General features: G+C 47.0%; 4 protein-coding genes and 1 non-coding gene across 6 annotated transcripts; all 5 read left to right on the top strand.

Moving 5' to 3' along the window:
- Positions 1–1,467: 1,467 nt before the first annotated feature.
- On the top strand, positions 1,468–9,571 carry LOC105107045 (arylacetamide deacetylase-like 3). The gene is made up of 4 exons (XM_011000866.3): positions 1,468–1,638; positions 4,011–4,227; positions 5,617–5,680; positions 8,797–9,571. The coding sequence occupies exons 1-4, from the start codon at positions 1,468–1,470 to the stop codon at positions 9,569–9,571; spliced, it is 1,227 nt and encodes a 408-aa protein (XP_010999168.1).
- A 9,097-nt stretch (positions 9,572–18,668) lies between these two features.
- Positions 18,669–28,784, top strand: CFAP107 (cilia and flagella associated protein 107). Of its 2 annotated transcripts, XM_011000868.3 has the most exons (4): positions 18,669–18,823; positions 23,669–23,782; positions 27,140–27,317; positions 28,575–28,784. In XM_011000868.3, exons 1-4 carry the CDS (start codon positions 18,710–18,712, stop codon positions 28,757–28,759), a joined length of 591 nt encoding a protein of 196 aa, XP_010999170.3. In that variant the 5' UTR covers positions 18,669–18,709; the 3' UTR covers positions 28,760–28,784. The 2 variants fall into 2 exon arrangements, with proteins under 2 accessions (XP_010999170.3, XP_031319566.2); XM_031463706.2 differs by lacking the exon at positions 23,669–23,782.
- A 14,366-nt stretch (positions 28,785–43,150) lies between these two features.
- LOC105107100 (PRAME family member 15) lies at positions 43,151–46,054 on the top strand. Its single transcript, XM_011000928.3, has 3 exons — positions 43,151–43,440; positions 43,890–44,462; positions 45,481–46,054. Exons 1-3 carry the CDS (start codon positions 43,151–43,153, stop codon positions 46,052–46,054), a joined length of 1,437 nt encoding a protein of 478 aa, XP_010999230.3.
- A 12,849-nt stretch (positions 46,055–58,903) lies between these two features.
- On the top strand, positions 58,904–61,910 carry LOC105107101 (PRAME family member 8). The gene is made up of 3 exons (XM_011000929.3): positions 58,904–59,193; positions 59,768–60,340; positions 61,337–61,910. The coding sequence occupies exons 1-3, from the start codon at positions 58,904–58,906 to the stop codon at positions 61,908–61,910; spliced, it is 1,437 nt and encodes a 478-aa protein (XP_010999231.3).
- A 7,061-nt stretch (positions 61,911–68,971) lies between these two features.
- Positions 68,972–69,045, top strand: TRNAA-CGC (transfer RNA alanine (anticodon CGC)). The gene has a single exon. It is a non-coding gene; the product is annotated as a tRNA-Ala (tRNA).
- The last annotated feature ends 885 nt before the right edge of the window (positions 69,046–69,930 follow it).

Here is a 69,930-nt window from a genome sequence, read left to right as displayed (position 1 = left end):
TACCTGTGATGTGTACCCACGAGGAATGTGAAGGGGTCTGGGGAAGACGTAGAAGTGTCTCAGCCTCGCTCACGGACGTCTATTAAGTGCCCCCACATCCAGGCTCATGCTAGGCGCTTACAGACACGGTGCCTTTGACGCCCCCGACAGCCCCACGGGGGCACTATTACTACTCTCACCGCCTTACAGATTTGAAAACCGAGGCTTAGAGAGTGTAACTTGCTCATGGGCAGCACGCGGGCATTCGGCAGAGCCAGGATTCAAATCCAAGTCTTGCTAATGCAGGGTTTTTCAACCTCAGCACCATTGACACTCTGGACCAGACGACTCCTTGTTGTGGGGGCCATTCTGTGTGCCGTGGGGTGTTTCCCAACATCTCTGGCATCGATCCAAGAGCTGCCAGCGCCAGTCCCTGCCCCTCACGGAGCTGTGACAACCAGGTATCTCCAGGCATTGTCAGATGTGTCCTGGGGAGCAGAATCCCCCCTATCTGAGAACTGCTGCTCTGATGCCGGAGCAGGGCAGGGGGAGAGAGGACAGCCACCATCATTTTTACTGCAGATGGGAGACTTCGTTTTTAGGGGAGATTTTGAACACTGATGTCAATCTTTCCCGACCCGGAAAGGCAGGTGAGCTCAGTTTTGGTTTTTTGTTTCTGCTTTATGATGAAAAAGACAAAGACTGTTTATTCATTCCTGCATCCAATAGAATTTGCTGAGCACTCACTCAGTACCGAATCCTGATCTAGCCTTTGAGGTTAAAGCAAAGGACAAATGAAAAATTCCCGTGCACAGAGGTTACGTTTGAGACAATAAACAAAAACTTAAGGCATGTGGTGTCTCAGGTAACGGTAAAAGCCACAGAGACAGAGCTAGCAGGGGGGGTGTGGTGTGCGTAGGAGGGCAGGTGGGGAGTTATAATGTGAAATAAGGTGACCAGGGACAGCCTCACTCAGAAGGGGACACTTAAGCAGAGACCTGTAGTAGGGGAGGGGTTGAGGCCAGCTGAAGTCCGAGGGAAGAATGTTGCCCAGGGATCAGTGAGTGCCAAGGCCCTGGGGCCTCCTGGACAGGTTAAGGATGAGTCAGTGCAGCCAGAGTGGAATTAGGAGGTGGTGATGAGGTCAGAGGGCAGGTGGAAGGGGGCAGTGTTTGTAATGTCCATGGTGACTTATCCAAAGCCATTTCTAGGAGCGATGCCAGGATTCAAGCTGGGATTTCAGAGCCCTCCTTCCTAGCTGGGTCACGTTGCATGAGGCGCTTCTCTGCACAGGCCCTGTCCTAGAACCAGGTCCTCACCTGAGTCTGTGACTCACCTGGCTGGACCAATGCTTGCAGGACATGGGGTGGTGGTGAGGGCCGGTTGTGATGTATAAGAGGAGGAGGTCTGCTGGCTCCCAACCGTGTCCTAAATAGCCTGCCCTGAGCACAGCCTCCTCTCAGCCTCTCCCATGGTGGAGAGAGCAGGATGGCGGTCCTTCTGCTGCTCCCGGTCCTCGCCACAGCCTGCGTGTTCTCCGTGGGGGTCGGGCTCTGGGTGGTCTGCAGCCACTTCCTCACTGCAGACATCCCAGCAGCCATCGGCCACCCTGTGAAACTGCGGGTCTTCCATTGCCTCTTGCAGCTGTTGGTGACATGGGTGAGTTTGGGGTTTTATTTGTCCCCTCCTCCTGAGGTTTAAGGAGAGATTTGGAAAAACACATTCCAGAAGCTTCCAGTTGAAGAAACAGTCCATTCATGGTGGTGGAGAGTGACAGTATCTTATCAAACGAATAATTTCTAATAGGTAACAGTTCTTAACCTCTTCCTGATGTTTCTCAAAGCTGGGATGAGCTAGTAGCCACACAATTCAAAGAATGCTTCACTTTCTCAAGTTATAGAGAAACTCCACCCTGCTTCCTGTCTTACTTTTTTCACAGCACCCTCCACTCTGCAAAGCCATGAAGATAAAAATACGTTTTTCTGAATCTGGGGACCCCTGTTACTACCTACGTGCTACCTAGAACCAGCCAACAATAACAGAGAGACACGTAGCAAATGAGTGAATTAGTACAGATGAGCGAAACTACAGAATGTGACTGTTTAGAAGATGGTTTGGGGAGTGGAAAACTCTCTCTGTGATATGGTCAGATTCTGCTTGCTGTTGCTGGTGTGTGTCATTGAATCAGATGCTTGTAAGTGGATTGTGGTGAGAATTGTGTAAATGTTGCCAGTAAGGATTTACTGTGCTTTTCCAGAGGGCTGACAGAGATTGAATATAGAAAATATGTTTCTTAAGTCTCTTAGATAATGAGAAGTGATTGCAGGTGCCTGTTCTCATGAAAACCCTTGGTGGAGGAGAAGCTGAGGGGGAACCCAGGGACCAGTTTTCTTAAGCTGCAGGTCAGCTTTCACAAGTTGGGAGGGTTCGGTCCTGTGGTTTTCCTGGCCTTGACTCTCAGAGTCTACACTCCAGGTTTCCAAATACATTGACTCAGTTTCCTCATCTGCAACATCGGGGGAAATAATAGACCCCGACTTGGTAGCATTTGGTGGGGAAGCAATGAGTTCATCTGTCTGGAGTGGGTGTCAACTTGCCTAGCACAGAATGAGCTTTCCATAAATCTTAGCCGTGTTGCTATTTGTTGCTTCGTTTTTTTCCTACAAAGATGTGGTGTGCCGCTGCTGTGTGTCAACCTCCATTTCCAGCTCTGAGGATCAAGGTTGGAGGAGAGAAATGAAGTCCCAGACTGAGTCTGCCTGCAGGGAGTGTGGACACTCCGGGCAGTGGGAGGTGGGGAGGCAACAATGAATGAGCAAACTCAGGACAAATAAATCAGCGCGCAGAGTGGTGAGTGCTGTGAGGAAGGTGAAGCAGGGCAGCAGAGCACGGTAGGGCTCTTCACCTGGAGTTCCCAGAGCCTCCAAGGGCAACCGGGTGCAAAGGGTCCATGAATTTGGACGGGGAGGAAATGGCCCCGTTTTCACTGACCTCGAATGCAAATGTAGTGTTCTCTTCCATTATGAATGAAGGAGACAATGGTACCCTTGACTTTGCCACCTAGAGGGATCGCGGATATTTTCAGAGCTTATTACAGTTGCTGTAGACATTGCAAAAAATCGTGTATGTGCCTCATTCCTTGGAGATTATGATAGTATTAGACCAGCCACGAGGTCGTGCTATTTCGTGTGCTAAGAAGGTATGCCATTACAGCACACACACACTCTAATGTTTTAATATCTATGTTTAAATAATGCTGAATAATCCCACGTATTTTATTTTGAGTATTCGAAAGTATTCTGTGACGAGCTTCACTAAAAGCTAAAATGACCTTGGCCCGGAAAAGGTTAGAAATTGCTGGAAAGAGAGTGCCTGGGGGAGAGCTTACTTTACTTGTTTATTTTTATTTTTTATCATGCAAACTTTCAGACGTATATCAGAGGAGACAGAACGCTGCCCAGAAGCCCCAGGTACACACCCCACAGCGTTTGTGATTATCGACTCCGGCCAAACTCACCTCACCTGTCCCCCGCCTTTTCCCTCCTTCCCATTTTCTTACAGAGTGGATCCTGGACATTGTATTCTTTTGTCTGAAAATATGTCAGTAGTTACCTCTAAAAGATAAGAACTGCTTGCTCCCCACCTCTTTTTAAAGATGTAACCATCATGCAGTTATCACCTCTTAAAAATGGCGACAAATGCTCAGGATGGCCGTGTTGACTAGGGTCATCCAGGAGGGCCTCCCTGGGAAGAGACATCAAGGCCCGGCTGAGGTGGGGGTGTTCCGGGTTAGAGGGAACCTCAAGGGATGGGCAGCAACGTGGCTCTGGGGACTGGGGTGTCTGGCGTCTGGCAGAGAGGCTGGAGGGGGGCCGGTATGGGGGCAGGTGGATAGACTTTCTGTAGGTGTGATGGAGGCACCGTGGGAGACGAGCAGGGCTGCGGGCCAGTCTGCCCTCCAGCCGCCCTGCAGAGGGCCCAGCAAACGCTGAAACCTTTTCCTCCACATTTCCTTCCTATCTCACCAACAGGGGATGATTTTCGAGAAACTGAGGCTCTGCTCTATGCCCCAGTTTGTCCGTTTTGTTCACGATCTGATGCCGCTTAAGAAGTATCCGGACTTGGAAATCAAGGACCTCCAGTTTGGGACGATCCCTGTGAGGCTGTACCAGCCCAAGGCGTCCTCAAACGCCCTCCGGCCCGGCATCCTGTTCTACCACGGCGGCGGGGCCGTCCTGGGGAGCTTGAGTAAGTGTCCTTCCCGGAGACCTCGCACCCACAGCATGACAGCCTCAGAGCAGAGCTGGGTGGACACCAGCTTCCAGCAGGAGGCGACACCCTTGTCGTCTCTCCCGGGGCTAAAAGCCCCTACTGTGACCAGGGAACACCAGGGCAGTTAGCAGGGCCAGATCACTCAGCTGGCTAAGAGACGGAGTGTATAGATCTCTTTCTGGAAGTAAGGCTACATATGTCTGCATATCTACATCTAAAATACACACGTACATATGTACATGTACGTGTAGCTACGTACATGTGTATGCACGTGTATGAAATCCACATAATGTAAAATGCACCATGTTAAAGTGATTCGGGGGGGAGGGTATACCTCGAGCGGTAGAGCGCATGCTCAGCATGCACGAGGTCCTAGGTTCGATCCCCAGTGCCTCCTCTAAAAATAAAACAAATAAACCTAATTACCTCCTCCGCCAAAAAAATAAAGTGCGCAATTCAGTGGTATTTAGTACATTCACAATGCTGTGCACTCACCTCCTCTATTTAGTTGGAAAAGAGGATTTTTTTTAATGAAAACAAATAAAGCACATCATTTTGTTTCCTGTCAGGTTTGCTTGAGACAAATTCTGGTACAGACAGACAGGAGGACCAAAGATTTGAGGAAAACTAATAAGGGGGGAAAAAACCCACAAAATTGAAACTGTGTTATTATCTTAACATTTTCCCGCTGTGGATATGGGAGGAAAACCACTGTGATAGTGTTTTCCAGTCTGTGGCCTGCCAAGGCCCCTTTGCTGTAGCCTTTGAGAAGAAGAGATTTAATGCAACCAGGGTTTTGGTCTGGTCTGCATAATCAATGACAGTAAATGTCAATGTTTATTGGTTGATATCTACTAATAGTGATACTGGCATGGTGGGCACTGTGGAAGCCCTTCACATCCCATCCCATTTAACCCCCCGCCCCCAAAGCCCTATTATTATCATTACCCCCACTTTACAGGTGAGGAAATCGAGCCTCAGGGAGGTGAAGGGACTTGTCCCGTACTCCTTCAGCTCACGTTAAAAGGAGGCAAATCTGAGATTTGAACTCGGGTCTGAATCCAGAGCTCACCCACTGCACCACTGTGCCCCACGGCCAGACAGCTTCTCAGATACTGGGAATGAAGTGTAGAATCAATGGGGTTGGGGAGGGGGTCTTAGAGAAAGCCATTCAGGCAGAGTCACAGAGGAGAAATCGTGAGATGGCTGAGAAGAGGGCTGAAGAAAGACACTTAGGAGAAAATTTGCAAACCCCAGGCTCTCTATCCATCGTGGTTATCAGTGAGAAAGGGCAGCTGAGGATGGCTGGCAAAGGAAGCCCACTAACTTTCTTAGCATGAATGTTTCAAACGTTTTATTTTCTAGGAACTTACCATGATATATGCTGTCATTTGTCCAAAGAGACTGACTCGGTGGTTCTAGCAGTCGAGTGAGTAGACAGGAGGATGGGGAGGTGCCCGGAAGCCAGGAGCACCAGGGGATGACGAGGGGGAGGTGGAAATCTGCAGCTGGCAGAGGGGTTGGGTGGGGAGTGGTCTTTGTTAAGCAGATCAGATGCAGAGCTTCACAACCAGTGCACATCTGGGTGGAACACTTCACTGAGCAGAATAGCCCTGTACATTCTGGATACTTAGTCCCTCCCTCCACTAAATACCCATGGTGCCCTGTGCTGTAACCAGGATGACCTCAAACACTGCCACGTCATCTCCAAGTGCTCCAGAGAGGGAGGTCCACCCAGGGGAGATCCACCGAAGGAAGCAAGAAAAATTAAAAATCTCCTCTCTCTTCTAACTGATCTGGTAGAGTCACCACCCAACCTGGAACCTTGAAAAGGGCTTGGTGGATGTGGGCCAGGAGAGACCGGAGGTGGCCCTCCCTGGGCCTCCACATCAGGCAAACTGGACACATATCACGTCAGGAGGAACCACACTCCTGATGAAGCTTTTCCTGCAGTTTTGTTTAAATGCACGTGCTGTAAGGAACTCTCCATTGCCAACGTCTTGGTGGGGATACAGCTAATTGTCTAGAACAAAAATTACAGAAGTCAGTCCCAGATGAGGGAGAGAGACCTGGAGAAACTCATTACAATTCTTGGCTTCAAAACTGCCCCTGCAGTGGGATGGAAACCTTCATCCATTTGTTGGCCACTCTATACCTTACCATTCTGGCTGGGCTAAACCGAGACATCATCAGGAGAATATACTAGCAAATGTCTGCAGGAAAGTTCTTTTAGGAATCCGAGGGAGACAAGGTTTTGGAATTTAAAGCACTGTTGTCCTGGGACGAACCCAGGGTAGCTTAGACTAGGGGCATCCGAATGGAAATGGCTGGCAAACAGTTTGCTGAGTCCACAGAGTATTTCTTTATTATTATTATTATTATTATTATTATTATTATTATTATTATTATTATTATTATTATTATTATTAAATTTTGTTTTAAAATTTGAGGCCAGCATTTAAAATGGTGAAATTTCTCACCAACCCCAGATTTCTGGAATCTCTTGAAAAATGAGAGGGTCTGGCACTGCCAGGCTGGCGCACCTGCACGGCAGCGGCCTGAGCATGGGGCCTGAGAGTGGGCATGGTGGCTCTTAAACACGAATATGCCTTCAAGATCCTCCCACAAACCTTGTGAGCATGGGACCCAAGCAAACGTGGACTGCTTAGAATCTCCACCCAGGAGAGCCTGGAGCTGCTTATAAAACAGACACGTAGATCAATGGAACAGGATAGAAAGTCCAGAAATAAACCACGCACTTATGGTCAATTAATCTACGGCAAAGGAGGCAAGAATATACAGTGGAGAAAAGACAGTGTCTTCAACAAATGGTGCTGGGAAAACTGGATAGCTACCTGTAAAAGACTGAAATTAGAACATTCTCTGACACCGTATACAAAAATAAACTCAAAATGGATTGAAGACCTAAATGTAAGACCACATACTATAAAACTCTTAGAGGAAAACATAGGCAGGACACTCTTGGACATAAACCACAGCAATGTGTCTTTGAACCAGCTCCTAAAGTAATGGAAATAAGCGCAAAAATAAACAAATGGGATCCAATTAAACTTAAAAGCTTCTGCACAGCTAAGGATACCATCAACAAAATGAAAAGACAACCTACAGAATGGGAGAAAATATTAGCAAATGATGCGACCGACTAGGGGCTGATTTCCAAAATATACAACCAGCTCATATAGCTTCATATCAAAAAAACCAGTAACCCAATGAAAAAGTGGGCTGAAGACCTAAATAGACATTTCTCCAAAGAAGACATCCAGATGGCCAACAAGCATATGAAAAGATTCTCAACGTCATTAATCGTTAGAGAAATGCAAATCAAAACTACAATGAGCCATTAAATAAATAAATAAATAAATAAAAATAAATCTAGTTACCTCCCCCCTAAAAAAGATAATAAAAGGAAAACTGCAATGAGATACCACCTCACACCGGTCAGAATGGCCATCATTAAAAAGTCTACGAATGATCAATGCTGGAGAGGGTGTGGGGAAAAAGGAACCCTCTTACACTGCTGGTGGGAATGTAAATTGGTGCAGCCACTATGGAGGACAGGATGGAGGTTCCTTGAGAAACTAAAAATAAATGTACCGTATGATCCAGCAATCCCACTCCTGGGCATATATCTGGAGAAAAATATAATTCATAAAGACACATGCACCCCAATATTCACAGTAGCACTGTTTGCAGTGGCCAAGACATGGATGTAACCCAAATGTCTATCAACAGATGAGTGGATAAAGAAGATGTGGTATATATACACAATGGAATACTACTCAGCCATAAAAAGAGTAAAATAATGCCATTTGCAGCAACATGGATGGACCTAGAGACTGTCATTCTAAGTGAAGTAAGCCAGAAAGAGAAAGAAAAATGCCATATGATATCCCCTTATATGTGGAATCTTAAAAAAAAGGACACAAATGAACTTATCCACAAAACAGAAACAGACTCACAGACATAAGGAACAAACTTATGGTTACCAGGGGTTAAAGGGGGTAAGAAAGGATAAACTGGGAATTTGAAAATTTCATCTCTTGGGGAGGGATGGAAATGTTAGCTATCTTGATTGTGGTGGTGGCTTCATGAAAATAAAATAAAATAAAATAAAATAAAATAAAATAAAATAAAATAAAATAAAATAAAATAAAATAAACCCAAGGGACAGGTTTGAGTTAGGGAAGCACAATCAGGTAGGTTCAGAAAGATGAGAATCCCCTTGGTGACAGCTAAGTTGTTCACCCATGGCTGGATGACAAGGTCATCTCGTGGTCACAGCCTGTCCCCTCAGTTGACTTTGAGACAGTGGAAATAGCAACTACCACTCACCGAGCCCACGGCGCCTGGCACTGCAAGCTTTGTCTCTGCCACCTCACTTCAGCCTCCTACCTTACCTTCGTCAGCTCAGGCTTCCGAATGAGTGGTTAGGGGAAGAAATCTGGGCCGAAGAATGCTAGGGACAGGTGTTTTGGGCTCTGTGGGGGCGGTGCGTGTAAACTGTCTTCCTTGATTCCGTTTCAGATACCGCAGATTGCCCAAGCATTCATTTCCGGTGCCCGTAAAGGACTGCATGGCGGTCACCGTCCTGTTCTTGAAGTCCTTGAATATGTACGGGGTGGATCCAGCCCGGGTGGTAGTCTGTGGTGACAGCATAGGAGGGGGCTTGGCAACAATAATTTGTCAAAACCTTGTGGACAATTCAGATCTTCCTAAGATCCGTGCTCAGATCCTGATCTATGCTGCTCTCCAGGCCCTGGATTTCCGGACCCCTTCCTATGCGCAGAACAAGAACGTTCCCCTGCTCAGTCTGAATTTTGCCTTCTACTGTTGGTTTGCTTACCTGGACATCAGCCCTTCCTGGAAAAGCACGGTTTTGAAAGGTGCCCACTTGCCTGTCGAAGTCTGGGAAAAGTACAGAAAGTGGTTGGGTGCAGAAAACCTCCAGGAGAGGTTTAAGAAGAGAGACTACCTGCAAATACCCCTTGAGCCCCTGAATGAGGCTGCCTATCTGGAGACAAACCTCGTTTTGGATGTGCAGAACTCGCCCCTGATTGCGGATGACGAGGTGGTGTCCCGGCTCCCCGAAGCCTGCATCGTGAGCTGTGAGTATGATCTTCTCCGGGACCACTCGCTGTTGTACAAGAAAAGGCTGGAGGACCTGGGGGTCCCGGTTACTTGGCATCACATGGAGGATGGTTTCCATGGAGTGTTAAACACCCTTGACATGGGCTTCTTGTACTTCCCCTGCTCCACCAGGATTCTGAATGCTGTGGTCCATTTTATTGAAGGGCTGTGACCGTCTTTCCTTCCTGTGGCAGTTGTTAAGAGTGTGGGTTCCACCATCATGCAGATCCACCGGGGACGCCCTGTTGCTGATGTGGGTGGTGCCGAGTAGGAGGTTGCCATCTCCTCTTGCTCCAGGTTCTAGAATCATTTCTCATCTCTAAAGGCAGAGCAGTAGAAGAGACAGGTTTGGGGGGAGGGTGGGGCTCTCTGTCTCTGCTCACCATTGGGAAAATTTGAGCTGACAGTTCTCAGTGGCCATTTGCAGGAGTGAATGAGAGCATAAAGACTGCTCACGGCCTCCCCAAGGGAGGGTTCCCACTGCCCAGGTGGATCCCGGCTCTGGGCAACAGGAGGGTCTACTTAGCTAGGCCTTGGAATAACCCAAGGTCTTCCAATCTGATTCAGAGGGCAAGGCTCTGATGTACTAGTGTGGGTGGTGGTGGAGAAATTGGTTTCACGGTAACACTTTTTTTCTGCTGTTCTGATGACTCTGAGCTCAGAGATTCAACTACCTGGGCTGGAAGAGGGACGACGGAATGGGTGGGTTTTCCATGGCGGCTGGCATCTAGTGACAAAGGGAGACAGACTGGAGCCGCCCGACTGGGGGAGCTCTGGAGCCCTTGGAGCTGAAGTCAGGCTTCCACCCAGGGACCCAGAAGCAACATGGTACGTATTAGAGGAGGGGAGTTGGGAGGAAGCTGAGTCCCGAGTCAGAGACCCAAAAAGATGAAGTCTGACCAAGCCCAGTCATGTCCGCAGTGGAAATCAAAGGAGGGCCCAAAGGACCAAAGATGTGTTAGTGAGAAACATTTCTGTTTTAAGACACAGAACCAAAGCAAATCGGTCTAAATCAAAGAGACAATGTATTGGCTAATGTAGCTACAAATTCCAGGGATGAATCAGGCGTGGTTTGATCCAGGAACTCAAACAGTGCCACCAGGGGCCTTCTCTTCTCCAGTCTGTGCTCTCCTATGTGAACTTCACCTTCCCCTCTCTATACTGTGGCGCTAAGTACCTCCCCGCTTACAATCTTCCAGAGTCAAGCCTGTTGTTATGAACTTGCCTCTTTCTCGGCAGTCTCGGCAAAAATTACACTGCAACGCGATGGCTCTGTTGGCTTTCTGAGCGGCGCGCTCAGCTGCTACCACTGAGGGAGTGGGGTGTTCTGACTGACCAGGCCCAGGTCCCATGCCGCCCTTGGGGTGGAGGGTGGGGTCAGCTCCCCCTGGTGTTTGGCCTGGGCATCAACACTTACCTACTGCAGAAGCTAAACTGAACCCTGAGTCAAGGACCATTGGGCAAGTTGACCATCTGCTGCTTAGAAAGAAAAATTCCTTTGAAGGGGATGGCCCAGGCTCCCATGCTGGCCCCTCCTTGTCTTCAGGAAGCTCTGCTGGCCAGTGGCTTTTATAGGCCAAGACCCAAGTCTACTGCACAGAGGACCCCATGCTGGCCCTTAACTCGCTTTCAGTTGAATGTTTGTGCTAAAGCATGGGACAGAGAGGAGTCCCACTGCGTGGCCTCTTGGTCCGTTCACAGCAGGCCGACCAGCAGGTGGCTTTGTTGGAGAAACAGGAGCCAGTCACTGAAAGCACATAGTCTGGTGGCCACTCAGCTGTCAGGAGCACTGGCCCCTCTGAGATGAGCCTAGGTAGGCTGCCCTCCTGGAGAGTGGCCTTGGCTCACCCTTGCCTCTGGAGATGGGTGGGGGGACACGAGCCAGCCTTCCGGAAATGCGAGTGGGCTGGCCAGGAATAGGAGAGCCACGGGAGGACGGCGGCCAGTGGAGAAGAGTGGGTTACACTTTAGGGCCTGGAAGAACCGGTGGGTGGGCTCATTTCTGAAGCTGCTTCCTCTGCCGATCCCGAGAGAGAGCTTTCACCGCCAGGGACTGGCTGGGCCCCACTGCTCCCCTCTTCTCCTTTACTGCTTCGTGCCCTCCTTCCTGCAACCCACTCACGGGGCTCAGGGAAAGGAAAAGGAATAGGAATGACTGTTCACCTCGAGCCAACTCCGAGCCACGCTCTACACTGGGTGTTTCAATTCGCCGTCTCAGTGCGATGAGAAACAGCCATGCTGAGTCGTGGCCCGGGCATTTCACGGTAATGCCAACGAAATGCCGGCTCACACCCAGAGTCTGGACATTCCGACGAAGACCCGAGCTTAGGATTCCCATCACAAGTTCTCGCTTTGCTTTGCTCCAGCCACCTTTTAAAAGAACTGCCTAAGAGTGGAGCCTGTGAAAAGTTAGCGACCTCCACCCCGACCACCCTAGAAGTGACAGGTTCTCCCCAACTCTCCACCTCCGGTTCACTCGTGACCTGGAACAGAGCCCTTCCCCTGGCTCCTTGTGACTCCCCCCACCGCCAATTTCTGGGAGCTGTAAATAATAAACCTTGTGACTTTACCCCAGGGTTTTCACTTCCCCAAAGTGGAAGTTCAGATGCCGCGGGAGCTGCCTGCTGACCCCAGGTGGGTGGCTTGTTCCCCGCCATTCAGCAGGTGGTCGTCTGAGTAGTCTTAATCGAACAGCCCAGCTATGCCTCCTCCCCCTCCTCCCCACAACCCCTGCTATGTGCTCCCCTCTTCCCCGCAACCCCTGCTACAAATTCTACAGAGTGGGTGTTCTCAAGCTTGTTTGACAGATGAGGAAACCAAGAGGCATTAACAACAACACTCATTTCCAGACTCTTCCAAATCAGCCTCCAGGCCAGATGACGGGGTAGTTTACCCAAGGCCGTGTGGTTGGCCAGGCACCAAGCATGGCAACCGTGGTCTGTCTGACAATAAACTCTTTCTGCCAAGTCCCATGGCCCTTTGGAGCTTTTCTCTCCCATCATTCAGAATCAAAATGAGAGACGACAGCCTCAGGACCATACGTGCGTCATTTCCCATCCAGCTGGGGTGTCAGCTACCATCTGATCTGAGGGAGGTCAATAGCATCCAGTCTCTTGCCATCTGGTGTCCTTTGCTTCCTTGACTGTCACTTTCTCTAAGTGTGAGTGGCTTTGTTATTGCCAACTGCGGGCCCCTGTGGGGAGCACAGCCGAGGTGCCCTGCTAACACGGCTCAGGGGAGATGGATGCCCACACCTTTTAAGCCCAGACACTCTGGGAGTGTTTTCTCAGTTAAATTCTCAGGATTTTCCTGGAAAGTTCTGCCAGTTAGCCCGGGATAAGTGCCACTGGATAAAGGACAATGCGTTGCATCCCACATCACTTTCTTTGGTCAGTAGGCAACTGAGGAGAAGATTTTAGGGCAAAGTAAAAAAATCAGCAAAATTAGTCTCTGCCGCTCTTCACCTCACTTCCCTTTCACCCAGGCCCTCCCTGCCTGTCTGACCCCAAACCGTGCTTCCCTCTCCCCCTGCCCTCTCTGCTCCAGAGTGACCGCTCGCTCTCTCCTTTGTCCCTGGGCTCTCTAGAATTTACAAGCTAGTACAGGTTAGGCTCCATTGCAGTGACAAATAGCCCCACGGTCTCAGTGCCTGATGACAGCAAAGGTCTATTTCCTGCTCGCATTACGCATTACACAGCCCTCGAAGGTCAGCGACGCCTCTGCTCCACGTTTGTCTGTGCCTGGATCCAGGCTGATGGATCCACTTTGAAAGATCTCCAGCCGCATGACAGAGGAATAAAGGACGTGGCGCATCACACACTGGCTTCCCAAGCGTCTGCTCAGAAGTGATGGTCACCATTTCTGCTCACCTCTCATTGGCTGGAGCAAATCCAATGACCAAGCCTGACGTTGACAGCACAGACAAGCGTAAACCTCCCTGGAGAGGACCGGCAGAACTTTTTGGACAATATTACAGCTCACCACACTCTCAATCATTGTATTTTCATTTCCATTCTACCTTAAAAATTAATTTAAAGTTATATATGAGATACATAAATAAATTCTCCTTTTAAATAAAACCTTCAGATACTTGAGATAAGGCTAAAGTCCCTTTTGATCATCTTCTCTTAACTCTATCCCTTTTATCTGGATGAATCCACTGCTACTTTTTGGGGGGAGAAGGTGTGAGGAGTTGGTTTTTCAATCCTTCAAAGCTTATTTCTCTGGTTTCAGATATGCAGTTATGTAAGCATAAAAAATACAGGGTACTATTTTGTGGGATGACTTTGCCATATTTTGTACATAAAAGGCACCATTCTGCACATGCTGTGTCACTTGAATCTTTTTCACTCAACAGTGTATCTTAGATAAATGCTGGAGAGGCTGTGAAGGAAAGGGAACCCTCCTACACTGCTGGTGGGAATGTAGTTTGGTGCAGCCACTGTGGAAAACAGTATGGAGATTCCTCAAAAGACTAAAAAGAGAGTTACCATATGATCCAGCAACCCCACTCCTGGGCATATATCCAGAGGGAATCTTATTTCAAAAAGACATTCACCCCAATGTTCATTGCAGCAATATTTACAATAGCCAAGACATGGAAACAGCCTAAATTTCCATCAGCAGATGACTGGATAAAGCAGGTGTGGTATATTTATACAATGGAATACTACTCAGCCATAAAAAATAATAAAATAATGCCATTTGCAGCAACATGGATGGCCCTGGAGAATGTCATTCTAAGTGAAATAAGCCAGAAAGGGAAAGGAAAAATACCATATGATATGACTCATATGTGGAATCTAAAAAAAAAAAAAGGCAAATGAACTTATTTACAAAACAGAAACAGACTCACAGACATAGAAAACAAACTTATGATTATCAGGGGGAAAGGGAGTGGGAAGGGATAAATTGGGAGCTCGAGATTTGCAGATACTTACTGGTATATATAAAATAGATAAACAATTTTATACTGTACAGCACAGGAAACTAGATTCAATATCTTTTAGTAGCTTACAGTGAAAAAGAAGATGAAACAAATGTACATATATTCAAGTATGACTGAAGCATTGTGCTGTACACCAGAAATTGACAGAACATTGTAAGCCAACTATACTCCAATAAAAAAATTAAAAAACGAATGTATCTTAGAAATCTAGCCTAGTAAACAGTACAGATTTATCTTGCTCTTTTTGGCTACTGCATAGTATTCCATGGTGTGACTATATTACAGGTCTTAGCCATTCCCTCTTGGTGGGCACATTTAGTCTCTTTCCAGTTTTTCGCAAATCTCTAGTGAGTATTCTGCACATGCTCCCCTCTCCGCATGTGATTCTCTGTGATAGATTCAAGAAGGACTATTGACCTGGCACAATTTTACATGTTGATAGATGCTGCCAAGATGCCTGTCCCATTCCTTTTTTTCTGGCAGATCTCAGCTGGAGGGAAGTAGTTGGATCGTAACCACCAATCCCAAAAGCAAAAAGAAAACTGGTTGGCTTGACAACTGGTAGAGAGGGGCAGAGTGGGTATGGAGTGTCGGTATTTTAAAGGGAAAGTCCCTTAACTCCAATGAACGTTCAAGAAACAGCTGAGGAATCGGGGCAGGCTGCAAAGTTTCTGGTGTGTTACCTCTAATCAGCATTCTTGTCTCCATCTAACAAAGCAAAGGATGCCAGAATCAGCACATTGGCTCCTTGTTCCCAGCTTGCCAAGGCTTGCTCTGTTCTCTTGGCTAAGACACCTGTGCCCCAGCATTGCGGCTGGTTGTCTTGCAAATTGCTGTACAGGGTTGAATCAGATAAGGCAGTGCTTGGGGCTCTGCTTCAAAGCACTTCTGGTCGTCGGAAAAAAAAAACCCTCAAGTGTCTGACTCCCTTACTATGAAACAACTCCCTGCCTATGTCACCGTCAAAGGATGGAACAGTTTTCATTTTAAGTTGAAGAGACACATTCTGGGTTTGTTACCGCTACTTCCCCAAGGCCCACCCCCACCCCTAGAGGCACAGTGATGGAGGACACGTGGTAGGGAGCCAACCAGAGGCGCAACATTTTCTCAACCTCCTAGTCCCTCAATTTTCTTGCCTTGAAATGGGGATAATCACATCTAGTACTTCGGGGTGTTCGTGTCAATCATGTAAATAATGATTAGGCATCTGCTGTTCATCAGACACAGACGTGCTGTTTGGTAACTCACAGCACATCCCCTGGTGGGCATAACAAGCCGCTTTTGTGTTCAGGAATTGTCTATTCAGAGAGATTCTAGAATTGCTCCCTGTGGGATATTTCTGCTGCAATTTCCTAAATTCACTCCTCTAATACAGGGAAAGGAATGGATTTTGTTACTAAAATAAACTTGGCTTGGGCATAAAGGGAAGAAAGAGCTGAACATTTACTGACCCCTTCTATGTGACAGGCATTTTACGACGTGTTTTTCAGGTGACATTTCATTGAATTCTCGTAATCTTATAAAGCCCGTAATTTTTACTCCCAATTTACAGATTAGGAAACTGAGGCTGGCTTGGCCCGAGAACTTGGCCAAATTTAAACGGCTGGTAAGAGATGGGACAGGAAGTGGAAGCCAAGTTTATCTGGGTACCCAGTGCTCCACCCACCACCATCCTATTCTTTGTGCAGGAGCCTGAAGCTGATGGGCCATCTTTAAGAGGTGTGTCCAGGACATCCTGGACCCAGAGGAGAGAAGTCAATTCATTATCTACCTCTGAGGTCTCATCATAGAAGGGTGCCACCCTCTCTGGATAGCCCGCTTCCCAAGCAGGGTGAGACCCTTGCCCCGTGGGCTTGCAAAGCCTGCCAGAACTCCAACGTAGAGCTGAGCACACAGTATTGTAATTACTCAGTGACCAAAAGTGCCCACCCCTAAACGGAATTAAACTGACCCCCAATCTCTAATGTCGACAGGCAATTGGAAAAGCAAATGGCAATTATCTCTGGAGGAAGTTGATGTCATCCTAGACTTTATATTACTTTCACAAGCAGTTTTCAGACACCAGGCATATAAGAAGAAAAGAACCAGCAGCAGGAACCCACAGAAACAGTAAAAAGAGAGAAAAAAACCAAAAACATGGACTGTAAAATAGCTCTGCTTATTATATACAAGAAGATAAAGTCTAGATAAATATATTTATAAATATAATCTATATAAATCTATATATAATGTATAATTATAATCTATAATATATACATCTATAGATTTACAAAGCTATAGATCTGAACATTTGGAAGGCAAAAAGGGGTAATCTGAGAATTCAGAAGTTAAAAAGTAAAATAATTTGAAACTATAAAAGTAACATATGTAATTCATCAAATAGAAATTTTAGAACTGAAAAAAATGCAACAAATTAAATAAAACTTCAAGGAGTGGGTTTAATGTGGACTGGGATACAAGTCAGAAAAAACTCTTCAGAATCAAGCACAAAAAGACAAAAGGGTAGGAAATACAGAAGAAGGGGCAGGAGGCACGGAGGATTCAGCGGGAAGCTGTGGCAAGTATGCAATTGGCATCCCAGAAAAAAAGGAGAGGGGTACGAGGCAGAAGCAGTATTTGAACACAAAATGGCTAAAATGATTGAACGAGTAAGTATTAAAAAAGTATTTAATACTTCTCAATATACTTATCTTTATATACTTTAAAAATATCTTTTAGGCAAAAAAACTATAAAATAATGGTACAGTAGAGGTGATCCACAATGCCACATTTTTGCTGTTTGAAAAGACTGATAAAATTGATCAGTGTCTGGGGAGACCAAGAAAAAAAAAAAAGAGGAAGCACAGGTAATAAATAGTAGGAATAAAATGAGACTTTTAATAGAGAAATTAAGAAAATGATAAGAGGACATTATGAACAACATATGTCCCCAAATTTGAAAATCTAGATAAAATATGCAAATTCCTAGAAAAATACAATTCACCAAACCGACATAAAAGGAAAGAGAAAAATCTGATTAGTTTTGTATCTAATAAAAGACATTAAGTCTAAACTGAAAAACCCTCAAACAAAGATAAACAAAACAAAGCAGAAATCTCCTGGCCCAGATGTGTTGACTTACTTCATATTCTGGGAAGAAATACGTTAATCTTCCATAAACTGTCCTAGATAATACAAAAAGCAAGTATGTCCTTTCTATGAGGTTAATGCAGTCTAACAAAATCCCACAACAGCAGCGGAAGTGAACGTTGCAGGCTATGAAAATCTGCTTAAAATCGAACGCCTTCATTTGTGGCAAGCAAGACGACAGTGTACTGCTTCTTTAAGCCGTATGTTGTTGGCATCTTCGTATGTCAGCAATTTTAACAGCTATGGAGTATTTCATTATATGATGTGCCACAATTTCTTGAACCAGCCCTCTATGGATAGACTTCTAGGTGGTTCCTGACTTTTTTGCTCAATGAATAAGCAAGATAATGGCCTTTATCCCACCAGATTGAGCTCTCAGGGGATGGGGACCTAGTCTAGTCACTGACACATTGTCGCCCCAGCTTAGTGTCCTAGACGTAGCATATGCTTAACAAAATGACTATGGAATGAATGAATGAAGACTGACTGAATGAATCATATTTATTGGTTTGACCACAAAGACAGGATTCTTCCTGGAAGCCCCTTAAGCAAAGGGGCAGACGGGCGGTGAGTAGAGAGAGCCCAGGGATTTAGACCTGAATGAAAGTGTATTTAAATCCCAGATTTCCACATGTGTAACCTGAGGCAGCTAGTTAATCCCTCTTTGCTCCAGTGTCCTCATCCATAAAATGGGTATGATTGTGGTGCCTGCTTCATAGGGTTGCTCCAAGGAGCAAGTGAGTACATGTCGATGTCTCAGCGAGGGGCCTGGCCCATCAGCATCATTGCGTAGTAGGATGTGCTCATCTCATCTCATCCTAGCTGTGAAAATGCAGCAGGGATGATGCCTCTTACGAGGTGACAGCACAGAAACCAGGTCCTTCTGGCTCCTGAGTTTGTGGAGGGTGCCGCTGGTTTGATTTGCTTTTGTGGCATCAGTTTTGCTCCTGAAGAATCAGCTGCTCCCTTAAGGAAAGTACTTCTACTCAGAGTCTATCACCATGGAGACAGTCAACAGTAGGGAATCCAAGATCACGGCACCTCTCCCAGGAGGCTGAAAGCGGACTCTCAGGGCCCTTTTTTATTCTGTAAAGTTATCAGGGTACCAGCACTCAGAAGGACTGCTGAAAAGAAAAAAAGGCACCCCAAACTCAGCGATTCATAACATCTCCCTTCCCCCGAAACTTTAAACTAACTGTATCAAGGCAAAGAAATTCAGGGCAAATCCCTACCATGCAGTTTTCTACTGCAGTAAGTCCACAGTCATTTTCCACTCCAGGCTGGAAGGTGGAGACCAAGTATTCAACCAGAGTGCTCACTGGAAACTGGCTGGAGGAGAGGAGGAAGGTAAGAAAAGAGAAGGTGGACAGAGGGCTCAGAGGGGGACCTGGCAGGGAGAGTTAGGAACGAGGGCTTTATTATTTCCAAATCAAGAGCCATAGATGGTTGTAATTTAAGAAGGTGGCACTAGGGACTCTGTGCTATATGTAGGGAGTTATGTTCAAGCAGTCATCAACATCCCTATTACATCTTGAAAACATCATAGGACAGGTGTCAATATGGTTGTGCCTCACAGCAATATATTCCGTGGAGTGTTTCTAGGCACCCGATGTTCCCTACTTCTGCTGCATCTTGATTTGAAGACCGTCTGCTCTCCCTGGGCTGGGCCTTCCCAGAAGGTGTTACCTGCCAGGACAGGCTGGAAACTCCTTGTGTTGATGCCTGGGGGTGAACCGCTGCTCTCTGCCACCTGTTGCACAAGCCTGCCCTGCCTGTGCATTTCAGTTTTCACTTGCAAAATAGAACAAATGGGCCTTTGATGTTCCCATGTACTTTCCAGGCCGTCACAAAATACTTTGCCTGGATTGGCATACTTAAAATTGAGTATCTTCATATGGGGCAATCAAGACTGACCCACTTAAATTTCCACAGAGACATCTAGACATCCTCACGTCTTCCTGGAAAATAGGCAAGGGAAAGAAGCTGAGATAGAACTGGCAGCTTTGGTGTAAGTGTGGAGAAGGTTGATGGTGACTTCTGAGAACTGCAAAAGGCTGTTTTCATGGGGAACATTAGCATTTACTACCCCTCTGGCCAGACATGGCTTGTGGCCATTGTCAGCTCTGACAGTACTTGGCTTTGTCTGGGAAACAGGTGTGTGTAAGGAAAGTTTCAAGGGCAAGAAGGACTGGCTGAGCAATCCCTCCACAATCCTGTAGGTAAGGTACTACCCAGGGATATTATGGGCCTTACACCTAGAGGAGATTGCATAAAGAGAGCAGAGTTGGTGTGATGTCAGAAAGATGGCCTATTAAGAACCTCCAGGTTCCTTGTCTTTCCATGTTAACACTTAAAAATCAAATCTAGCCTAACAGAAACAATGATACAGGAACTCTGGAAAACAAAGGTTTAAAGCAAACAATCAAATGCCTAATTTAGAAAAAGCCAAGTTCAAAATAGTAGGAAGTTCCCCAGTGTTTTTACTTGCCCTTTCCCCATCCCCTCCCCAGCCCAGCATCGCGCAGCACGAGGGAAGCAGTGGCCCAGCTCCTTGTTCCCTCCCTCAAACCCAAAGGGAGTGGAGAAATCTGTCTGTAAGTTGCGTGAGGGATTGGTCTCTGTTTTGGCTCTCTCAGAGCACAGACAGGGAGAAGTAGATAGTTCATTTCAGACTAGGAAGAGCTGTGGAAAGCAGCAGTGGTCACAGCTAGTGAAAGCTGCCAGGGGACCACAAATTTGCAAATGTCTGGGGCAAGAAATTACAGGTAGAGGAATGCAACAGAACATCCAAGTCCCTGAGAAGAAGCTGGGGAGAGATTCCTTAGAAAATTAAGGCATTTTAAAGCAGCCATGCATACAGCAGAAATATAAAGCACACACATGGACACACATGGGGACGGACACACACACACACACACACACACACACACACACACACACACACACAGAGGGCTAGGCAGGATGGTTGCTCCTGCTCAGGAAAGTCCTGAGAAGAACTTAAACCTTCATACCTGACTGATTCCAAGGCTCAGAACATGCCCTGCTACTTTAGTGGAGGTCTTTCCTTGAATGGAACCTGTCTGTAAAGACTAGAAGAGATGGTTGTTTTTTCAAGTGCTCAATGTTCAGCTGAAAATAATAATAAAAAAAAAAAGACAAGGAATACCAAGAAACAGGAAAACATGGCCTATTCCAAGGAAGAAAATAAAGTGGCAGAAATGGTCCCTGAAGAAACACAGGCAGCGGAAGTACCAGACAAAAACTTTAAAACAACTGTCTTAAATGTGCTTAAAGAGCTGAAAGAAAATGTGGACAAAGGAACAAAGGAAGTCAGGAAAATGGTATATGAGCAAAATGAGAATATTAATGAAAGATAAAAATTATACAAAGGAACCAAACAAAAATGATGGAGCTGAAAAATACAGTAACTAAACTGAAAAAATTCCCTAGAGGCATTCAGCAATGGACTTGAACACAAAGAAGAAAGAATCAGAGGACTTGAAGACAGATCATTTGAAATTATTGAGTCTAGGGAGCAAAAGAAATATGAAAGAAGAAAAGTTAACAGAGCCCAAGGACTCATGCAACATCATCAAACTGACCAGCATTCAGATTATGGGGGGAAAAAGAAAGAAAGGGGCAGAGAAATTACTTGAAGAAATAATGGCCGAAAATTTCCCAGACAGGAAGAAAAGACATGTATCTACAAATCCAAGACGCTTAATGAAGTCCAAATAAGATAAATCCCCAAAGAGACCCACACAGAGACAATTATAATCAAACTGTTGAAAGACAAAGACAAAGAGAGACCCTTGGAAGCAGCAAGAGAAAAATGACTCATCATACACAAGGAAGCCTTAATAAGACTATCGTTAGATTTCACAGCAGAAACGTTGCAGGTCAGAAGGCAGTGGGGCGATATACTTAAAGGGCTCAAAAACGACAGAAAATACACCCCACTATCAACTCAGAGTACTTTAGCCAGCAAAACTGTCCTTCAAAAATGGAGAAATTTAAATGTCCCCAGATTAAACAAAAGCTGAGGGAGTTCATTACCACCGGATCTGCCCTACGAGAAATGCTACAGAGAATCCTTGAAGTTGAAATGGAGCAATGCTAGACAGTAATTTGAAGCCATATGAAAATATAAAGACCTCTGATAAAGACAAACACACAGGCAAATATAAAAACCATTATTATTGCAGTTTTGGTTTATAATTCCACTATTTTCTACAGGATTAAAAATGCATAGAAATAATTATAAATCCATGTTAATGGGTACGCAGTATGTCAAGATGGAATTGTGATGTCAATAACATAAAATGGGAGAGGGCAGAGCTGTAAAGGAGTGTTTTTATTAGTAAGTTAAGTCAAGTTAGTATCAATTTTAAATAGATTGTTGTAAATTTAAGATGTTATGTGTAATCCCCATGATAGCTACAAAGAAAATATCTCTAGAATATATATGAAAGGAAATAAGAAAGAAATAAAAATGTGTCACTATAAAAAAAAAACAAGTGAACACAAAGAAAGGCAGTAATGGAGGAAATGAGAGACCAAAACCCCTGCAAAATATACAAAAAATAAATAACAAAATGAGATCATTGTTTTTTCCAATGCTCAATGTTCAACCAAAAAATTACTTGAAATATAAATAGATTAAACACTCATTGAAAGACACAGACTGGTAGATTGGGGGGAAAAATCCAGGATTCCCCTATATGCCATCTATGAGACCATCTTTAAATCTAAGGACATGCATAGGTTGAAAATGATAAATAGAAAAAGATATCCCTGCAAGTAGTAACCAAAAGAGAGTGAGGTGTCTATACTAATAGCCTAAAAAAAGATTTTAAGTCATCAAATGTTACAAGAGCCAAAGAAAGTGTATTTGGATGAGAGGGTTATGAAGAAATAGAAAATCTGAATAGAACTATAACTAGTGAAGAAATTGAATCAGTAATCAAAAACCTCCCCCAAATAAAACCACGACTAGGCGGCATCACTGGTAAATTCTACCTCATTGTTACTTAACGTAACAAATGTCATATAAGAAAAGCCCACCACTAACACCATATTTGTGTGAAATAAGTCAGACCCTTACCTCACACCATATTCAAATAGTAATTCAAAAAGGTTTGAAGACCCAGATGTAAGACATAAAACTATAAACGTCTTAGAAGAAAACACATGAGAAAAGCTTCGTGACATTGAATCTGGTCGTGATTTCTTGGCTATGACATCAAAGACACAGGCAACAAGAGAAAAAAAATGGGTAAATTGAACTTCATCAAAATTAAAAATTTTATGCACCGACAGAATGAAAGCAGGACCTTGAAGAGGGACACTTGTATGTTCACGTTCATAGTAGCATTATGCGCACTAGCTAAAATGTAGCAGCAACCCGATGACCAATGAATAGATAAGCCAAATGGAGCACATGCATACGATGAAATATTATTCAGCCTTTAAAAGAAAGAAAATCATGACACACGGCAATGGATGAACCTTGAAGACACTATGCTAAGTCAAATGAGCCAGTCACCAAAAGTCAAATAGTATATCATATACTTCCACTTATCTGAGGTACCTAGAGTAGACAAATTCACAGAGACAGAAACTAGAATGGTGGCTGCCAGGGCCTGAGGGAGCGGAGAATAGGGAGTTGCTGCTTAATTGGGACAAGGTTTGAGATGATGATAAGTTTCTGGAGATGGATGGTGGTGATGGTGGTACAACCATGAGAATGTACTTTGAATGCCACCGAACTGTACATTTAAAAATGGTTAAAATGGTCAATTTTATTATGCACATTTTACTACAATAAACTTTTTAAACAGAATCAACCAGAATGTGATGGAGGAAAGAAAGGAGAGTTGGGAAGAGTTAGGAACAAAGGAGGAAGAAAAAGGGAGGAGGCAAGTAGGAGAGAGGAGCAGAGAGAGAGAAGATGAGAGAGGGGACGGGGCAGACGTGGTCAGGTGAGACCAGGTCGGCTTTCCCGAGGGGTCTCGGAGGGGCAGGGGCACTAAGTCCCTGAGCACACTCCTTTCCAAGTGCTGGCAGGGGCGGGGTGTTAGTAAGCCTGTGTTGTGCGGGATGCCCTTTCCAGCAGCTGGGAGCAGAGGGGATGCAGCAGACGTTTGAGAAGGGGCATCACAGAAGTTGTCCTGAGTATCTGGTCTTTTCCAGTTCACGAAAGACACTGAGAAAACACCCCAGTCCATTTACAGAAAAGAGTACGTCCCCTTCCTGGGCCACAGACCGGACCGCATCTCCATGTGGTACAGCAAGAGGAGAGTTGAGGTAAGTGGGCTCCGAGCCCCACGCTCTGGCCCTGGTCCCTCCCAAGACTCAGGAGCCACTGACAGCCAGACGTCTCTAGGCTCGGCTCCCTCCTGGAACTCAAGAGCGGTCTCTTTAATACCCTCTCCAGCGGAAAGGCTGACGATCTCATTTACCCTTGTTTACTCATGGAGCAGAAGTCCATCTAATTCAGGCTGGTAGCGTTCCCCTTGTCAGGTATCCCAGAACTTTCCTGGACCACTTCTCCCGTGTCTCCACACTCTGCCAACAGGATGCAGGCAAAAGATGCAGGAAACAAACAAAGGTAAACGTTGGCTTAAGGTGAATGTAGTCAGGAATCACACAAGGCGCTGCCAGCGTAAGTCGTGGTGATGTCCAGACAGACGGTGTTTGTATCACCTAAGCCCAAGCTTCTCGTTCTTTCGTATGAGAAGTTCAGGACCTTTCAACACTCTCTCACTCTTGGGTGCCTGCTTGTGCATGTGGATGTGCTCCAGGCCTCCAAAGCAGGGGCACTGCAACCTCAGAACGTGCCTCCCCCGCCCAAGACCAGGCATTTGAGACATTTATTAGCCTAGGGGAGAGTGTGCCAGAAGCTCAGAGATCCTGGCCACGCCAGGAGCAGCAGAGAGAGCCTCCCCATCCCCAGACCTCATGGGTACCACCCACCAGCCTCAGCCTGGGAGGAATAAGCCTACAGGCGCCCACCCCTGGGGTGCACAGACGCGCCCTGTCCCCGCCATGCTCCGAGTGTTCCCCGAAGTTGCTGCTTTTGACACCTGCTGCAGGTGCAGGTGATTTCTGTACGCCCCCACCTCCCGTCCCACTAACCCCACCTCTGCCTAACTTCACGGTGGGGACAGGGAGGCACAGAAGGAGGGGCGGACATCTGTCAGGATGAAACATTTTAGAGCTGGAAGGGACCCAAGGGACTGTCCAGCTCAGTGCCCTCATTTTCAGATAAAAGGTGCCCAAGGGTGGTGAGTGTCCTGTCTGAAGCTGCGTGGCTTGTTGGTAAGGGACTGAGCAGGGGGCTGCTTGGCAAATTGAGAAAACAAGCAGGGAGTCCCCTCAGGTCCCTTTTCATCATCTACCAGAGCTGACTCTCCATCTTCTACATTTGGGGATTCATGTTAGGATAAACAGTGTCAGATTTTCAGCTCTGTGCTAGCATCCCTGGACCACACTGGCATCCCTCGGACCGTGCTGATGCTCTGGGGCTGCCAACCATTCGCACTGGTGTACACTAAAAACACGAATGCATTTTGATACAGGGAAGTCAAAATTAGAACCCACAATCTGGGGCTGCCAGCCCCCAGCCAGCAATGTACATGAGGCATTTAGCCTAGGTCTCAGTATACATTAGGTGCCCTTTCTTGTAGACCTTTGTTGGCCCATCATAAACCCTGATGAAACACATACACACAGTCTGGTAAACATTAAGATATCTCCTCCAACACGCACACAAAATGGAACCAAGCAATCAGATATTCGTTCCTAGGGACTCTGTTCCAATAGCCCGCTTGTGTGCCGAGGACCCTGGACACAGCATCTCTTCCACACGGCTGTTTCACTTCTGTCAGCTCTTCTGTGTGCTTCACCCTGTGCTCCCCCGCTTGGATGGCCTCCTTTGCCATCTCCTGCCCCACTTCTCTCTTCTCCCTTCTCAGGAAAACACGACCTCTGCTCTTCAAACTGCCCATGGGTAGATGGCATTATTATCTCCTAGGCAAGTGCATGAATCATGTTTTTTATTTTCTGTATTTTATGATGCTTTTAAATTTGAGGGGCCTTACGAATCCTGGAGAGGCTGCCCTTCCCAGGGCTAGGCTAATTCCTAGGGCTAGTCACCACCTTGCCTGCCACCATGCCTTTCAGATGCACACCGACCAATCAAGAGTCCATCCCTCCAACGCCTCCTTTATCTAATAATGCTCACGCACCAGAAGCCGATTTCCCCCTGTCCTCAATCACTCCAGGGCCAGGTGCACCCAGAGACACCCTATAGCCTAGAGCCTGCTGAAGGTATCTGCACTGTGCCATCCTACACTTCTCGAACTTGCCACCTGCCTCGCCCTTTCCTCTGCTGGAAACTACAACAAAAGCCCTGGGCCATGCTCTCCCTTCACTCCCTCTGCCTCCTGACCGGCCCTGGTGCTTCCCACGTGGCCCTGCCTGATGCGGTGTGCCCCGTCCTGTTGGGACTTGTAAGTAATAAGCTCTTCTTTCAGGGGCAGTTGTCTCTACGTCTGTCAGCTCACCATACCCGATCAAAAAAAAAAAAAATCCTGTGTATGTAGTCAAGGAAGCAGAGCTGTTCCCCACATCAAGGGAAACAGAAAGAAAATCCCCCTTGGCCTCTCTCCTTTACCCCTGCCGCGTTGCCTCCTTAGAACTTCCCTTGGTTGATGGGAACCCCTCCAACTTGCTTTCCCTGACCTTGGAAGTATACTCCGGGCACCCGGTGATGTGGATCTTGGGAACCCCTGCTTAATATTTGCGCCCATCCACCCTCGTCTCCTTCTGGCATTGTGATCTGACTGATTTACAGAACCACCACTTGAAATATTGGGTGCAGCCAGCCTTTTTAGACCACAGCAGACACAGACCTCCCCATCTGCTCCAGACAAGAGGACGAGCATGGAAATCCACATTATCCTCCCCTGTAAATCAGCCCAGGCCCCTAGGATTCCCCTCCAGGGCCGAGAGGATTTTCTTAGGAAAAGCACTGATTCAGGCAAACGTCCCAGAGTAAGGAGAACACGGCTTTCTTCCCCCCTGTAAATAACTCCCCACCAAAGAAATCACTCTCTGAGCCTCCAGCTGAGGGAGCCATAAATCCTTTGCAGGAGAAGGCAATTTATGGAGCGTTCACTGACTCTTCCCATAGTAACTGACTGAAACAGAAGGAGCAGACGCCAGGCTCAGCATTCAGCATCTTCCACTTGCCATGGAAATAGGCGCTTGGATGGATGAGACTTGGGACAAATCAAAGGGGGTAATTTCAGATCGCCAGGGCGTGCAATGAGATGGCTCCAACTTCCTATTCAGCTGGGTGTCCTGACTTTCATTTTAATGTGTCCTCATAGCTCACTCTAGGGACTTGGCACAGGCTGGGGGCCAGTCATACAGAGAACTGACAGCAGCTGAGCTGGGACGTGTGTCTGAAGGTGAGCTGTGTTGCAGTGGGACAGACAGGTGTGTCCCCCATTGGTGGCCCTCAGGGTTCAGGCGGCCACATTCCTATGGAGCCCCCTCTCCATCAGACCTCTAGGGCGGGCAGCCTCTGCCTCCATCCACAGCCAGGTGGATGCCGTGCTCCAGTTGGTAACAAGTCCACTGCGTCTGTCCTTCCAGGGGCTCCCGTACAAACACCTGATCACCCACCACCAGGAGCCCTCGCACCACCATCTGATCAGCACGTATGATGACCATTACAACCGGCATAACTATAACCCGGACCTGCCCCGGCTCCGCACTTGGAATGGACATCAGCTGCTGTGGCTCCCAGAGAAATCTGACTTCCCCCTTCTCGGTATTTTTATAATTCGGGATTGCCCCTTGGATTGGGTTCTGAGGGGTCCTTAGCCACCTAGGGCTGGGGTGTGCCCTCCTCGCGCAGAAGGGCCCTTGCAGGTGGCCCTGGTTCCAGCAGAGCATCGGGATGAGAAGATAGGGGTGCATCCTATTTACCCTCCAGGTCACCTGTCCCTTCCCTGTGACAGTGGAAGATGCTGCTGTGTGATGAAGCCGTCACCTGCAGCAACGTTTCCCTGGAGCACAGGTGGTGTGGAGCCAACGTCGCTGCACACTCGTATCCGTCGTCCATTCCATAAATACTGATTGTTCCCCGGGTGACATGCCCTATTGTAGCACCTGGGGACAGAGCAGTGACAAAAGAGGGCGGAATTCCTGCCCTCGGGGAGTTGATATCCCAGTGGAAAGACAGAGGAGACACCATTAACAACTGAGATGACTTAAGATCTAGTAAATATGATCACCTTGGACCAGGATATATGGTCCGAAGAAAAGAAAACGGGTAGCAGAGAGAAAGTGAGGCAGGCGTGTTGATTCTCATTTGGCTGGAGTGACAGGGATGGTCTTTCTCGAGGAGACAGCTGTGTGGAGAAAAAGGGAGCCATGCAGGAACTGGGGGGAAGAGCATTCCTGGGAAGGCGAGAGCAAGCGGAAAATCTGCAAGGCAGGGGTAGAGGAAGTCCGTAGGGGCTCACAGGCCGCCGTAAGGGGTGTGAGTTTTCTTCCCGCGAGAACAAGACTTTGAACAGATTTACAAAGCAAGTGCCTTAATCCGATTTACATTTCAAGCTACCCGCCATCCTTTGGCTCCAACTTTTTGCAGTCCTAACCGTGGATGCCAAGGGACGTAGATAGGGCAGAGAGTGAGCTGCTTGTCACAATGCATTCCTTTTGCAAGGGTCTCTCCTCCAGATCAATCTCACAAGCTCTCGCTCCTCCCTTCCCTTTTGGGGTGGGACAGTAAGTTACCCAGGAGCTGACGGGGTCACCTTCCATCAGGTCACGGGGCTCACTCTCCCAAGGCTCTGCCAGTGCCCGGCCCATCCTGGGGACACAGGGAGCAGGCCACACGCTGAGGCTCTCAGCGGTTGGCAGAAGCAATACTCTCGGCCAGCCTCCCCCTCCCTCCCATGTGCTGCCAGCCCAGGTCCCGGGCACAGCAGCCTGGGAAAGCCTCTGCGCCCCTTCTCCTGGCCCTGCCGGGCTGGCCTCCTCCTCTAAACCCTGTTCCCCCGGACCCTGCTTCGTCCCGCAGCTCCCCCTACAAACTATGGACTCTCTGAGCAGCTGAAGCGGAGATGGCTCGCCCCACGCGAGGCGGCCCCGAGGGAGAGCACTCACACTGCCTCCTTCCCCAGACCTCCATCGGGTGCTCTGTCCCGGCGGGAGCATGCAATTCCAGTGCCCCCTCCTCGCCTGCAGCCTGTCCCGCGCTTCTGAGAACGGCCACCCGCCCTCCCCGGCAGCATAGGTGGAATCACCTGGAGACCCACCGCCCCATCAGATCTGCCAGACAGCAGGAGGCTGCAGACTCCCAGAGTTTTAAATCTGGCCCATCTGAGGGGCCCCTGGAATCATGGTCTGTGTTTTATATTCCAGCCCCTCCTCCAAACCCACAGATTCCTTTCTTTTCCAGCCCACAAATAAAGGCCTTTGACATAAGGAGTGTCATGTATGTGTAGAAGACAGACCTGAATGTCACGAGAAGCGGGAGGGACCCTTAAGTTCCCTCACTTCACACAAGGGGAAACTGAGGCCCAGAGAGGTGACATGACTCACAGCTTAGTCTGTCCCCTCCAGGAGTAATGTTTGTTGAATGACTGACAGACAGGAGGAAGGGGGAACAGAGGAAGGCTGTGGCAGAGGACACAAGTGACAGCTGAGGGTGGAGCCAGCTGCCCCCCTCACACCTCCAGCAGATATCCGTTCATCCCACAAACATCCATGGAGCCATGATCAAACCAGCCTCTGGCCTCAGAGCCTTCAGTCCAGCAAAAGAAAGAGTTAACAAATACTTACAGGACAGGGTGACTTCGGGGGACAGGCTTACAGAAGTCGGGATCTTGGGGGCCAGCGGCTCACAAGGGAGAACCATAGGGTGTGCAGAAGTAAAGGGGTGCCATGAGAGCTCGGGAATGGGGGTGTGGAGACATGATCTAGTCTGGGAAGGCTTCCTGGAGGAGGGGACATTGAGGCTGAATGCTGAGAGGGACGAGCCAGGTGCAGGGGCAGCTGGGGTGGGAAGACAGGGTGGCTTGGGCTGCAGGGATAGCTCTGTGTGGCTGTGAGCTGGGAAGAAGCTTGGCAGGTTTGTTCAAGGCCCAGGAAGATGGTGCATTAGGTCCTACTGCTGCCGTAACAAATACCACAAACGTGATGTCTTAAAGCAACACACGTTTATTCACTTACAGCTCCCCGGGTGTCAGACCACAGGGGAGCCTCTGGGCTGTGCTCCATCTGGAGGCTCTAGGGGCGAGTTGTTTCCTTGCCTTTTCTGGCTTCAAGGGGGCATCTCCATCCCTTGGCTCGTGGCCCCTTCCTCCATTTCCACAGCAGCATAGCATCTTCCTTCCTCTCTGTCTGCCTCTAGAAGGACCCTTGTGCTTCCATGGGCACCCCCCCCCCGGATAATCCAGCATTGTCCTCCCATCTCAGAACCCTTTATCACAACTGCAATGTTCCTTTTGATTAAAAACGATCACACTGACATGCTCCAGGGATGAGGATGCAGACATTTGGGAGGCACATAATTCATCTGGAGCCGGGATGCCAGGCAGGAGTTCTCTGTGCTCAGTATATGTTCTGTGACTTAACCCTCCATCCTTCTAGTTCTTTCTGGGTAGTTGAGATGGTGGAGGGACAATGGCCAGGGTGGAGGCCAGAGTGAGTGGACCCAGGGTCCATGTCTGCCCACACCTGGTCAGCACACTGTGGCCTTACACACACACACACACACACACACACGCACGAGCCTAAAAAGTGGCTGTTAACACCGCAGTGACCAGACGTATGTCAGCTGGATTTAAGCGTTCAGAAGTCAGACTAAAACATCGCTACCAGATTAACAGCTGAGCTGCCCATCCAACAGCAGTGGCCGGGTGGACAGAGGATTTCCCTACCTTTTCTAAAGAGGGGAGGAATCCAGTCAGTGAGGACCCTTCTCCTACATCCCCGCTTCAGCTGGACGTTCAGGGGCGAGGAGCCTCAGCCTCGCTGGTGGGTATAGCCGGGGCTGGGGATGGTGCTTGTTAAAACACCAACGTGGGGCCCACCCTCTTAATTTCTGGATAATAGGTCTGGGTGGGGCTGAGAAGTCACGTTTCTAACGAAACCCCACCTTTGGAATCACTGTAGTAGGCTGAGCTGCTCCGTTTTTATTTTCTCTCTGAGGTTTTTGGAAAAACAGATTCTGCAGTGAAAACGACATGGTAACTGCCTGGACCTCATACTGTCTCGGGCTCCAGCAGGAGAGGAGCCTACGACTCCAGAAATGCATTACGAAGGTTAAAGTGAGCGGGGCACTGCCAGGGGCTGGGGCACAGAGCGCAACACTCAAGGGCACCGACAAACAGACATTGCAGTTCCATCACTTACGGCTGTGTGGCCTTGAAGAAGTTACCGCCCCTCTCTGAATCTGTCTCTTCCTCTAATGAATGGGTGCCACGATGATCTCTAACTCAGATGAAGCCCTGAGCCCAGAGCTCAGCGCAGAGTAAACCTCAATAAACCTCAGGGCTGTTGTTTGACGTTCAAAGACCACAGGTGTGATCAAGAAAACAGACGAGGCCACAACGGATGACCCAGACCTGAGGTGGAGTCTGCTCACGTGCCAGTCATTGCCTCTGCCTAGATGTGATGCTTTGACTGTCACCCAGCACCTTAGGAGCCAAGCTTGGGCCGCCCCGCCTGGAGTTCAGCGCATTGGCTGGGACAAGCCTGCCCCCTGGTGGCCAATTTGACAATTATTTACGGGCGGCTATGGCTTCATGTTCAGGGTGTCTGGTTGGCACCAACTGTGGGCAGCAGAGGTGAAAACCAGGTTTTCTCCACCCAGTGATTTTCTGTTTGTTCTTGGAAAACACTTGAGGGTTGTTGGTGAACAGAGGTGTACGGATGCTCAGAGAATTCATGCCAGATTTTGAAGGCAAAGCCCTGTTGACCTACAAACCCTCTGGGACTCACCCCGAGGTCCCAGTTCTGGCCACACGTTACCTTGCTGGCAGCTCACTTCATGCGCTGGGCCTTGGGTTCTCCAGCTGAGGTCGCTGGGACCCCGGGGGTCCCCGGGTCCCTGCTGAAGCGGGCTTTCATGCTGGGCTTGGCTTTTCCTGGACTTGGACTCCCACAGCCACTGGAGGAGGAGCAGCTTGGTTGCATGTGGTTTCTGAAACCCAGCTGGGGGTTTTCCCGCCCCCTTCCCACTGCAGGATTGGGAAGTGGTACAAATCCCCAGCCTCAGGTCAAATCGCCTGGGTGTCTTTCTCCACGAGACACGAACCCCACAACCCCCAGGGCCAGGTAGGGGGAATGAAGAATTGCAGGCAGGGACCGGGGAGACCTGAAGGGCACGGGACCTGTACTTCAGGGAAGCTGTCCCTGAGTTAATTTTGAGTGATGGCCTTTGGGGCTGTGGATTCAGTGTTGCTAGATCTTTCTTTTAATTCTTTTCCCCTAGGGGTACTGGAAAATAAATTATCATATAAATATCTGATTTTAAAATTCTGGCCCCAAATTTTATTTTTTAAAAACATTGTCCCATAACATGTCTGGGGACACATTTGGCTTTTGGGTTGCCACCCTGTAGCTTCTGATGTGGTGAAAACAGTCTAAAATGTCACTCTGGCCTGACCCACAATGACCCTGACAACATCAGAATGAAGCCACATGCCTTTGCTCTTCTGGGCCTGAGACCTGCATTGGTCAGTGGGTCTGGCTTTGAAATTACTGGGGCTGGAATCACCCTCACACCCCTACAATCCTGCAACACCAGGTATAAAATACAAATTCCATGGGAGGCATTTGCAAATAGCTCTTGAATAAATATATGTAAGATTTTATATGAATAGAATTATATTGCACGCGCTATTTGGTTTTTGATATATTTTTCACTCCATGATGTATTCATCTCAAATCTAACATCGCCCAGCAGACTCCATACTTTTTTTTTTCATACCTGCTCCTTTCCCATTCCTGCCAATCTCAGGAAGTCATGGCTAAACTCTAGAAGGTCCCTCAACTTGTCTTGCCCTCAAGCCTCACCTTCACCCTAAGAGCAAAGTGCTGCTGATTCTGCCTCAAGGACATCCTAAAAGCTGTCCCCAGGGCCACTCAAGTGCAAGCCAGGATCCCCTGCCAGGAGCAGCCTGTTTCCTTGTTAACTCCCCAGCGCTGTCCATCAGCAGCCAGGGAGACTGGAAAGTAGGCATCAAGTCATGTCATAACCTGACTCACAAACTTCAGGTCCCCTAGCAAGCCCCTGCCTGGGTGGTCTCGATCCATGCCCCATCCTCCTCTCCGTGGCTTCCCCCTAGTTCAAGGCCATACCATTCTTACCTTCCTTCTGGGAACCCATAGAGCAGCCAATTCTGGGCCCACAGTGCCCCCTGGTGGCAAGAGACTCAAGATGCTCTGGACAGCTGGGTGAGGGGGAAGCTTGGCAGAAGCCAGGCGAGCCAAGACAGGACCCTGGATTCAAAAAAGATCTTGGAAGAGCAAAAGCTTAGAAGAAGTCAAAGAAGGTTACTGAGGGGGAAAATTCTACCTTAGTCCCCTCTGAGATGCCGCCGCTCACCGGGTTGTGGAAATAGAGCTGGAACCAGAGAGTGGTTGGACTCAGGGTGGGCCAGAAGCTCCACTCCAGGGCCTCCCATCAGACCTGTGTCCACGTCTGTGCAGGAGAGGATGCTGAACATCCTGGGTCCTGGGCTCTGAGTCACCTCCTTCCTGCAGGCCCATGTCTTCCGTGGACAGAGAACAGGTGTGAGGGGCTCCTGGAGGAAGAGGTGGCATCAGAACAGCACATGGTGGGGGGGTGGGGGGTGTCAGTGACATGAATAGGAATGGGGGATGGGAGTTTGGGCTGAGACGGCCCTGAGGACAACCTGGCTGCATCCCAGCCCTCCCCACCTGCCTGCTTTTCATGATCTAAAGGCTTGTGTCCTAGAGCAGGCGTGGGGAGAGTTCCGAGATGGCCTCAGTGACTGTGCGGAGTGAGACCCAGGGGTGCTGGGGAGGAGATGCCAGGCGTAGACACAGGATTTGTGCTTCTTTTAGGAGTTCAGGGGGCATCATTTACTTCCTGAGACCCCCGTGACTTTTGCTGGTTTAGATTTTTTGCAGTGTTCCGTGACGCAGTGAGTGTTCCGAGAGTGAAGCACAACACGGAAAAGGCAGGGGATGAGCGGTTCAGGCACCGCGGGGTGGGGTGTGCAGTTCTGGGTCGGAGCTGGGGCTGGAACTGAGTCTTCTGGGTCCCAGCATGGAGAGGCCTCTGGGAAGCTACCCCTTCACCCCAGACCCTAGTTCTCTGCCTGATTTACCCCTTCCTCCAAGAAACACACTTCAGGTGTACCTGCATCCCGAATTTCTCTAACTCTGCCTATTTGCAGGGGACTGCATGCTGCCGACATCAGAATTCATACTAAATATCACTCAGGCAAAGTAGACACAGAGGTGGCCAACAGGTGCATAAGACAGATATTCAGCGTTACTAACCAGAGAGATGCAAATCAAAACCACAAGTGACATCACCTCACACCATTTAGAACGGCCGCTGTTGAAAAGACAAGAGATAGTGAGTGTTGGTGAGGGTGCGGGGGACAGGGAGCCTTGTGCCCTGTTGTTGGCAACGCATGTTGGTGCAGCCACTGTGGAAACAGTATGGAGCCTCCTTAAAAACTGAAATAGAACAACCATATGATCCAGCAATTCCCCTTCTGGGTATATGTCTGAAGGAAATAAAACCACTTTCTTAAAAAGATATCTCAGACTTTAGTTTACTGCAGTGTGACCTACCGTAGCCAAGATATGGAAACCAATGTATCCATCAATGGGTAATGGAGAAAATACATACATATATATATATATATATATATATATATGAATACTATACTGTATATATATAAATATGTGGAATCTAAAACCCTAAACTCATAGATACAGAGAACATGGATTGGTGGTTACCAGAGGCAGGCTGGGAGAATGGTGTAGATGCATGAAGGCGGGCAAAAGACACAAACTTCCAGATATAAAATAAATAAGAAACGAGGATGTAAAGTACAGTGTGGTGACTAAAGGTAACAATACTGTGTCCGTTGCTAGGAGAATAGATCTTTAAAGTTCTTATCACACACACACACAAATTGCAACTATGTGAAGTCATGGATTAAGTAAACCGATGGTGGTACTCATTTGGCAATATAAACCTGTAACAAATCATTATGCTGTACACCTAAAACGAATACAGTATTAAATAGATGGGACAATATTACATACAAAATAGAATATTAAATGTAAGTTATACTCAATGAAACTGGAGAAAAGTATTCAGGGAACATATGCCAAAATCAAACTGAAGAAACGAAGTTATAGGGACAAGGCTTATAGGATGGAATACGAAAACAGACACTCGCACTTCTGGTTGTCTTGTAGGAACTAAGACGGACAGCTGAGGAGGAGCGAGAACAAGGCTGTGCCTCCCTGTGCTGGCCCTCACCACTCAGACCGCACCCGGCGTGCCTGGATGGTGGGTGCAGGATTAAAAATGATATAAGGAGGAAAGACTTGTCACCTAACTTTCTCACCAGTAGGGAAAAGCCACTGCTTTTATTTTTGGTAAATTTTCTTCCTAGATCAGCAGTTTTCAAGTTTCCGGTCACAAGACTCCTTTTTTTCTTTTAAAATGTATCGAAGACCCTAAAGAGCTTTAGCAAACGTGGGTTATATCAATTAACATTTACCACACTAATTAAAGTGGGAAAAGATTAAAATCTCTTTCCTTCCTTCAATTGTGTATCACAATACAACACCCATTACATGTGAATGTAATAATATATTTTCCCCAAAGTAGTTACATTTTCCAAAATTTAAAAAAAAAATAGAGTGACATGTGTCATCAAAAAATATAACAGGGGGGAGGGGATAGCTCAGTGATAGAGTGTGTGCTTAGCAGGCACGAGGTCCTAGGTTCCATCCCCAGGAACTCCACTAAAAAAGTTTTTTAAAAATAAAAATAATTAATTAAAAAATACATTAAAAACCTAATTACCTCCCTTCCCAAAAGAAAAACAAAACCAAAAGAATTTCAAAACTATACATGACAGCTTTATTGAGATATAACTTCTATACTATACAACCCATCCATTCAAAGGACACAGTCAATGGTTTTCAGTACATTTACGGGAGGCTGCGACTGTCACCACAACCGAAGGACAGTTTCATTGCCCGGAAGGAAACTCTATACCCACTAACGGTCATTCCCCATTTCCTCTCAGACCTCTTAGCACCTGGCAACCGCGTTGTGCTTTCTGTGTGTGGATTTCCCGATTTGGGATACTTCACATCAATAAAATTACATCATATGAGATCTTCTTCAGCCACTGTAAAAAATATTTGAAGTAAAGGTCACATAATACAAAAGTGAGTATTAACCATGATTAACCATTTTAACCTTGGCCACACTGAATGCGGCATTTTTATTTTAGAACGTCTTTAGTTTCTAGCTTAATGCAAGAGAGAAGTCCTCTGAGGGCCCTCTTCCTGCAGAGCCTATGACTCTGGTTTGACAGCAGATGTAACAGCAGAAATCAAGCCTGTGCCATGTGGCAAGTGTGGAGCTTGGGGGACAGAGAGCTCAGGGGACAGAGAGCTCAGGGGATGTTGAGCTTGGTTCCCAAGGATCGTGGACCGTGGTGCATGACCACACTTTCTGTCCGATGATTCACAGCTCCAGCCTGAGAGGAGGCTGGAGGATGGAGCCGGGACCCTGACAGCAGGGAACTGACACCTTAAATCAGTGGTGTGGGGATGCTTCCTGGGCAGTGCTGGTGCCAGGAGACATCACTCCACCCCCAGTGCTGCAGCTGAGTCAGGGCTGAAGGAGGCCACGGCCCTGAGAAGAGGGAAACCTGCAGAGAAGGGCGAGGTCGCAGCCAAGTCACAGGGGAGCCAGGAAAGGAGGCAGAGAGGCGATCCCTCAGGCTCACATGCCACCTTTAGTGAGCTTACCTGTGCATCAGATAAAGTGCACAGGCGATGAGGTGGGGCAGAGGCCACGCCTTGGTGGACATACCCCCAGAGCTCTGCTTCCGGAGCCCGTAGCACGGGTGCAGGGCTCCCCCGGCCTTCTTTTACCCCTTCCCCGCATTCTAGGATGAAGCACGGCCTTCATGCAACCTGCTTCCTAGCCTTGAAAACACTTGGCCTCTCCTTGCCTCCTTTCCTCTCCTTTCCTCCCAGCCCCTGAGTCCCGGTACCCAGCGAGGAAGCACACACAGCTGCTGTCAGTGAGCGCCTGACCTTCTGGGGATTTCCCCCCACGGCACTTCCAATCTCCCCGCTCCTCACACAACTGGAAAGGGTCCTTCCTGCCCTCCTCAAGTCCCAGGCCCTGCAGGAGTCCTGAGACAGGGGTGAAAGGATGGCGGCCACCCCCTGCAGACCCCTCCCTTTCACAAGAGCGCCTTCACAGCTACTCTGTTACGATTCTCAAAAGTGCTGGTTCTCCCATCAGGACACACAGACCTGCTGGCAACGTGGACCGGCCACCCAGGGTTCTTCCAAGAAGTTCTCCTGTCATGACTGTAGTACAGTCACTTAATTCCGAGCCCACTTGGGGGCTAGGGGCCATTTCAAGCAAGTATTATTGGCTCAGGAGTGCTGTCACAGGACATCACGGGTGTCCATCCATGGATGTCCCACACTGGGGGTAAGGAGTGGTGAATGGGACTCAGGAGCCTAAGGTTCTGCTTTCTAATTCTGTGTCCATTAATCACAGGACAGCCTGAGCTCACAGCATCCTTGCATGAGTCTGGCTGGGAAATCCACGCACGTGAAAGGCAGTGTTTCCCTGAATTAATAAACACACTGCAACTTTTATCCCCATCATCGTTAGTTTGAGAGTTTAGTCTGTCAACTTCAGGCTGACTTTGGTCACAGAAAAACGTCTTTTCTTCTCTCAGATGCCCTCTATCCCAACCCTCCACAAGATCTGAAGTTTACAGCAGAGAAAGGGTTTATTTACAAAGCAGCCAACAATGGAGGCAGGAGAACAAGTCTCAGATCTGCCTCTCCAAAGGCCAAGGAGTTGGCGTGTTTATGCGTGACAAGCACAGGGAGGTGGGAGGTGCAGACATAGGTGACTGAAGGCAGAAACAGGTGAGCGGCCTGCTGCTCTGTGCAGGCACACCTGAGTCACATGCTTCTTGGTGGGATACACACGCAGACGGTGGTGGCATCTGCATGATCTGAGGATGGAGTTTTTGGCCTTCAGATGTCAAATGGGCATCCACTGTACACTCAAGCACGCCCGGTTAAGTGGTCGGTAGTCTTACTGGTTTTAACTGGGCAAGACTGGCTGCATGCCCATGACATGAGAAAACAACTTAAGCAACCGTTACTACAGTGACCCCTGTGGCAGAGGCGTCATGTATAGCGGGTGGTTTAAGGTAACATGTGGTCTAAGCTAAGTGAAACTTGAGGGTGTGCAATTGACGGGAACAGTGAAGGCGAGCTTGACAGGCGAAGGCAGGTTACGGGGAGGGCTGTTCCCTCACCTACTGTCCTGCGAGACACGTTCAAGAATTTGTGAGTTACCGGTTTCTGTTAACCCAATGGGGCTGGTTTCAGTTCCACGAGGGTGGGGCCCCTGTAACTCTGTAACTTTCACGTCCTAAACTCTTTATCTAGATCCAGTGGGACCCTGGGAAAATGGTGAGCATGTCGGAGACATGATCAGAAATAATGAATGAAAAAGTGAAAGTTACATCTATACGGAATTTTGTGTAAGTGTGATTACATTGTAAAGTCAATCATGAGACCTCCACTTTACTTCCTACTGTACGGAGCGTCACCTTCTTAATGTTTTTTTGTGTCTTGTCCAAAAAAAAAAAATTGTGAGCGCACAGAGCACTTCATGGTTCCCCTCACACTGTTGCTATCCCGTTCTCCAGTGTCTTAGTTTGTCCAAGTCCTTGTAACAGTGTACCACAGAGTGGGTGGCTTAAACAAGGAGAATTTACGTCTGACAGTTCTGGAGGCTGGAGGCCTGAGATCAGGGAGCCGGCGTGGTCGGGCTGTGCAGAGAGCCAGCCTCCTAGTTTCCCCACGTGGTGGGGGTGGGGGTGCGCTCAGGTCTCCTCACTCCCTGATAAGGGCACTGACCCCGTCTTGGGGCTCCACCCAAGGCCTCATCCAAACCTAGTTATCTCCCAAGACCCATCTCCCAAGACCCCAGCACACTGGGGATTAAGGCTTCAAGACACGAATTGGTCCGGGGGCTGCGGCAAACACTCACTTCATAGCATCCCATCACCATAGAGAGGACCGTCCCCAGGGGACCAAGCCAGCAGCCCGGCGGGCATCCTGCTCTCTTTGCTCCCCCCCCACCCCCAAGCCTCCTGCACATGCCAGTGCTGCGTCACCTCCTATGGTCTGCACCTTGGTGGTTCTCCAACATGCTGGCTTCGTCCAAGCCTGTGAATGCTGTGCTCTCACCATGCTCTCCCTTCGGGCTCCTGTGTCCCCTGCAGCTGGATCTCCCTGCCACCACCGCAGTGAGCAGGAGAGCATTAGTCACATCATGGAAGTCTCCCGAAGGATCCCCTCTTCACTGCAAGTCCCACGTGACCTGCCTGCTCCCTCCCTGCCCAGCCTCGGTGGCTTGCATTCTGTTCCTAATTTGGCCGAGCCCTTCACTACATGGTGGTTGGCACTGTCCACCCACAGCCCCAACACAGTGCCCTCAAACTGACAAATGTTCTTTGTTTGACCAAAATTTATTCAGCCTTCTGAACCTTCTCCGGGGATTATCTGTGCACTTCTTTGCAATACCCAATTTTAACAAGAAGCCTAAGGCAGTCTGCAAGAATCCCCCAGATTCCTCTCTGCCCTCTCTTGGTATCTGATCATGCTGCGCTGCCTTCAACAAGAATTCTGTTCAGTGGTTCACCAGAATTCTTCCCAGAACTGATGGCTCCTCTTAGCAAAATTCCAGCCACCAACCCCCTTGCTCCTTGACCATGAATCCCCAGTTGTATCTATTGTAATGTGAAGCCCGGTCCCATACTGGGGTCTCTTTTCCTCCATTGCCATAGTCCTGAATAAAACTTGCCTTCACCACTTAAAGCTCCCACAGCTGATTCCTGCTTAGGCGGGAAAGCTCTTTCAAATTCTTGTGTATCTGAGAATGAGCAACTTGGAGTCTGGCCTCTTTGTAGCATTCCATATCAGCCCTCGAGATTTCTTAAGGGAACTATTTACAAGTTGCCACTTTAAAATAATGGTGTTGGGGGGGATCTCATAGCAGGTGGGACGCCGTAGGAACACCCCCAGCTTAGACTCTGCAGTTTCTCCATTTCCACTGTCATCACGTGAAGTTTGTCAGTCAGTCCTTTCCAACAGGTAGGCTGTCTGAGAACCCAGGGGTCCTTCTGATCCCTTCAACCAAGGCAATCTCTACCCGGCAGAGACCTTGGTTCACCAGCTTAAAAATGGGGAAAATAGCAGTGACGTCTAGATTGTCTGCGAACGTTACTGGAATTAGTCGAAATAAAGTACTGACACCATTGCTCACCCAGCTGGTGTTTAATAGACGCATTTATGATTATTGTTGTTACAAATCTCATCCGGTTGCAGCTCATTAATAAAGAGGATGGATGGCGGGACTTAAAATGTCTATTGAGTACAATTCATTTTAATCCAATTTTATGCAAAGGCCACTTTTAGCCATGGAAGAAATGTGGAGAAAGGAATCTTCTGGAAAGTTATCAAGGTGGAGGAGACCCCTGAAAGAATCCCAGCTGGGCAGCCAGTGGTACACAAGGATTGTTTGGGCATTGCGTTAAATGGAGGGAGCAGGGTTGAAACGCACGGAAAATTCTGGGGTGGGGGGAGGATCTCACTTTCTTTGTATCCTGAAACCTCAAAAGAATCTCCGTGTGATGCAGCCCAGGGTGGGAGCCATCCCTGGACACGGGAGACCCTTAAGCCTCAAATACAGCCCCTGACTTCTGTGGCCAAAGGTGCTGGTATTTGTGAACAGTGCTTACTCTGAAGGGAAAAACAGAATTTTGTTTCTTTGCTTAACAGCGTCACCTTGATCAGAAGACTTACCTGAGTTTGAGGAAACAGTAATTATCAAAATACACTTGGAAAAGGGCTGGTGGTTCTGCTCCCAAGGCCCCTGGAAAATGGCTGGACTCATTTGTCATCTGGAAAATGTCCTCATTGGGGGAAAAAAAAAGAAAACTTAAAGAAAGCATCTCCTGAGAGCAGCTGCCCACGGACGACAGGGTTAGGAGTGACTGGTCCACGTGTATGTCTCCCTCTGGCACCAAGTTCCCAAAGAGCCTGCAGTACCCGCCCTCGGTGGCCCTCAGACTTGGAAATGTCTGATTTCCAGGACTGGACACCGCTTCCTTGCTCACATTCTCAGATTTAGTTTTTGGGTTTTTTTTTTTAATGCCAGTTTGCTGCCCTGATCCCAACTTTCCGGAAGGATACACCCTCAAAGATGACACTATCTCAGGCTGAAAAGGCTACAAACTGTACGATTCCAACCAAAAGACATTCTTGAAAAGGCACAGCTACAGGAACAATAAAAAGACCATGGTTTCCAGGGGTTTGGGGAGAGGGAGGGAGGGAGGAATGAATAGCTGGAGCACAAGGGATTTTTAGGGCAATGAAATTATTCTGTACGATACTATAGTGGCTCCATGTCATTATGCATTTGTCAAAGCCCATAGAATGTACAACATCAAGAGTGAACCCTGATGTAAACTATAGACCTGGGGTGATAATAATGTGTCCATGTTTGTTCATCGATTGTACCAAATACGCCCCACTGATGAGGGATGCTGAGGGGAGGGGAGGATATATGTGTGGTTGGAGAGGGCTATGTGCAAGCTCTCTGTATTTTGTGCTCAATTCTGCTGTGAACCTGAAACTGCTCTAAAGAATAAAGTCTATTAAAAAAAAAACAAAAAAGATGACACTGTCTCCTCTTAGACACTCCCTTTTAATTTCTAAATAACACCCAGGGAAAAATCTTCACCTCCCTCCTTCCCAAGAATAAAAGTACCCTTTATTCCACAGTTTTGCAGACAATCACAGGGTCCTTTTGGGAAGGCCCAGCTCCACACCGCCCAGCCCCCACCCCCACTGCTCATTGCGATTTTGACCCGTCCACCTTCAGAGAAGGCTTGGATTAAGGCTGGAAAATCAACCACATCCCCCAAAGCACTTCCCTTGCTCCCTGAATAGGTTCACGAAGTCCTGTGCTTCTGACATGACACTTAAGTGACCCCTGATATGGGGGTAAATGTATTTTGTTTCCTTTGTAAATGACACCCCTGTCTTCATGAAGCTTTTAAATTCAGGGACATTTTGATAATTTTGGCATTTCCCCTAAAATGATGCTTTCAAGTTTCATTTTTCCTCTCCAATGTCAGGAAACCATAATGCCGCCCTTGTCTCACATCCACCGCCCTAAATGTCCATATCGGCATAACTCATCCATGTGTGTGGAGTGAATGAATGAAAGAGTCCTTGGTTCCCACCCTGCCTCGTTCTTTTTCTTTGCTGGATGAATATCTGACTCAGCAAGTAAACTGGGGAAAGATGAAGATCCAATCAGGATCAGTCTGATGGGCAGTCTGGAATCTAATCAAGTGACCCTTCCTGATTGACAGTTAGTAGCTGGAAAGAGGGATGATGGGATTAGAAAGGTCTATAAAAACCTCAGGCACCAAAGAAGAGATGCAGAAGCTTCTGGCTCTGGAGTCACTGGCTGGGTTCTCACCGGCTCTGCAGACTGAGCACCCCGCCAGCCGCATCCCAGCAAGTAAGTTACCAAGCTCGGATAGGACGCCCCCTTCTTACCCATGGTTAGCTCATCTTGAATGGGGCCCGGGATGGCGGGGAGAGGTTTTTAAATATTATTTCTTTTCAGACCAACAGATTTAAGGTTTGGTTTTGCCTCTATGTGTGGTTTTGCCTGCGCCCCGAACGTTTTGATTTGTGCTTTGGTTTACATCGTTGTAAAATGTCTTAAGCAAGCAGATAGTCTTAATCAAAAACACCTGTTTGGAATTTTATTTCTTGCAATTTAAAATGCTGATTTTGTGCACAAAGGGCATTCATTTTCGGGGTATCTCCTTAATCTTTACCAGCCAGGTGAACCGTGGTAACTGACGATGTAGGCTCGGTGGGTCCACGTGATGCCCCTCTTCGGGGCTCTAAGTGGTGGTCTGAAAGTCTTCCCCCCAAAAAGTTTGCAGTTAGCTTTCAGGCTAATGGTACCCACTTCCAGGGGACATGAACCACAGCAGTGGGTGGAAGTGAACGGGCTAGTGGTTATCTTTCTTCCTCCTCAGTACTTGTGAGACGCTTGTTCTGCATCCAGGAAGGAAAGAGCTCTAGCTTTGTGCCCACGGAGCCTAGAGTGGAATCGGGGTACACTGAGGCTCCTCCATCATTCCCAGGGCTGTGACTTTGGCCCTGAGCAGCTTCCTCTGAAGGGTGGGGAGACAGACTAAGGTGTGCTCATTCCTGGCCTGAAATGAATGTCTTGTCCTCTGGAAGTTTCTACAGGATTCCTTTTGGAGCAGAGTCAGGATGAGTGCCTGGACCCCACCCCGACTCCTGGACCTGGTGGGAACCAGCCTCCTGAGGGACAATGAGGCCTCGGCCATCGCTGCTCTGGAGTACCTGCCCACCGAGCTCTTCCCATCTCTGTTCCTGGAGGCCTTCTTTGGGAGACGCATCGAGACCCTGAAGGCCCTGGTGCAAGCCTGGCCCTTTGTCCGCCTGCCTCTGGGGAGCCTGATAGAGTTGCCTCATGTGGGGCCATTACAAGCCGTGCTGGATGGGCTCGATGTCCTACTAGCCCAGAAAGTTCGCCCCAGGTGAGTCTGAACTAGGTAGCCTGTAGGGTCCTGTGCGTCCCTGAGGAGACAGCTGGGGTGAGGGGAAGTGCGTGGCCAAGGGAGGGACCAGAGGCTCTGATGATGCCAACAAAGAAGCTCAGAGGCCTTGGCCACTGCGGAGCTCACTTTGGGCAATGCCTTCCTGCAGTGCAGGAGCGCCTAAGCGCAGGGCACTTTAACAAAGATGCACCACCTTCTCCCAGTGATGCTTAAAGGTACTTAAAGTGGAGAACCAGGAAGGATAGGAGGGGAAGGGTGATGGAGGAAAGTGAGGCAGAGAAGGAAGAGGGCAAGGCTGCACCCAATGTCAGGAATGTAAAGAGAGAGCACAGGTAGGAATTCCGGGCATCTGTGTCTAAATTCTGAGTCTGTGGCTTCATTCAGCGTGGATCTTACTGCATCCCAGCCAACCTGCTGTTTCCCTACAGGAGGTGCAAACTGCGGGTGCTGGACTTACGGAACACTGGCCAGAAATTTTGGAGCATGTGGTCTGGAGAAGGCACTCATGTGTGTTCAAGGTCACGGATGGCACCAGTGGCTGAGGACAGGTCGAGGACAAAGCAGCCCTTGGCTCCCTTGAAGGTGTTCATAGACCTTTATCTCAAGAAAAGGACCCTGAATAGATTCCTCACCTACTTCCTCAGGTGGGTGGAGCGGAGGAAAGGTTTGATTCACCTGTGCTGCAAAAAGCTGAAGATCGTTTCAATGCCCGTGGGAAATGTCATGAAGGTCCTGAGTCGTGTGCAGCTGGACTGTCTCCAGGAGGTGCAAATGGACTGCACGTGGCGCCTGTCCGCCCTGGCCGGGTTCGCGCCTCTGCTGGGCCAGATGACTAGTGTGCAGAGACTCCTCCTCTCCCACATTAACGTGTCTGCCTTTGAGGAGCAGGACCAGCAGCATCTTGCCCAATTTACCTCTCAGTTCCTCAGGCTGCACCACCTCCGGAATCTCCATATAGAATCTCCCTCTTTCCTTGAAGGCCGCCTGGACCAGATGCTCAGGTGAGAGGGGATCACTGACCGTGTTTCAGGGAGCACAACAGTAGACTGTCACATGCATCGTCTCCTTTGCTGCTCTGTCCCGAAGCGTAGTGCCACATAACCAGACAAATCAAGGCAGGAAACCAAACTGGTCCAGCGGCTTTGGAAAGGACACCAGGCTAGGAAGGTTCAGATTGTAGACTGGGGTGTTCTGATCTAGTAACGGAGGGTTTGTGATTTCTTCCATAGGAAGAGATGTCTGTGTTCAAATGACCTAAAAAAAAAAAAAAAAAAAAAAAGATAAATGAAGAGGCTATTGAAGAGGGGAAACCACATGAGACCAGAGTATTTCTAAAGAGATGTTCTGTGCTCACCAGGTCATGACCACGATGAGCCTGTCTCAAGTTCCCTGTCTGTAAAAAATTACTTTGTGCTCCAGATAAGGTAGTTAATATATGGAAAATACATCATTCTGGACAGGATGGTTAGCAGCTGGAGCCAAAGGAATGCTAAAAAGTGGTAGATGGTTTGCAGATGATGCAGGGATGTAAGTCAGCCCTGGCAGACAGGCAACCCCAGTTGATGCTGAGAGAGCTTGCCCAGGTTGGTCCTTCATGCATGTCTCCAACAAGCCTCACCTGGCCCAGAGACATGGGCGTCAGGAGCCCAAGCAAGTGCTGAAGGAAGCCTTAGCTGAAAGCATTTTTTAGAATCTCATTTCCCATATTAAAATTCAGTTATAACAACACTGGATTGAATAGTGTGTCAGGATCTCCTCTGAGCATATTATCTTCATCCCCACAAGGAAGTAAGGTTTAGTCCGCTTGACAGACGAGGAGAGCTTTCAACATTCTATGTACTTGACTCAGTCACATAGTAAAGGTGAGAGGATTCAGCCTGAAGTGAGACTGGGCATCCTGTGCACTGACCTTCATCAGATGGTCAGAACGACCAGGTCCTTGGCCAAATCATTTGTCTCTCACCTGGGGGTCACCTGGCATCTGGTTTTCCAAAGACTAATTGCTTGGTTTCTTTTCAGGTTCCTGAAGACCCCCTTGGACAACTTCTCAATAACTAACTGCCAGCTATCGGAATCAGACTTGACCCACCTGTCCTGGTGCCCGAACATCAGTCAGCTAAAGGGCTTGGATCTGAGTGGTGTCACCCTGACCGACTTCAGCCCTGAGCTGCTCCAAGTTCTGCTGGAGAAAGTTGCAGCCACCCTGCAGGAACTGGACTTAAACCTGTGTGGGATCACGGACTCACATCTGGAGGCCATCCTGCCCGCCCTGAGCCGCTGCTCCCAGCTCAGGACCTTGAGCCTGGGCGGGAACCTCCTCTCCATGGCCATCACGGAGAAGCTGCTGCGATGCACCGACGGGCTGCCCAGTCTCTGCGCTGAGTTTTACCCTGCCCCTCAGGAGAGTTACAGCCCTCAAGGAGTTCCTCTCCGAGGGAGAATTGCCCAGCTGCAGGCTGAGCTGATGGAGATCCTGAGAGACCTGGGACGTCCCAGGACCATCTGGCTTAGCCTCAGCTTCTGTCCTTACTGCGGGGATGACATATGTGACCACATGGAGCCCATCGTGTACCGCTGCAGTACCCCCGCCTAGTTAGTTGTCTCCATCAAAAGCTTTCTTCTGGGTGCGTGGAAACTGAAACCTAGGACATAGCTGCATTATGAGGGGAACACAGCCCCGTGGTTTCAGACATCTGCTCAGTGTGAATGGGGAAAGGAGAGGCGATCCAGCGGGGGTGCAGGCTCGCAGGGGAAATGCTGACTCAGGGGGTTGATGGGACTTGCACGGACATGTATCTATAGAGTCAGAACGACGAATCTAAATTTCTGGAGGGAAATATGGGCTTGAGGTGCACATGTTGGACTGACCCCTATGTGTACGGTTGTAAAGAAATGGTCAGAAATAAAGAGACCCTTGGTGTAAACCGACTCCTGCTCTCCATTGTGTATTATTCTGTTTTCTCAGTTTGCATCTCAGGAATCTCCAGCTACTGAATTAAAAAAAAAAAAAAAAAGGCACTGAGTTGTCTGTGAGCTGAAACCCTGCCACTCCCATCAGTTCTGTCTTCTGTCTGGGGCATCTCTTACCTCCTTATTTATTTCTGTGGCTGTTCAGTTAGTTAATCACACACTAAGGGGATCACACTCAGTGGCCAATGCACTGGAGTGAAGGGCTCTTGGCAGGGCTGACTCACTGCCAACTCAGATCATGACACGGACATGAGAATTCCTCATCTTTCTCCATTTGGGTCCCTAATTCTCAATTCTGGGCCATTCTGTGCACTGGGAAAGGTCTTCACTACATAAGTAATGGACCCGCTTCTGAAAGGGCTCGTCCACACTGCAGATGAGCCAGAGCCTCGTGTCCTCACCAACCCACACCTGCCATGGGAGGGCAGTGGTTCTTGAATTAAACCACTTGTCGCCAGTAAAGAGTAAAACCACCAAGTTCCTTTTAGGGAAATACTAAAATGTACAGGTATAACATGATTTCGTTATTTCTAAGCCACGTGAAATTATATCCTTTGGTGGGGGTAGGTCATGTCATTGAGAGACTAACATTATCCCCCTCCACCCCGCTGTCTCTCCCTATCAGGGAAGACTAGCGTAGCATGTTTTATCATCCACATATCAGGAAGTGTCACAAAATACTTGTTACACAGATCTTATGACTCCTACTCGAGCCTCTCTGCCCTCAGTTCCACATCCCCAGAATTAACGACTGCAGATGGGGCTGCGCTGTACTAACATACTGATAAATGCCCCCATGTCAGTGGACCTGAGCAGTTCAAAGCCATGCTGCTCATGAGTCGTCTCTCTCTCTCTATATATATATTAGGTAGGATTTGTTATGGGAACAGGCTCTGAAAGCTAGAGAACCAGCAAAGCCGGTTTTATAACGCAGACTGAGGCTAAAGGCTGAAACCCAGGGGAGCTGGTGACGGAACCCCAGGGCTGAGAAGCAGGGGACCACGGGTGTAAGTCTCAGAGCCCCAGGTGCCAAGAGCCAGAAACTCCAACGTTCATAAGCAAGCAGGGGGGCGGGAGGCGGGGGCGGACATGCCATCTGGTTCCATTCAGGTTGCCAAGGATAGGATGATGCCCATCCACACTGGTGAGGGCAGGTCGCTTCACCTCCTGCAGATTTCAGTGTCAACCTCTTCCAGAAACACCATCTCAGAAACACCCGGAATTGATGTCATATACAATTAACCATCACGGGGACCATAAACCAAGGGCTTATGACGCCTGCTGAAGATTCAGGGCTGGTATTGTTGGCTCTGGGGATGGAGTGGGTGTTGGGGTGGTGGGGACCTTAGGCAAAAGGCACAGGTTCCCCGTAAAATGGCAGTAATGATGCACACAGCTTATGGGTCCTTGTAGGAGCAATGAGATGAAGCACCTCGAGGTGCTGACCCTGGACCTGGCATACATGAGCAGCTGGATAAATGAGACTTTTCCTTACTTTCCCTCCTAGCAGACTCACCACCCCTGCCCCAAGGAGTCTCCATTCCTCAAGCTCACCCTCTTCCTACAACATTAAGGAAATAAGGAAGGACTCAGCACTTACATGAGGCCACTGATGAGTCTGTATTGTTTGGCATTCTAAAAAAAGTGCTGTAAGGTAAATGCTAGTATAAATATTTGCCCTGTGATTTATATAAATATTAAAGGCGCAAATTGTCTTTCAAAATTGTAAAGGAAATTTAGTGTTTTTAAAGGAAGCATGTGAATATTTTTTAAAATGTGTAACTTGGTTTGGAGCCTCAAAAGCAAAAAGTCTTTAAAACTGATCTTAATGATCATTCAACAAAAATTGTTCCTTCTTTAAAAAATATTTAGAATAATAAAATTTCAGAGATGGAAGAATTGTATTATATTTTTAAAAATAAATTTTGTGTATTTTGCAGCAGTTTTATGTTCTAAGTGAAATTGAGTGCAAGGTACAGAAAGTTTCCATTTAAGTCTTGCCCTCACCATGTGCACAGCCTCCCCAGCTACCAACATCCCCCATCGGACTGGTACAAGTTTGTTACAATCGATGAACCTACACTGACACATCATTATCACCCAAAGTATGTCGTTTACATTAAGGTTCACTCTTGGTGTTCTACATTCTATGAGTTTGGGCAAATGTATAGTGATGCATTTCCACCACTGTAATATCACACAGAGTAATCTCACGGTGCTAAATATCCTCCTTGCTCTGCCTAGCCAGCCCTCCTCTGCCTCAACCCCTAGAAACAATTGATTGTTTTTTGCTGGTCTTAGAGTTTGCCTGTTCCAAAATGTCATGTAGTTGGAATCATACAGTATGTAGCCTTTTCAGATTGGGTCTTTGACTTAGTAATAGATATTGAAGGTTCCTCCTTGCCTTCTCATGGTTTTATAACATTCCTTTGCGGGGAGGGCATAGCTCAGTGGCAGAGCATGTGGTTAGCATGCAGGAGGTCCTGGCTTCAATCCCCACTACCTCCATTTAAAAAAAAAAAAGAACTTAAAAATTTCACTTGTTCAAATTTATCAGTTTGCTTATTAATTCACTTACTGAAGGACATCTTGGTTGTTTCCAAGTTTTGCCAATTATGAATAAAGCTGCTATAAGCGTCTGTGTGCATTTGTGTGTGTGTGTGGGGGGGCATAAGCTTTCAACTCATTTGACCAGATACCAAGGAGAGAGATTGCTGGAATGTAGGATAAGGGCATATATTACAGTTATTTTTTTAACTTGGCAATCTCATCTGTTGGACAGAGACTGTCCCCTAAAGGACAGGGACTGGGTCTCCAGCACCCTGTGGTCCCACAGCCAAATACGGAGCCTGACTTTTCAGTAAGTGGTTATGCCAACATGGTCCATGGAAATCTGTATCACTGTTTATAGTCAAATGTTATTTAACGTTAAAAGCAAATTTGGGGGAAGTCAGTATTAGCTGGCTGCCCATAGTATAAACATGTGGGCTATAGAAGAAATAGCATTTGTGGTCAATACATATGTACCTATAAATTATATATGAAAAAACTGCTTTTGCTTTCCACGCTTTTGTTGGCTTTGCCCAAGTAACACAGGACAACATTCTCAATGTAGCACAATAATGCAGACAGAAGAAACTTCTCTCCTGTCCTTTCTCCTCATCCCAGGACCCTCTCGGGAGGGTTCAATTTAGTGCACCTTTTGGACTTCCACCTGACTTTCTATACAACTAAATGTGCATGTAGATACATCTGGTTTCTTCTTCCTGTGTAGAAAAAGCATCTTATTGTAGTTTTGATCATCTTGCTTTTTTTAAACTTAAGGTTAGGTCTCAAGGATCAGCCTTCATTCCTATTAGCTGGGATATCGTATTCCATAAGATGAACGGTCTACAGTTTAACCCTTTGTCTGTTTATGTAAATTTAGTTTAGCCTAATTATTTATGCCATTACCAACCATAGAGTGCAAAACTTCTTGTCCCCACCAAAGATTCTCACGTATGATGCCAGAATTTTATTAAAAATCTTCAAGTGAGCAGTGCATTGCCCGGTGCAGGGACAGCACAGTGCAGTTTTCAAGAGCCCTGACAAACAGACGCGCCTCAGAATTCTGGTTCCACCACCTGAAACCGTGACCTTGAAGAAGTTACTGTCCCTCTCTGAATCTCTCTTTTTCTTGAGCGGGTAGCGTGATGGTCTCTAACTCGGATAAAATCACTGAGCCCAGAGACTGGTGCAGTACAAACCTCCATAAATAGCCATATTCAACAACTATAGGTGTAAACAGGAAAAGAGCCAACGCCACAGCGGACGGCCCAGCGGTGAGGCAAGGTCCCATCCCCTGCCAGCTGTCCCCAGCGCCGAGGCAGGATGCTCAGACTGTAAAACCGGGCACCTTAGGAGCCACGCCTGCCTGCCCCTCTTGGAGCCTGGCCCATTAGAAGGGACAAGCCTGCCCTCGATGGCCAATTGATCACCAATTTGCAGGTGGCTATGGCTTCAGGTTCAGGGTGTCTCTGATTGGAAATCATCCTGGGAGCAGATGTGAAAATAATTCAAAACCAGATTTCACCGACCCCAGCGATTTTCTGTTTGTTCTTGGAGAACATGTGGGGGCTGGCGGTGAACTTGGCTGTACCAATGCTCAGAGAATTCACGAACATGAATTTGAAGGCAAAGTCATGTTGCCCTGCAAGCCCTGTGGGACTCACTCCCAGGTCCCAGTTCCAACCAGACTTGACCTTGCTGGCACCTCACGTTGTGTCCTGGGCCTCGGGCTCTTCATCCGAGAAATAAAATTTCTGTGCACTCTCCAGGGAAACGTGGCTAAAACTGCAATTACAGGGGTGACTGCTGAATCCGGCTTTCAGTCAGGGTTTTGGTTTTCCTGGATGAGGGTGTCCACAGCCGCTGCAGGGGCAGCTCGACTGTGTGCAGTTTCTGTGACCCAGCCCTCCAGCTCCTAGGCTAAAGTCTTCCCACCCCTTGTCTACTGCAGGAGGGGGACATGCTTTTCATTCGCTCCCTGGTAAAACCCCCACCTCAGATCAAATTGCCGGGACATGTTTCTCCATGAACGAGACACGAACCCAGCAAAGCCCAGGGCCAGGTGAGAGATGAGTGAAGAATTCCATGTGCGGTCAGGGAGACCTGGAGGGCACAGGACCCACTTCACGGAAGCTGCCCTTCAGTTCTTGTCCAGTGATGCCCTTTGGGGATGTGCGTTCACTGTTACCAGAATTTTCTTTTAAAATTCTCCCCAAGGAACTTTGGAGAGTATGTTGTCATATAAAATCTGCTTTTTAAACTCTGACTACAAATTAAATTTTTTTTTACACATTGTCCTCAAACATGTCTGGGGACACATTTGGTTCTGGGGTTCCCTCTGATTTGGGAAAACAGTCCAAAACGGCACTCTGGGCTAACCCAGAGGGACCCTGATGAGACAGAAGAGAAACCACATGCCTTTGCTTCTCTGACCGGACGCCGGCCTTGGCTGGGGGGTGCCGACTTTTAAATTCCTGAGGGCAGAATGCCCCTTGTAATTCCACAGTCCTGCTCCTCCAGGTATAAAATACAGAATCCACGAGAGGCAATCACAAGTAGCTCTTGCACGAGTACACATGCGATTATGTGGACAGAATTACGGGCTTCTTGTGTTCCTCTGCAGTTGATTTTTTTTAAAACGCAATGATGTAAATAACTGAAATCTAAATGCCAACACACTCCACACTTTTTTTTTTTTGGTAGCTGCTTCTTTCCCATTCTTCTCGTTTCTTAGGAAGTTGCAACCAACCTCTAGCAGGTTCCTCAGCCCCTGTCTTACTCTCATTCCTCATCTTGATTCTAAGAGCAAAGTGCTGCCAATACTGCCTTCAGGGGTCCCCAAAACTGTCTCTGTGGCCACTTAAGTGCATCCAGGATCCCCTGTCAGGAGCAGAGAAGGGTCTGACGCTGCCATCACTGCTTCCTCCTTACCTCCCCCAGATTAGGTTCAACAGAGGCCCACAGACTGGAAAACACGCATCAGGTCACAGCCCTACTTACAAAATTCAAGGGGTCCCCGGCAAGCCCTTGCATGGGTGGTCTCACCATAGCAGCCTCACCTCCTCTTCCTGCCTTTCCCCTCATTCAAAGCCATGCATGCCTCTCACCTTGCTTCTGGGACCCTCCACAGCAGCCATTTCTGGGCTCTCAATGCCCTTGTGTGTCCTGAAACTCAAGATCCTCCGGACAGCTGGGCAACGGGTGAGGCCTGGAGGAAGCCAGGGGAGGGAGGGCAGGACAGGAGATTCAGAGAAAACCTGCGGGAGCTAAAGCTCGGGCAAAGATGAAGAGTGTGACCGAGAGAAGTCAGTCTAATTTAGTCTAATTCGGTCTCCTCAGGGACTGTGCCTGCTTGCAGAATTATGGGAAAGGAGCTGGAACCAGAGAGCTGCTGGTCTCAGGATGGGCCTAAAGCTGGTCTTCAGGGATTCCCATCAGACTGGTGCCAACTAATGAACACACTCCCTGTTTGTCTCTTCAAGGGTTAGGTCACCAGCCACTGCAGTTGTTGATCTTGACACACCCCCAAAGGATTTTAGGGTGCAGATTGGGAGCGAGGCACTCTGTGCTTTGGGAAAGAGTGGCAAAAAGCCTTTCAGAATCATTCACTGGGACATCTATCTGCTCCTTGTGATGTGCACCAACCTCGTGACCAGCAGCAGCTTCCACGGAGAGGCGTCCTTGATGGTACATACCACCCCCTCGCCACCAAAATTGTATCTACGCTGACTTGCCGCTCACCTCTGCATATCTTCAGAGCTATCCGAGAGGCTGTCTCCCGGCCTCAGTAATTCCCCAAAGTAAACTGCACTCAGAGCTCTCGTGTTGCGCATTTATTTTTCAGCTGATATCTTGGTGTCCACCGGGGATCAGGAGCAGAAAATGCTCCTCCTTCCCCAGTGAGGGCATGGGGCCTCAGCACCAGCAGAGGCTCAGTGCCTGTCCACCTCCTGCTGAGTTTAGGCTAACTCGGGTGAGTCTTTCCTGGTTCTCAGATCTCCTGGTTATTTGAGATTTCTGAGTTTTATTTAGCTGTGTGTAACAGGTACCAGGACCTCCCAGTTAAGATACTGGGGGTTCCCCTCCCAACTGAAAGATACTGGAGGAGCCTGCTTAAAAGACACCAGGAAACAGTACTCCCCCGTGAAAGTTACCAGGGGAAACCAGTGATCTGAGCGCCCAGGGGGGTTTTAGGTGATGGAAGCGAGAAACCCAGACACGTAAGAAAAATGATAAAACTCTAGGGTGACACCTGGTGGAGTTATGCTCACAAGCAGTAGACTGGCCCTCTAGACAATTTCATCATGAAATTTTATCTCAGACAAATTTAACTTTAAAATGGGAGATAGAGTCTCTCAAATAGAGAAATGAGGGGCCTCAGAAAGCCAACATCAGGCTAACCCCCCAGGCAGGCTTATGTACGTACAAAACTTTTACTTGCAAGTAACGACTTCATTGGAAATGACAGGATAATCTTGCACTGAAAATGGCCAAGATAGGGCTCTTTTATTGCATACACTGTGAAGTTCAAGAAAGCCAGCCTGATAAAAAAAAATCTTTTCAGAATTCTGACCCCGAGGGAGCAAGTCCTGCAAGAATTGGCTTTTCTCTGCCTGTGTCTTAGGAAGTAAATGCCCTACCAGGGCTCCCAGAAACACCCCTCTCATCTAGACTGCCTCTAATTCCTGACACTGAGGGGAAAAGCAGAAAAGGCCTTTTCAAATGTAACTTATTCCAACTGTTATTTACAGAGTGATGAGCTTTATATTGCAATACCTGATTCATGACTAAGTTTTAAAATGAAATTATAAGTTCTCAGGCAACTGAGAACCTAGCAGAAGCGTCTGAGATCAACTCTCATGACATGTTAACGGTCCCACAGAGGATCCCACTACAATCCCTGAGCAAATTCTGCGCAGCAGGGGGCATAAAACCCTGATCATCCAGGGCCCCAAGCACCCATGGCAGCTTTAGAATGTCAGAGGGAGAAACTGAGACAGGTAAGAGAGTTAAACTGCCCCAAAGGTAACTCCTTGTGAGCTAGGTTCAGAAGCAGCACACCTCTGATGCATCACCTTGTCTTAGAAAGTTGTTCTGATCATGTTTTTGCCTGAATTAGAATACCAGTCTAGTAATGGGAAACTGTGCCTGGAAAGCCAAACAGCTCCAGAGGGAGAGCCACCTGTGGAACCCCCCTGAATTTAGATATAATAGCTATGGAATGGACACTTGCAAGTATTTAACTAAATGGGAAAAATCTAACCAAAGATAACTTTTCCCTGAGATGGCCAAAATGGAACCCCTTTGATTTACCAGAATTAATCTACTTGCAAGCTCAATTAGAAAAAGCCTACTATAAAATCCAACAACCAGGTTGGGAGGCCTATTTTAATCAGTACCTGAATGCTTCAAAATGAGGAAATAAATAAAATGGCTCTATTGCAAGAAACTAATGTTCATAGCAGCACTATTTACAGTAGCCAAGACATGGAAACAACCTAAATGTCCATCAACAGATGGCTGGATAAAGAAGTGACAGAGATATACAATGAAATACTACTCAGCCATAAAAAAGGAATAAAATAATGCCATTTGCAGCAACATGGATGGACCTGGAGATTGTCATTCCAAGTGAAGTAAGCCAGAAAGAGAATGAAAAATGTCGTATGATATCACTTACATGTGGAATCTACCAAAAAAGAGAGACAAATGAGCTATTTATTATTTATAACTTAGATGATTAATTTCTTAAATATGTGTAAGCACATCTGACTGTCCTTTATGATTGGATTACCACATTCTGCTGATTCTTAGTTTGTGGTTTGCTTTACTCCTTTGATAACTATGTAAGTTTAAAAAGCTAAAGCTCTAAACTGTTCTTAGAAACAATGAACAGTACATATATGTAAAATTTTAAAACATGTGCAGTATATTGTATATATTTATTTACATGCAGTATATTGTATAAGTGCAAATTGTAACAATTCTACCTAATAAAACTGAAAACTGAAAAAAAAAAAGAAACAGACTGAAAATTATTAAAAATGGTGGCTAAATTAGAAAAAGCCCCAGATCCACTGCTTCTCCTCCCACCCTTCTCCTCCTCTCCTTCTCCAGCTTCTTTATTTCGTGTCCCTTCTGAGCTCCCCTGCTCTGATCTTCCTGCTCACCTTCCTCCAGCACTAAGAGAAAAAATGATCGAGTTCAAGGTAGAAAATGAAAGAACCGCCAAGGTAATAGCAGCTCCTTTTAAGGCCACAAGCAGAGGGGAACCTGCCATTATCTACACCCCTTGAATGAGGAAGTTAGGAATTTATCTAAGGATTTTCCAAATCCTTTACAAGTTTCTTTAGATTTGGCTAAAGAATTTGATCTTATAGTAAGAACTTAGAAGCCTGGATATTCAGACTTGTACCAGGTCATTCTGCAAAAGAATGGCTCCAAGACATAAATTGAAAGACACCTACAAAGGATTTCCATAAACATGAGCCTACAGGTCAGCAGAAACGTAGGGAAAGCCCACACCTTAAGTTAGGCCACCCCTAAATCTTCCCACAGAAAAGGAATTGGGCAAAGGTCCATCAATGCAAACAGGAGAGACAATTTTTGATTATTTGAAATGATGAAAAACAGCACTCTGGCATTTATCCAGAGAACTTCCCGAACCATCAGAACGATCCAGTATTAAAATCCATTATTCTAGAAGGATTAGATGAAGAATTGCCATGACTAGTTAAAAGACAGGAATTTGAGCTACGAAGCATATTAATGCCCCCGCGACAATGGCTGATGAACTTTCCAAAACATTACAGAAAGGAGAGAGGGGAAGAACTGCCCCCAAATCAGTTTGGCAGCCCTCAAACCCAACCTGCCCAAATGCCAGCCAGACTTGAAATGACAGCACCTGCTTTAATAAAAGCATTTTAAACATTTTAAAAGAGATTAGAACCCGGCAAAATTTAAAAGGAATAGGGGTTCTTTAAGGATTGTGATAGGGAGTTCCCCTCCTCTTCATGAACACCCAAGGGGAAGTTGAAATAACAATTGGCAGGGAAACTTCCCAAGTGTCTGACAGTGACCCACCTTGGATTCCGCCTACACTTGTAGCTTTTCCATATCAGCTCTTGAGTTTTCTTCAGAGAATTAGTTACAACTTGCCACTTATTTATTTGTTTGTTTGTTTATTGGAAGTGGAGATAATTAGGTTTGTTTGTTTGTTTGTTTGATGGAGGTCCTGGGGATTGAACCTAGGACCTCGTGCATGCTAAGCATGAGCTCTGTGACTGAGCTATATCCTCCCTGCAACAACTTTCCACTTCAAAACAATGATTTTTTTTGAATCTCATAGAAGCTGGGATCCTGTAGAAACACCTCCAGCTTAAACTCTGCCATTTCCCCTTTTCCACTGACATCACGTGAAGTCTGTCAGTCAGCCCTTTCCAGCCATCAGTTAGGCTGTCTGACAACTCGGTGGGTCCTTCAGATCCCCTCACCTGAGGGAACCCACCGATTATTCACTGCATGGAGGTGGGTAGACTCCTCTAGCTGGTAGAGGCCTTGGCTCACCAGCCTAAAAATGGGGAAAGTGTCAGTGATGCTTAGATTTCCTGCGATGGTTATTTGCAGAAGTGGATAAAAAGGCCCGTTACTCAGCCAGTTTGTGTTCAATAAACAGAGACGTTTGTGATTATCGTTGTTACGAATCTCACTCTATTGCCCGTCATTATTAAAGGAGATGGATGGCCTGGGACTTAAAATGTCTATTGAGTACAGTCGGTTTAACACAATGTTCTGCAAAGGCCATTTATACCCATGGCAGAAATGTGGTGGAAGGAATCTTCTGGAAAGATGAGAACACCCTTCAAAGAGTCCTTGCCTTGGTCCCAGTGGTATATAGAAATATTCGGGCATCACACTGAATGTGGTGGGAGAGAGGAATGGGAAATTCTGGGGGTTGAGGGAGAGTCTCCCTTTCTTTGTGTCTTGAAACTTCAAAAGAATCTTCGTGTGATGCAGCCCAGGGTGGGAGTCGTCCCCAAATGGGGCAGATCTTTAAACACCAAATAGAGCTCTGAATCTAGTGCAGGAAAGGTGCTGGTATTTGTAAACAGTGCTTAATATGAAAGAAAAACAGAATTTCATTTCTCCACAAAATGATGTCACCCTGATCAGAATCTGTACTGAAGTTACCTAAGTTTGAGGAAACAGTAATTATCAAAATGTACTTGGAAAGGGGCCAGTGGGATTATGGTTCAGCTCTCAGACCCCTGGAAAAGGGCTGAGGCTATTATCCATTTGGGAAGTATCCCCAGTGGGGAAAAAAATCAAAAACAAAACATCTCCTGGTAGCAGCTGCCCTGATAATGATGACAGGGTTACTTGTGGCTCACCCTAGATTATTTCTCCTGCAGAGTCCAAGTTCCCAAAGAGCTCCCAGTGCCCACCCTCAGTTACTCTCATAGTTGACCAGAGAAGCCTTGACTTAAGGCTGGAAAACCAACCACATCCCTAACACTTCCTTATTTCACTGAATGGGCTCACAGTCTCCTCCATTTCCAATATAACACCTAAATGAAAATCTGATACAGGAACAGATTTATATGGTTTCCTTGGGGACAACAGCACTGTCTTCATCAAGCTGTTTTAATTCAGGGACATTCTGATCATTTTGATATGGACAAAGGTCCCCCACAAGGATGCTTTCAAGTTTGGCTTTTTCTGTCCAATGTCATGAACTGGTACTCCCTTCACCATCTCACACCCACAGCTATAGGCATCCGTGTTTGTAAAACTAAATCCAACTTTGTGAGTGAATCTGTGAATGAGCCCTGGGCTCCACCTCCCTTATTCTTTCTCTTTCTTGAATGATATCTGACTCTATGAATTCATCTGGAGATCGACAGAAATCCAATCAGGATTAATGTGAGAGTGTGGAATCTAATCAGTTATCGAGTTTTCTGATTGGAAGTTAGTAGCTGGAAAGAGAAAGATGTGATTATAAAGGTCTATAAAAACTCAGACCCCACAGAAGAGATGCAGAATCTTCTGGCTCCAGAGTCGCTGACTGAATTCCCCACCAGGTCTGAGGTCTGAACACCCCGCCAACCACCTCAGGGCTGGTAAGTTAACAATCTCAGCGAAGGACACTGTCATCTTACCTGTGGGTCTTAAATGATGGCATGCAGCTAGGATGGCAGAGAGATAGTCCTTTTTCTTTTCTTTTTTTTTTCCAGATGAACAGATTTAAGGCTTTGGGTTTGCCTCTAAGTGTATTTTTGCCCTAATCCTAACCATTTTGATTAGTGGTTTGGTTTATACCATTTTTAAATGTCTTAACCAAGCAGATATTCTTTTTAATAAAAAACATCTGTTTGGAGTTTTATTTCTTGATATTTCAAGTATTTCGTTTGTGCACAAATGGCATTCTTTTTAAGGTACCTTCTTCACCTTTACTTACTTACTTCTTAATCTTTAACTGTGTTAACCGAGGATGTATACTGTGTTGGTCCACGTGATGCTCCTATTCCCATTGTTCTAAAGCTCTAAGTGAGGGTCTGAGAGTCTCCGCCCCAAGAAGGTTGTAGTCAGCTTTCAGGCTTATTGTACATACTTCCCGGGGGAACATGAATTAAGCAGAGCAGTGAATTTAGATGAATGGGCTGGTGGCTGCCTTTCCTCCTCCCCAGCACCTGTGAGATGCTTCTTCTGGTGCCAGTACACAAAGAGACATAGACATGTGCTCACTGAGCCTAGTGTGGAATTGGGGCAAATGGAGGTTTTCCACACCTGCCAGAGTAGTGGCTTTGGTCCTGAGTAGGTTCCTCCGAAGGTGGGGGGACAGATGAAGGTGTGCTTATTCTTGGCTTGAAATGGATGCCTTGTTCCCTGGCAGTATCCACAGGATTCTTTTAGGAGCACAGTCAGGATGAGTGTCCGGACCCCACCCCGACTCCTGGACCTGGCGGGAACCAGCCTCCTGAGGGACAACGAGGCCTCGGCCATCGCTGCTCTGGAGTACCTGCCCACTGAGCTCTTCCCGTCTCTGTTCCTGGAGGCCTTCTTTGGGAGACGCGTCGAGACCCTGAAGGCCCTGCTGCAAGCCTGGCCCTTTGTCCGCCTGCCTCTGGGGGGCCTGATAAAGATGCCTCATGTGGGGCCATTACAAGCCGTGCTGGAGGGGCTCGATGTCCTGCTTGCCCAGAAAGTTCGCCCCAGGTGAGTCTGATCTAGGTCGCCTGATATGGTCCTGCGCGTCCCTGAGGAGACAGCTGGGGTGCGGAGAGTGGATGCCAAGGGAGGGACCAGAGGTTTTGATGATGCCAATGAAGAACTCAGAGGCCTTGGCCACTGCTGAGCTCGCTTTGGGAAATGCCTTCCCGAAGTGAAGGAGTGCCTAAGGGCAGGGTCACCTGAAAGAACATGTCTCCACCTCCTCCTAGTGATGCTTAAGTTTACTAGAAGTGGAGAACCAGGAAAGATGGAAGGGGAGAATGAGATGGAGGCAGGTGAGGAAGAGAGGGAAGAAGAGGGCAAGGCAGCAAGTGATGTCAGGAATGTGAAATAAGAGCACAGGCGGGAAGTCTGAGTGTTGCCTAAATTCTGAGATTGTGGTTTCATTATGTGTGGTTCTTTTTTTTTTTTTTTTCTTCTATTGAAGTACAGTCAATTACAGTGTGTCCATTTCTGGTGCACAGCACAATGTCCCAGTCATGCATATACATACGTATATTCATTCTCATATTTTGCGTGGTTCTTAAAGCATCCCACCCAATCTGCTGTTTCCTGACAGGAGGTGCAAACTGCGGATCTTGGATTTAAGGAATACTGGCCAGGGCTTCTGGAGAATGTGGTCTGGAGCCAGGCACCACGCATCCTCAAGCTTACACATGACATCACTGGCTGAGGACAGTTCAAGTACAGAGCAGCCCTTGGCTCCCTTGGAGGTGTTCATAGAACTTTGCCTCAAGAAAAGGACCCTGGATGGATTCCACACCTACCTCTTCAGATGGGTGGAGCAGAGGAGAGTCTCCATACACCTGTGCTGTAAGAAGCTGCAGATATTTTCAATGCCCATGAAAAATATTAAGGATGTCCTGAGTCGAGTGCAGCTGGACTGTATCCAGGAGGTGCAAGTGAATTGCATATGGCATCTGTCCACCCTGGCCAGGTTCGCTCCTCTGCTGGGCCAGATGACTAGTGTGCAGAGACTCCTCCTCTCCCACATCGATGTGTCTGCCTTTGAGGAGCAGCAGCAGCAGCAACTTGTCCAATTTATCTCTCAGATCCTCGGGCTGCACCACCTCCGGGATCTCCATATGGAATCTCCCTCCTTCCTTGAAGGCCACCTGGACCAGATGCTCAGGTGAGGGCGACGCCACTGGCCGTGTGACAGTGAACACAACACTAGACCCTCAAATGCACTGTCTCCTTTGCTGCTCCATCCTGAGGTGTGGCATCATGTAACCACACAGATCAAATTAGAAGGACAAACTGGGGTAGAGGCTGTGGAAAGGGACACCATGCTTGGAAGGTATAGATTGAGGGGTTCAGATCTGCCAATAGAGGTTTTGTGATTTCTTCCTTAGGATGAGATACCTATGAACAGGTGACTTAAAATATAGATAAGTAAAGTACTAAAAAGGGGCAACCACCTCATGCTTGAGGATTTCTAAAGAGAAGCTCCGTGCTCACCAAATTTGGGACCAAAATGAGCCTGTCTTAAAGTCCCTGTCTGTGATGGATTGTTTTTTTGCTCCAGGTAAATATATCAGAAATGTATGATTCTGGAGACGATAGTAATGGAGCTGAAGCTAAAGGGATGATAAAAGGTGGTAGATGGTTTGTAGATGATGCAGGGGTGTAGGTGAGCCCCTGCGGACTGGCAACCCCAGCTGACGTGGTTGGTCCTCTGCGCGTGTCTCTCAGGAGCCTCACCTGACCAGAGATTTGGGGATCTGGATCATAAGCATGGGATGGAGGAAGCCTGACTTGAAAGCATTTTATGTGTTTTCTCCTAACATTAAAATTCAATGATGCCCACGTGTGATTAAGATACAGTGTTAAACTCTCCTCTGAGCATGTTTTAGTGCATACCATAATCTTCATTCATCCTCATAGCAAGTGGAGTATGGTGTACTCTTTTTGACAGATGAGGAAACAGAGTTCTCAAGATTCTGTGAATGTGACCCAGTCACAAAGGGAAGGTGAAAAGTCTCAGCCTAAAATGACACTGGACATCCTGTGTATTGACCTTCATCAAATGGTCTCAACGACCTTGGCCTTGGCCAAAACGTATGTCTCTCACTTTGAGGTCACCTTCCACCCTTGTTTCCCAGACCAAACTTCTGTTTCTCCCCAGGTGCCTGACAACCTGCTTGGACAACCTCTCAATAACCAACTGCCTGCTAACAGAATTGGACTTGAACCACCTGTCCCAATGCCCGAACGTCAGGCAGCTAAAGGGCTTGGATCTAGGTGGGGTCACCATGACCAACTTCAGTCCTGAGTTCCTCCAAGTTCTGCTGGAGAAAGTTGCAGCCACCCTGCAGGAACTGGACTTAAATCAGTGTGGGATCACGGACTCCCAACTCGAGGTCATCCTGCCCGCCCTGAGCCGCTGCTTGCAGCTTAAATGCTTCATCCTGTATGGAAACCACCTCTCCATGGCCGTCTTGGAGAAGCTGCTGCGACACACCTCTGGGCTGCCCAGTTTAAACATAGAGCTTTATCCTGCCCCTCGGGAGAGTTACAGCTCTCAGGGAGTGCCCCTTGAAGGGAGATTTGCCCAGCTTCGAGTGGAGTTTTTGAAGGTTCTGCAAGATCTGGGACATTCCAGGATCATTGGTATTTTCCTGAGCCCCTGCCCTTACTGTGGCTATGACATATGTGATGACATGGAGCCCATTGTATACCACTGGAATACCCCTGACTAGCTGGCTGCCTCTATCAAAAGTCTTCCTCTGGGCACTTGGAATCTGAACTCTAGAACATAGGTACATCATGAAGGGAAAGCAGACCCACGGTTTCAGACATCCGTTTAATGTGAATGTGGAGACAAAATGTGATCCAGCGGGGGAACAGGATTGCAGAGGGAAAAGTTGACCCTGAGAAGTGATGGTACTTTGGGGGACATGTGTCCTGTAGAGTCAGAAATATGAATCTAAATTTCTGCAGCTGGATACAGGCTTAAGATGGACATATTGGAGTTACCCCTCGGTGGTTGATTGTAAAGAAATGGTCAGAAATAAAGTGACTCTTAACTGTAAACTGACTGTTGCCTCCATGATAGATTAGCCTGTTTTCTCAGTTTAAACCTCCAGTTACTAATGAGGAAAAAAAAAAAAAAAAAAAGAAGGCACTGAGTTGTCTACAATCTAATCTGAAACCACTAGTTCAGATCTTATATAATATTGTACATCAACTGTAATTCAGCTTAAAAATATGATATTGTAAAATAAATACATAAATAAAGTTTAAAAAAAAGAAGACTGAAAAAGGAAATCAAAGAGGCAAGTCGCTTAACATGTAAAAGAGAGAAACAAATATTTGCACTTCTGGTTACATAACTTTCTTTTTTTTAACTTTTTTATTGATTTATAATCATTTTACATTGTTGTGTCAAATTCCAGTGTTCAGCACAATTTTTCAGTTATTCATGGACATATACATACTCATTGTCACATTTTTTTTCTCTGTGAGTTATCATAACATTTTGTGTATATTTCCCTGTGCTACACAGTGTAGTCTATTCTACAATTTTGAAATCCCAGTCTATCCCTTCCCACCCTCCACCCACCTGGTAACCACAAGTCTGTGTTCTCTGTCTGTGAGTCTATTTCTGTCCTTTATTTACACTTTGTTTTTGTTTGTTTGTTTGTTTTTGTTTTTGTTTTTTAGATTCCACATATGAGCGATCTCATATGGTATTTTTCTTTCTCCTTCTGGCTTACTTCACTTAGAATGACATTCTCCAGGAGCATCCATGTTGCTGCAAATGGCATTATGTTGTCGGTTTTTATGGCTGAGTAGTATTCCATTGTATAAATATACCACCTCTTCTTTATCCAGTCACCTGTTGATGGACATTTAGGCTGTTTCCATGTTTTGGCTATTGTAAATAGTGCTGCTATGAACATTGGGGTGCAGGTGTCATCCTGAAGTACATTTCCTTCTGGATACAAGCCCAGGAGTGGGATTCCTGGGTCATATGGTAAGTCTATTCCTAGTCTTTTGAGGAATCTCCACACTGTTTTCCATAGTGGCTGCACCAAACTGCATTCCCACCAGCAGTGTAGGAGGGTTCCCCTTTCTCCACAGCCTCTCCAGCATTTGTCATTTGTGGATTTTTGAATGACGGCCATTCTGACTGGTGTGAGGTGATACCTCATTGTAGTTTTGATTTGCATTTCTCTGATAATTAGTGATATTAAGCATTTTTTCATGTGCTTTTTGATCATTTGTATGTCTTCCTTGGATAATTGCTTGTTTAGGTCTTCTGCCCATTTTTGGATTAGGTTGTTTATTTTTTTCTTATTGAGTCGTATGAGCTGCTTATATATTCTGGAGATCGAGCCTTTGTCGGTTTCACTTGCAAAAATTTTCTCCCGTTCCGTAGGTTTTCTTCTTGTTTTATTTCTGGTTTCCTTTGCTGTGCAGAAGCTTGTAAGTTTCATTAGGTCCCATTTGTTTATTCTTGCTTTTATTTCTTCTAGGAGAAAATTTTTGAAATGTATGTCAGATAATGTTTTGCCTATATTTTCCTCTAGGAGGTTTATTGTATCTTGTCTTATGTTTAAGTCTTTAATCCATTTTGAGTTGATTTTTGTATATGGTGTAAGGGAGTGTTCTAGCTTCATTGTTTTACATGCTGCTGTCCAGTTTTCCCAACACCATTTGCTGAAGAGACTGTCTTTATTCCAATGTATATTCTTGCCTCCTTTGTCAAAGATGAGTTGACCAAAAGTTTGTGGGTTCATTTCTGGGCTCTCTATCCTGTTCCATTGGTCTATATGTCTGTTTTGGTACCAATACCATGCTGTCTTGATGACTGTAGCTCTATAGTATTGTCTGAAGTCTGAGAGAGTTATTCCTCCAGCCTCTTTCTTTCTCTTCAGTAATGCTTTGGCAATTCTAGGTCTTTGATGGTTCCATATGAATTTTATTATGATTTTTTCTAGTTCTGTGAAATATGTCCTGGGTAATTGGATAGGGATTGCATTAAATCTGTAGATTGCCTTGGGCAGTGTGACCATTTTAACAATATTGATTCTTCCAATCCAAGAGCATGGAATATCTTTCCATTTTTTAAAGTCTTCTTTAATTTCCTTCATCAATGGTTTATAGTTTTCTGTGTATAATTCTTTCACCTCCTTGGTTAGATTTATTCCCAGATATTTTATTACTTTGGGTGCTATTTTAAAGGGGATTGTTTCTTTACTTTCTTCTTCTGTTGATTTATCGTTAGTGTAAAGAAATGCAACTGATTTTTGAACGTTAATTTTGTAACCTGCTACCTTGCTGAATTCTCCAATCAGCTCTAGTAGCTTTTGTGTGGACCTTTTAGGGTTTTCTATATATAGTAACATGTCATCAGCATATAATGACACTTTTACCTCTTCTTTTCCAATTTGGATCCCTTTTATTTCTTTCTCTTGCCTGACTGCTGTGGCTAGGACTTCCAGGACTATGTTGAATAAGAGTGGTGATAGTGGGCATCCTTGTCTTGTCCCAGATTTTAGTGGGAAGCTTTTGAGTTTTTCACCGTTGAGTACTATGCTGGCTGTAGGTTTGTCATATATAGCTTTTATTATGTTGAGATATGTTCCCTCTGTACCCACTTTGGCGACTTTCTCACCAGTAGAGAAAGCATTAATCACATCATGAAAAACTTCTAAAAGACCCCCTCTTCTTTCCAAGCCCTCCCTGCCCAGCCTCAGGGGCTTTCTTCCTGTTCTCAAGTTGGCCCAGCCCTTGACTACATCAGGATTTGCACAGTCCACCTAGTGTCTCGACACAATCCCCTCAACTGGCTTGTTCGCTTGAATAAACTCTAGTCAGTCTCCTGAACCTTCTGCTAAGTCCATCTGTGTACATCCTTGTAAAATCCAGTTTTAGCAAGAACCCTGATTGGTCCACTTTACAAGAATCCCCACCACTGATACCTGATATTCCCCGATATTTGATCAGAATTCCTCACTCTCCATTGTTGGTATCTGATCACACTGGGAGGCCTTCTGTAGGAATCCTGTTACGTTGGCTCAGTCAGAACTCCCCCCAGACCCGATGTCTCCTCTTAGTAATTTTCCAGCCACCAGCCTCCCCTTGCTTCTTGGTTGCAAATGCCCAAATACCCTTGTTGTATTGTGAATGGAGCCTGGTTTCATACAGGGGTATCTATTCCTCTATTGCAATAGTCCTGAGTAAAATTTGCCTTCACCGCTTAAACCTATGTCTGTCTCTAGCTTCCTTTGACACACCTCCCACAGCCGATTACAGCGCAGGCAAGAAAGCCCCTTCCCAGTAACCCCCAAATTCCCAAACACCCCAGAGACTCCCAGCTTGGAGTCTACCCACCTGTGCACCTTTCCATATCAGCACTCGGATTTTCTTCAAGAATTAGTTACAACTTGCCACTTTAAGACAATGGTCTTTTGAGATATCATAGGAGCTGGGATCCTGTAGAAACAACCCCAGTCTAGACTCTGCAGTTTCTTCATTTCCATTAACATCATGCAAAGTCTCTCAGTCATGCCTTTCCAGCATTTACTTTGTCTGACAATTCAAGGGTCCTTCTGAGCCCCTCACCTAAGGGAATATGCCAACTATTCACTGCACAGAAGTGGGCAGAGATGGGGCTCACCAGGCTAAAAATAGGGGGAATAACAGTGACCGCTAGATTTTCCATGAAGGTTATCTGAAATAGTGGATAAAAAGTGCCCACACCACTGCTCACACAGTTTGTGTTCAGTGAACACAGATGTACGCCCATCACTGTTAGTAATCTCACCCTGTTGCAGGTAATGGATGTCCTGGGAGTTAAAAAGTCTATTGAGTACAATTCAGTTTAACCCAATTTTATGTAAAAGCAATTTATACCCATGGTGGAAATGCGTTGAAAGGAATCCTCTGGAAAGATACAAAGATGGAGAACACCCTGCAAGGAATCCTAGCCTTGGCAGCCAGTGGTCTATAAGAATTCATTGGGCATCATATTTAATGGGGGTTGGGGGGAGAAAGGCATGGGAAATTCTGGGAGCGGAGGGTGGTATTTGTGAACAGTGCTTAATACGAAGGGAAAAAGCACAGTTCTATTTCTGTGCCTGACAGCGTCACCTTGATCAGAAACTGTGCTGAACTTACCCAAGTTTGGGGAAACACTAATTACCAAGATGTGCTTGGAAAGGGGCCACTGGAATTATGATTTGGCTTCTAAGACCCACGGTAAATGGCTGGACTAATCGCCATCTAGAAAGTGTCCTCTATGGGGAGGAACCTATACGAGAACATCTCCTGGTAGCAGCTGCCCCGATGATGACAGGGTTGTTTGTGATTAACCCACGTTTATTTCTCCCTCTGGCTCCAAGTTCCCAAAGAGCCCCCTGCACCCCCCTCAGTGGCCCTCAGACTTGGAAATGGCTCACTTCTCTGGGCTGGTCACCTCTCCCTCTGTTCACATTAGCAGATTTAGTCTTGTCATGCCAGTTTGCTGTGCTGATCCCAACCTTATGGGAGGAGAACCCTCAAAGATGACACTGTCTCCTCTTAGCTGTTCCCTTTTAGTTTCCAAACATAATCCAGGGGATAGTCTTTAAATTACCCTCCTCCCAAGAAGAAAAAAAAACCCTATATTTTACACTGGGTCATTCACAGGGTGTCTTTAGGAATGACCAGCTCTGCACTCCCCAGCTCCCATCCTTACTTCTCATTGTGATTTTGACCTGATACCCTTCAGAGCAGGCTTGACTTAAGCTTGGAGGACCAACTGCATCCCCCGAAGCATCTCCCTTGCTCCTTGAATAGGCTCATGATCTCATGTTTCGAGCATAGTATCTAACTGACAAGTTGATACAAGGACCCATTTATTTTGCTTCTTTTGGGAATAACACTTCTGTCTTCATGAAGCTCTTTTAATTCTGGGACATTTTGATAATTTTCATATGGTCAAAGATCCCTCAACAATGATGCCTTTAAGTTTTGTTTCTTCCTGTCCAGTATCACAAATGGATTATCCCTTCCCTGTCTCACACCATGGCTCTAACTATTGGTATTGATAAAAACTCAATCAATGTTTGTGGTGTGAATCAATGAATAAATCTTTGGGGAAGAGCCCAAAGGAGAGTATCTCCTGGCAGGAGCCGCCCCAATGATGACAGAGCCCCATCGACCTCTCTCTTTGGTTTTCTCTCCTGAACGAATGTCCGATTCAATCATTTCCTCTCCAGGCACACAAAGATCTAATCAGGATTCACCTGATGGACAGGCCGGAATCTAATTTCTGATTGGATGTTAGTTGGAAAGAGGGAAGATGTGATTAGAGAGATCTGTAAAGGTACCAAAGAAGAGATGCAGAATTTCCTGGCCCTGGAGTCACCTTCTGGGTTCTCCCCCAGGTCTGAGGACTGAGCACCCTGTCAACCATATCAGAGCTGGTAAGTTAATGACCCTGGCTAAGGACACCCTCATCTTACCTACGGTCAGCTGGTCCTAAACGGTGGCATGCAGCTCAGGATGAAAGGGAGCGTTTTTAATTATTTCTTTTCAGATGAACTGATTCAAGGTTTTGGTTTCACCCCTAAGTGTAATTTTGCCTTATCAAAAAGTTTGATTTGTAAATGGTCTATATCATTCTAAAATGTAGTGACCAAAGAGATATTCTTTTTAATGAAAAACATCTAACTGTTTGGAATTTTATTTCTTGACATTTAAAATATTTAGTTTGTGCCAGTGGCATTCATTTTGGGGTATCTCCTTACTCTTTCTCAGCCAGGTGAACTGTGTTAACTGAGGATGGAGGGTGTGCTGGTCCACACGATGCTCCTATTCCCAGAGTGATTGAAAGTCTTCCCCTTAAAAAGGTTGAGGACAGTGTTCAGGCACATGGTACACACTTACCAGCGGGGCAAGAATTCAGCAAAGCAGTGGATGGAAATGAGTGAACTAGTGCTGTCTTTCCTCCTTCTTGGTATTTGTGAGATGCTTGTTCTGATGCCTGCAGGGGCGGAGTTATGGCTTTGTGCCCATTGAGCCTAGAGATAAGCCTGCTCGCTAGGTTGTGGAAATGGAGTTGGAACAGCAGAGCAGTTGGATTCTGAATGGACCTAAACGCATCTCCAGGGTCCCCATCAGACCAGCATCCATGTCTGTGCAAAAGAGGACACTTGTCTGTGTCTGGGTCAGGTATCAAGGAACTTCCTGGGTCCTGGACTCTGAGTCACCTCCTTCCTGTAGGCATGTCCATTCCATGGGCAGAGGGCGGGTGTGAGGGGCTCCTGGAGGGAGGAGGAACAGGAAGAGGGGATGGGAGTTTGGGGCTCAGACGGCTCTGAAGACAGTGTTGAGCATCCCATCCCACCCCCATGTGTTCACTTTTCCCAGGTCTGAAGGACTGTATCTGAGAACAGGGGTGGGGAGAGTTCCGAGGTGGCCTCAGTGACTGTGCACAGTGAGAACCAGAGGTGCTGGGGAGGAGATGCCAGTTACAGAGATGGGGACTTGTGCTTCTTGTCAGACGTTCAGGGGACGTCATTTACTTTCCAAGACCCCTGTGATTTTTGTTGCTGGTGCTCCAGGAAGCAGTGCGTGTCCCAAGCACTAAGCACAATAAATAAACGGCGGTGCAGATGACCAGTTCAGGCACTGTGAGTCTGGCTGTGTGGTTCTAGGTTGGAACCAAGGGATGGAACTGAGTCCCTTGGGTCCCACCATGGAGAGGCCTTCAGGGGGAGCTTCCCCTCTATCCCAGACCCCAAGTATCACAAAAAACACACTTCAAGGGGGAAGGTGTAGCTCAAGTGGTAGAGCGCTTGCTTCGCATGCACGAGGTCTTGGGTTCAATCCCCAGCACCTCCTCTAAAAAATCAATAAACCTAATCACCACACACCCCCCGCCAAAAATAAATAAATAAAATAATACGATGACATATAAATAAATAAAATTTAAAACAAAACAAAACAAAACCCACACTTCAGGTTTACCTGCATCCTATATTTCTCTACACTCTACTTACTTACAGGGGACTGCATGTTGCTAATCCCCCAGTTCACACTAAATATCATTCTGGCAAAGACATGGGTGGCAAAAAGTACTGAAAAGATGCTCAGCATCACTCATCAGGAAAACGCCAGTCAAAACCACAAGGCGATATCATCTCACGTCTTTAGAATGGCTGGCATTCAAAAGACAAGAGATAAGAGGCACTGATGGAGGGCGTGGAGAAAAGGGAGCCCTCGTCCACTGTTGCTGGGAAAGCGAGTCGGTGCGGCCGCTGTGGAAAACAGTATGTAGGTTCGCCTGGAATTAAAAACAGAACTGCCACGTGATCCAGCAATTCCACATCTGGGTATAAATGTGAAGGAAGCGAAATCACTGTCTCAAAAAGAAATCTGCACCCGTAATTTCACTGAAGCATTGCAGTAGCCAAGATAAGGAAACAAACTAAATGCTCATCAATGGGGAAAATGTGACTGTTATTCAGCTTTGGTCAGACACACCGCACTAGTACATGTAGGAATGCTTCCCCCCTGCTGTTACAGGGACTTGCTGATCAGCACCCTTTCGCTGTCAGTGGAGCCAGCCTGCAAGGGGAGACAATGTGGTGAGCGCCTCTGTGGATAAAAAGCCATGTGAATTCAGACCCTGTTCCCTCCACTTTCCTGCATGTAACCTTGAACCAGTCAAGGGCTACCCTCCCTCCACGACCTCTGTTTCTCTCAGGTTCACACCCCCCCACCTCC

This window comes from Camelus dromedarius, chromosome 14 (genome assembly GCF_036321535.1).
Source record: "Camelus dromedarius isolate mCamDro1 chromosome 14, mCamDro1.pat, whole genome shotgun sequence".
NCBI classification, from domain to species: Eukaryota; Metazoa; Chordata; class Mammalia; order Artiodactyla; family Camelidae; genus Camelus; species Camelus dromedarius.
This window is presented reverse-complemented; position numbering and strand designations above follow the sequence as displayed.

What these genes read in the sequence shown, in the direction of transcription:
- LOC105107101 (XM_011000929.3), top strand. Translation starts at nt 58,904, where the DNA reads ATGAGTGTCCGGACCCCACCCCGACTCCTGGACCTGGCGGGAACCAGC. An exon ending in GCCCAGAAAGTTCGCCCCAG is followed by an intron (nt 59,194 to 59,767) that starts GTGAGTCTGATC and finishes GTTTCCTGACAG; the next exon opens with GAGGTGCAAACTGCGGATCT. An exon ending in CACCTGGACCAGATGCTCAG is followed by an intron (nt 60,341 to 61,336) that starts GTGAGGGCGACG and finishes GTTTCTCCCCAG; the next exon opens with GTGCCTGACAACCTGCTTGG.
- LOC105107045 (XM_011000866.3), top strand. Translation starts at nt 1,468, where the DNA reads ATGGCGGTCCTTCTGCTGCTCCCGGTCCTCGCCACAGCCTGCGTGTTC. An exon ending in TGCAGCTGTTGGTGACATGG is followed by an intron (nt 1,639 to 4,010) that starts GTGAGTTTGGGG and finishes TCTCACCAACAG; the next exon opens with GGGATGATTTTCGAGAAACT. An exon ending in GGCCGTCCTGGGGAGCTTGA is followed by an intron (nt 4,228 to 5,616) that starts GTAAGTGTCCTT and finishes TTTATTTTCTAG; the next exon opens with GAACTTACCATGATATATGC.
- CFAP107 (XM_011000868.3), top strand. Translation starts at nt 18,710, where the DNA reads ATGCAGTTTTCTACTGCAGTAAGTCCACAGTCATTTTCCACTCCAGGC. An exon ending in ACAGCAAGAGGAGAGTTGAG is followed by an intron (nt 23,783 to 27,139) that starts GTAAGTGGGCTC and finishes CTGTCCTTCCAG; the next exon opens with GGGCTCCCGTACAAACACCT. An exon ending in ATCTGACTTCCCCCTTCTCG is followed by an intron (nt 27,318 to 28,574) that starts GTATTTTTATAA and finishes TTCGTCCCGCAG; the next exon opens with CTCCCCCTACAAACTATGGA.
- LOC105107100 (XM_011000928.3), top strand. Translation starts at nt 43,151, where the DNA reads ATGAGTGCCTGGACCCCACCCCGACTCCTGGACCTGGTGGGAACCAGC. An exon ending in GCCCAGAAAGTTCGCCCCAG is followed by an intron (nt 43,441 to 43,889) that starts GTGAGTCTGAAC and finishes GTTTCCCTACAG; the next exon opens with GAGGTGCAAACTGCGGGTGC. An exon ending in CGCCTGGACCAGATGCTCAG is followed by an intron (nt 44,463 to 45,480) that starts GTGAGAGGGGAT and finishes GTTTCTTTTCAG; the next exon opens with GTTCCTGAAGACCCCCTTGG.